This window comes from Leptopilina boulardi, unplaced genomic scaffold (assembly GCF_019393585.1).
Source record: "Leptopilina boulardi isolate dan_hultmark-lab unplaced genomic scaffold, ZJU_Lbou_2.1 LbouV2_373, whole genome shotgun sequence".
NCBI classification, from domain to species: Eukaryota; Metazoa; Arthropoda; class Insecta; order Hymenoptera; family Figitidae; genus Leptopilina; species Leptopilina boulardi.
The window spans coordinates 504670-576758 of NW_026137944.1; the positions used below are offsets into that span (position 1 = coordinate 504670).

General features: G+C 26.5%; 4 protein-coding genes and 1 long non-coding RNA gene across 5 annotated transcripts; 4 read left to right on the forward strand and 1 right to left on the reverse strand.

Moving 5' to 3' along the window:
• Positions 1–1463: 1463 nt before the first annotated feature.
• Positions 1464–16139, reverse strand: LOC127287838 (uncharacterized). The gene is made up of 4 exons (XM_051314960.1): positions 15937–16139; positions 6999–7326; positions 6448–6591; positions 1464–3486 (listed from the first exon to the last, which is right to left on the reverse strand). The coding sequence occupies exons 2-4, from the start codon at positions 7208–7210 to the stop codon at positions 1464–1466; spliced, it is 2379 nt and encodes a 792-aa protein (XP_051170917.1). The 5' UTR covers positions 7211–7326; positions 15937–16139.
• A 62-nt stretch (positions 16140–16201) lies between these two features.
• Positions 16202–26766, forward strand: LOC127287827 (uncharacterized). Its single transcript, XM_051314948.1, has 9 exons — positions 16202–16335; positions 22033–22270; positions 23333–23521; positions 23718–23801; positions 23913–24035; positions 25543–25745; positions 25910–26075; positions 26436–26535; positions 26635–26766. Exons 2-9 carry the CDS (start codon positions 22039–22041, stop codon positions 26699–26701), a joined length of 1164 nt encoding a protein of 387 aa, XP_051170905.1. The 5' UTR covers positions 16202–16335; positions 22033–22038; the 3' UTR covers positions 26702–26766.
• Positions 26767–33072: 6306 nt separating this feature from the next.
• On the forward strand, positions 33073–40088 carry LOC127287830 (uncharacterized). Its single transcript, XR_007843939.1, has 4 exons — positions 33073–33284; positions 36221–36321; positions 38912–39158; positions 39405–40088. It is a non-coding gene; the product is annotated as an uncharacterized LOC127287830 (long non-coding RNA).
• Positions 40089–52198: 12110 nt separating this feature from the next.
• LOC127287839 (uncharacterized) lies at positions 52199–52819 on the forward strand. The gene has a single exon (XM_051314961.1). The coding sequence runs from the start codon at positions 52199–52201 to the stop codon at positions 52817–52819; it is 621 nt and encodes a 206-aa protein (XP_051170918.1).
• A 5798-nt stretch (positions 52820–58617) lies between these two features.
• On the forward strand, positions 58618–59601 carry LOC127287840 (uncharacterized). Its single transcript, XM_051314962.1, has one exon. The coding sequence runs from the start codon at positions 58618–58620 to the stop codon at positions 59599–59601; it is 984 nt and encodes a 327-aa protein (XP_051170919.1).
• Positions 59602–72089: the final 12488 nt, after the last annotated feature.

Below are 72089 nucleotides of genomic sequence, written 5' to 3' on the forward strand. Positions count from 1 at the left end.
ATTATTCATAGAAAAGGGTCAATGCATGATATACCGGATGCGTTATCGCGCATGTTTGAAGATTCGGATGAAAATAAAATAGCTGCAATTGAACCCGTAATAGATCATTGGTATAATAGGCGTATCGAAGCCGTTAAAAATGAACCCCAAAAATATCAGGGTTGGAAAGTAGTAAATGACCGACTATACCGTTATCGTAGCAATCCGTTAATTGAGAACCTTATAGATGACCTAAATGCCTGGAAGTTGGTAGTCTCCAAAGAAAATCAACCACTTATAATCCAGGAGGCCCACGAAAGCACTCAGGCCGGTCATTTAGGCGGTCAAAAGACGTATGACCGACTTTCTATTCGGTATTTTTGGCCGGGTATGCTACGGTGGCTACGGACATTATGGGTCCGTTTCCCAAGAGTTCCCGAGGATTCGAATATTTAATTGTTTACCAGGACTTGTTCACAAAGTGGATAGAGGTGGCACCTCTTCGCGTAGCTAACGCCACCACTGTCATAAATTCATTTCGCAAGCTAGTGATCAATCGCTGGGGTACACCTCAAGTGCTGCATTCGGATAGCGGTACCGAATACCGGAATAAAGCAATTAAAAGCTTGACCACGGCATACTCGATCTATCATTCATTTACCCCATTCCCACATAGCACGACATTTTTCAGCAAGTTTGCAGCAAGTTTGCACGGCAAACTTACGAAGTTTGCATTGCAAGTTTTCTGCAAACTTGCAAAGTGTATAGAAATGTCCTCAGTGCTGCAAGTTTGTAATGAAAACTTGCCGAAAGTTTGCAATGAAAACTTGCCGAAAGTTTGAAATGAAAACTTGCCGAAAGTTTGCAATAAAATCTTGCTGAAAGTTTGCAATCGAAACTTGCCAAAAGTTTACAATGAAAACTTGCCTAAAATTTGTCATATAAATTTTCTAAAAACTTTCTTTGTAAATTAACCGAAAACTTACCTGATACAATTACTGGAAACTTTCATGTTAAATTTGTTAAAAAATGTTAGGTGTCCTTGCCGAAATTCCTCTGGAAAAATTGTATGTAATCTAAATTTCTATATACGAAAAATTTAAAAAAATTAATTTTCATTAATTTAAATTGGTTTTACTACTACAATTATTGTAATTATATAGTACATAATCATATAAAAATGAAACGGAGAAATAAAATAAAATTATTAATTTAGGATAATATTTATTTTTTATTTATAAACACATAGATGACGATGATAAATATGTCAATATCCGATAATAAAAATTTGTTGAAAAATATGTTTTAAATTCACTTTGATTATTAAGAAAAATAACTTATATTCATACAAATTCATCTATTATTAGATTTAAGTTTTAACGAAATATATACATAAAATATATGTTCAATTTTTAAAAAAGTGAATTTATTTTTTTTTAAATTATTAGGAAATTATCTTATACTTCTTCAATAGAGAAGGATCATCAAGAATGTTTTAAAGGAAGCATGATTATTCCTCTTTTGGAAGGTATTCTCCACATTTTGGATAATATATTCTTGAATGAAATTGTGCAGTAACCATCTCTTGAAAAATTTCCAATATGAATATTAATATATCGAGAATCTGGATTGTCGTATAATTTTTCAATAGAGACAATATTTTTAATAACTAATAGAATGTCATCGTCACATTCTACAATATTTAGTACTTGGCCAAATCTTCCGTCTTTTAAAATGACAAAACTGTTTTTAGATTCACGACAATTAATTTTAAATGATTTGCATTCCAATCTCTTAAACTGGTGTTTTATATTAGTGCAATCTTTTGTTACTGGTCCTGTACTATGAACATCCTTTATTTCAATTTTTTCAATTATTTCCGAGTTGTTTTGTGCAGCTTCACGTTCAGAATATCTTTTAGCAATTTGTTGAAGAGGTTTCTCCCCCTTTCTTATCATCCTCTTTATTGTGGACATATAGTTTTCAAATCTGAATGAACTGTATTTGTCAAGGCGTCCGTACTTTTTTACGTCAGGGCAGATATGCAATAAATTATGAACGTTATGAGAAACGTACTCTTTGCCGTATATTTTTTCAAATCCGTTCACAAATTCTATGAACATATCGTGACATGCATCAATATTTGTCGAATTTTGAAGAAGAAGCTCATCAACTAAAACTGAAATTGCAGTATGTAAAAGTATGAAATTATCAAATATTTCAGAAGAAACAATACCTTGTAGAGCAACAGGCCCCGCGTACAATAGAAATGTACGGAATTCTGTTGCCTTCCAAAAACGGTATAATAACATTGATCTAGGTTTTCTTGAAAATTCAGTTGGTATATTGTAACGAAGAGTACGCATTCTTTTATCTATTCTTCCAACATCTACTGCACTTAATCGAATTTTCAATGGACCAGTAATCCACAATTTAATAAGTTTTTTCATCACACCTAATAAAACTAAATGCATATAGTCTAACGGAACATTTGAAATACAACCAAAATTTGGAATGGATTGTAAAATTGTTTCCCTCCCGGTGTCAAACTCTTCATAATCACCTCTTGCAAAGCCTTCATCAGTTTTAACTGCAAAAGGTTTAGTTCCGGGAAAGCATACTGTGCCCTTGTTTTTCCGTTGGTTCTTATTTTTCTTTCCATTTTTGCGTTTTGTTGTTCGTTTAATGTATTCACCAGTTATAACACATTTTGAGCAACTATCATAGCCAGTGTGTCCCTTGAGATTGAAAGCGAAAGACTTGGCTGGAGCATCACAAATAATTGCTGCACATGAAATACGTACATTCGATTCTTCAAAGCCATTGTTGCATAAATAAGACAATTCGTCAACAAATTGTTTCAAAAACTCATTTGCATCATCCGGTTTCTTTTTTCCATAAAAGGCACCAACAGGATATACTACATCACCGTTAAGTTCGGAACAAAGAATCAACCAGAGGCTTTCAGTTCCAGACTTGGAGATTGGTAAACCATCAATATTAATCATTAATTCTACTTTTTTGATTGATTGACCTTGTTTATTAAACTCCCGAATAATTCCTTTTACTGCTCTGTCTAAACCAAAGTGGTGATACTCGCCATCATTCATTTTGGAAATTTTAACTTGTTTTACTGTTCTCAACAAAGTTCTTGCATCTACTGGCAACGGAAAGTTTATAAAAGGTTGCAAGAGTAATAATAAAGCAGAAAGTGCCATAAGACTAATGTGAAAAAACAAAGCCCAATCCCGTAATTTCCTTAGAAAAATGTTTCGTGGGTTAGAACTGTCTTGATTATCAATATCATCATCGTCAGTATCATTCAAATCATCATTTTCATCAAGTACATGAACAATTGTTTCTTCAACTCTAAATATTTCATCACTATCATTATTTTCCTCACCGAAAGAATCGTCTAATGAAGTGCTCTCAATACTGGCATCAGAATGTAAATATTCTTCTTCTTCAGTATCCCAATATTGCAAATCAGAGTCAGAACAATCCATCCTGTAAAGAAATTAATCAATAATAAGTATTAAGTAATAGTAATAAATTAATCAAAAATTTTTTATAGAGGAGAAGGCCCCAGGATGGACAAAGTTTTTATTTTGTGCTGTAGAATACAAATGTCTTAGGATATTTTAAAATGGTGCATACCGTATGAAAGTACAATAAATAAGGTATTCTCTGGCCACAAAGAAAAAATTTTTATTTGTAAACAAACATTTTTTAATGTAATGTAAAAAAATCACGTGGCGATATACACTTATACGAAAATTTTATATCAAATGTCCATCTTGGGGCCCTCTCCCCTACATAAAAAAACTTTTCAAAAAATTTAAAATTTGCCTCATTTTTAAAATAAAATTTTTTTTGACTTTTTCTAAGATTGGTTTTTTAAAGAAATATTAAGATGTCCTTTTTATTTACTTTCAATATTTTAATTAATTAATTAACTAATGAATGTTAATAAAAAATGAAATATTTTACAAATAAATAAAGTTATTGTAATTCTAAAGTTACTGATTGAAAACTGACGTAATGCGGAATTCAAAGAGCCTAATATGAACTACGTTGGATTAGAGGATATTTCATAAACAATTGCAATGTTAGCTAATTGTTTATTAACAATTCACGAATTAAAAATATTTCATATACGGCTCGTTGGATGCGGCATTATGTCAATTTTCAATTCTTAGCTTTAGAATGACGATAATTCTGCTTATAAAATACATAATTTTTTATTAAATAATTAATAAATATCTCGAAAACAAAGAAAATAGAAAATTCAATATATTTTGTGTTGAAAGTATACATTTAAAACTCTCTTAAAACAATTTGAAAAAGAAATAAAAGGCCGATTGAAAAAAAACAAACAGAATTTTTAATTTTAAAAACAGGATAAAATTTTGATATTTTTGACATTTTTTTGCCAATCAAAAGAGCTAAAAAAATCTTTGAAAGGGAGCGTTCACAAATGATGTCACGCACTTTTTCAAGATTTTTAACCCCTACCCCCCCTTCATGCCCTTTTACTATATTTTCTTATATAAAAAATACATTGTGTCACGTTTAGCAAAGATCTCCTTCTTCCTCCTCAGTGCGTGACATCATTTGTAAAAGCTCCCAAAACATATATGTCAAATATTTTTCAACTACTTATATAATAATTACAATTTTTAGTTAATACTTCAATTATCAAAAAATGATACATGTTATAAACAAATAAAGTTATTGTATTTCTGACATTACCAAATAAAAGTTAACAAGTTAACCGCATCCAACGAACCTTATAGGAAGTACTTTGAATTCGTAAAGTCTTAATTAACAATTGGCTAACATTGCAATTGTTTATCAAATATTCTCTAAAAAAATAGTTCATATTAGGCTCGTTGGATTCAGAATTAAGTCAGCTTTTAATTTATAGCTTCAGAATTACAATAATTTCGTTTGTTTATAAAAATATATCATTTTTTATTAACATTAATTAAATAATTAATAAATATGTCGAAAGTTAAGAAAAAAGAAATTTTAATATTTTTTGTGTTGAAACTATACATTTAAAACTCTCTTAACCCTTTAAGGTACGAATTAATAATCGTAAAACCATCCTTTAGTCATTTATAATTTTTACATTTTTAAGGTCTCTGATTACGAATCCGTTGCCGGTTTTTCAAAGTTTAATATGGGGGAATAATTTTAAAAAAATGGCTCGAAAATCGTTACTCGGGGTTTTTTGGATCGCTGATTACAAATCTGATGTTACTTTTTCAAAAATTAAACTAGCGGAACCAGTACGACAAATAAATTTTTTTAAATTTGACAGTTTTGCCTGAAACTTGTTATTCAGGGGTTTTCAATGTCGCTGATTAAGAATCTGATATTAGTAAATTGAATAGATTTTTAATTTTTCTGTCCGCCATATTGGATCTAACATTTTCAATTTTGAAAAACACCTAATTCGTAATTAGTGACAGAAAACCCCCGAGTTAGAAGTTTTAACCGAACTGCATTTGATTTTCAAAAAGTCGTCCGCCATATTGGTTCCGCCATTTTGAATTTTTAAAAACTGGCACCAAATTCGTTATGAGAGACCCGGAAAACCCGGAAATAACATGTTTTAAGTAAATTTTTTAAATTATTAAAAATTTGTCGATCAAATATTAATTTCTTATAATTTTTTTAACGCACACATTTTCAATAAAAGTTATTGTAATTTTTATGAAACTATAATTAAAACTTGTTTAGTTCGAAGTTAAAAAATTTCTATTTCAAAAGTGACATTTTTTCTTTACCGACATATAATAATATGTCATAATCAAAGTTTAATTCAGTTTTTGAAAATCTTTTCAATTCTTTTCAATTCTTTGTTTCTTTAACTTCAATAGTTTCTTTTTGTCAATTTACTTTTAAATTTTTGTGGCAGATTATTTACATTTGTAGATATGCAGTGAGAAAATCTCTGTTTGATTCTTATTTTTGTCACTTTTTAATTTTCATAAATGTAATTAAATGGAAAAGAAATTTTGAAAAAATGAAGGAAGCTCAAACTATTAACTTTAAATCTCCTGGAAAACTTATCTGTTTAATTGTTAATAAATAAATAAATAAGATTTTATCAAAACAAAAATTTATTCCATTAAGGATATCTTTTTATGTGTAAAAGAAGCATTCCAAATTTTATAGGCATCGAATAAGCGGTTTTTGTTATCGTGTTCACCTATCTTAAAAACAAAACTTTAAGAAAACAAGATTAAAGCATAAGCCCTTCATTTTGCTAACTGACTTACTAGACTCGATAATTTTTAAATTGATTTGAAAATTCCACAAAAAATTTACTAGATAATTTATTTGATGAAAATGTAAAAATGTATTTATTGAATATTATGACTGCGGGTTACCTTTTAGATTTAAATAAATAAAATATTTTACTTTGATTAAATAAAACAGTTTAATTATAAATAGTACCTGAAATCGTTTTGATCTTCCACAATTATTTCATTCCTTAATAAATCAAAAGATATTTCTGAATTACTTGTAGAAGTAACAAACGTCTGCGTTGTCTCCTCATCAAAATTATCATGGACGTTTTTTAATTGTCCGCTTTCAATTCTAAAAAAATATAATGTGTCAAATTTGGAACATTCTTCTTTTTAATTATTTAATATTGTGTACGATAATTGCTCATTTGTCTAGACATTGAAAATTGGTTTATCAAATCATCATAATATATTGCTCCAATATTAAGAAAATATCCTCTTTTTAAAAAATTATTAACTTCAAGCAGTTTTCTAAAACAAAATTTCTAAGAAACTTTTCAAAAACAATATTATTAATAATTCAAAATTTTTAATACAACTTAATTTACTGATAAACGCAACTTTATGTTATTTTTAGTTAAATTCATTAATATTAATTATAAATTATAAAATTGTTTATAGGACATTTAAAAAAAGTAATACTATAAATAAATGGCTCACATGATAGAAAAAAAAGTAGAAAATTTATAAAATACATACATTTCAAAATTCTTGTTGACACTTTTAATAGTGTCTGGTGTTGAAACACGGGCTGATGATTTTTCAATATCACTTTCAGAATCGGTACCACTAAACTGCGAACTTCCAGGTAACTGTTTATCATCTACTACTTCATTATTAATAATTCGTCTGAAATGACGTGTTGAGTAACCACATAATCGTGGTGTCCTCTTTCGTCTTGGATGAAACATGACTTTCGTTTCAGCTCGCGTTTTTCACGTTGCTGAATCTTATTTACCTTCCTCCTCTTAGCAGTAGGTTCTTGTTCGAATTTTCAGCAACTACAAAAATTATTAATGTAGAATATCTGTAATGAAAAGAGTTTAATTTATATGCTAATTAATAAGTACTTTAATAAAGAAAGGAGGGAACTGTAATGACGAGCGTCCTTTTCTAAAGGAATTTTTAGAGATAATGCAATCAAGATATTAAGATCAATCTTTTTAAATTTTTTATATTCTATCATAAATCAAGTTTTGTAACCATTTTTTAATTATTTCAATATAATTTTATCACATCAATAGAAAATATTATTTTACATAAATTAATATAATAAATTCTAATTGAAAATTAACATTTAATTTTTTATTTTTCTCCAAATTAAAGAAATTTTATAAAAATAATTTATTTAATAATTCAATTATAACCCTAGAATGAAAAACTTGAGTGGTTATGCACCCGACGCAAAATGCAAAAAATTTCTATTTTTTATAGATCGTTTTTACAAATTCTTTCACATTTCTTATCACTTTATTAAAAAATTTACAGTATACCATCGTCTTCCTTACTGAAAAACAAAAAAAATTAACTATACTAAACTCGTAAAAAGCGCAACAATTCGAAAAATGTTGTATACAAAAGTTGTAGGTCTCAAAAGAACACACATTTTATGTCCTATACATTTTCACCCAAACTGATTAGTTTTTGAGAAAAGTTCAAAAAACTTCGAATACCATTGACAAAAGAAGTTGTCCACGTTACGTTTTTACTCGCGTAGAGTTTTGCTCGCTTGTATTTTAAAAAAATCTTGGCGAGAGGGGTAGGTTATGGGGGAAATTGATCTGCGACAAAAAAAGTTATGCGGCATACGGCCGCGTTGCGTTTTTCCTCGCGTATAGCTTTGCTCGCTTGCATTTTAAAGAAACCTTGGCGAGAGGGGTCGGATACGGCCGAAAGTATTCTGCAGACAAAATCGGGTGGGATCCAAATTTCTCTCTAGTTATGATGTGCACTGCTTGTCCATCATTTTTGATTGGTTTTTTTCTTTTTTCTCGCAGAATAATCACTTTTGGTAAAAAAATTGTATATTCTTTTGAGACCTACAATTTTTGTCTAAAACATTTTTCGAAATTTTGCGTTTTTTACGATTAATCGCAAAAAACCATAATTTTATTGTTTTCACCATGATAATCAATTTTGCGCCAATTTTCACTATCATTTTCGTAATCTGCGCATCAAAATACGAGAGTATATCTACATGTACCAAATTTCTCTCTAGTTATGATGTGCACTGTTTCTCCATCATTTTTTATGTTTTTTTTATTTTTCTCGAAAAATAATCACTTCTGGTAAAGAATGTATACAAAATAAAATTTTTGCTTTTTTGAGACCTACAATTTTTGTTGAAAAATTTTTCTGGAATTTTAGTGTTTATTAAGAGTTAATCGCAAAAAATTATAGTTTTATGGTGTTTTTTATGGTTTTTACCATGATATTCAATTTTGCGCCAATTTTTATTATGATTTTCGCCATCAGCACACCAAAATACGTGGATATACACAGTTTCAAAAAGATTGGCGGTTTGGGCTAATCGGAACTACACCCATATGTTATAAAAAAATTACCAATAAAATAAAAAATGATATATTTTATAAGCAAATAAATTTATCGTAATTCTGACGTTATCAAATGAAAGGAAACAGTAACGCATCCAACGAGTCCTATATGAATTATTTTTAAAAAATTGGCTAACATTGCAATTGTTTACGAAAAATCCACTAATCCAAAATAGTTCATATTAGGCTCATTGGATGCGGAATTACGACAGCTTTTAATTGATAGCTTCAGAATTTCAATAACTTCATTTATTTGTAAAATATTACATTTTTTATTAATATTAATAAATAAATTAATTAATATCTCAAAAATAACAAAAAAGGATAGGTTTCTCAATATTTTTTGCAGTGAAAATACATATTTTTAACTTTAGAAAAACTCAAGAAAAAACCGATTTTAAAAAAAGGAAAAAAATGTTTGATTTCCAAAAAAAGGAGTCAAATTTAAATATTTTTGAAAAAGTTTGTGCACCATTCGAAAGAGCGGGAAAAGGCCTTTTGAAAACATACAGGTCAAAATATTTTTCACATATAACTACTTAAATGTTATAACTCTTTAAAAATACACTGTTTACATTTTTAAAAAAAATTGAATCTCCTTTTCCTTCTACATTTTCATATAAAACCTAACAATACTTAATGGTTAAAGTAATCACACATAGGGCTTAATTATGTGCAAGTTGCCGCCCGATCCGACCAACTGTTATTTCACTTAGTACGATACAGAAATTTTTATCTGAAATATAAAAAAAATCAGACAAGTGCGAGTTACACTCGCACTGAAACCAAGGGTTCCGTACTCGAAGCGAACTTACTTGGTAAAAAAACAAATGGTTAAAAAATATGTGTTGTATGACAAAAAATATAAGTGATACGAAGAGGAACAATTTTCTTGAATTTTACAAAATTGTTCCTTTTTGTATCACTTATATTATTTAACATACAACACATATTTTTGAAACATTTGATTTTATACCAAATAAGTTCGCTTCGAGTACGGAACCCTCGATTTCAGTGCGAGCGTAACTCGCACTTGTCTGATTTTTTTTATTTTAGAGTTGTAACGACTGAAGAAATAAACTTAAGGAAAAAGTCAAATTCTTATCATGTTTATTAAATTATTTCTATAATCTATACACAAAAATACGTAAAAATAATAAATTTGAAGCCCTTTAGATAAAATTTTTTTCGTTATTGGGAGAAAATTCATGATTTTTTCTAAAATTATCAGTTTCTTCTTGACAGCACCTGAAAATTCAATCTAATCATCCTCGCTATATTTTTTTGTAATCTACACGTCAAAGTACGTCAAAATGTATAAATTTAAATCACTTTGGATAACCTTTTTTCGTTTTTTGCTTATCGTGCTTATATTTTTTCCCTATAATTTTCAAGCAAAAATACATTTATACAGCAAACATGAACTGTCTGGGTTGAATATTGTGTGCGCTAGGTAGAATATACCATTTTTTTGAAATTTTTTATTTTTCCTTGACAACGCAATGTAAATTGATCCCATTTAAGTTCACTATATTTTTCCTGTAATTTACACGTTAAAATACGTAAGTGTGCCAAATTTGAGCTCTTTATGTCAAAATATGTGGCCGCTAGGGGGGGGACATAGTCATTTTTAGGCATTTTTCGTAAAAATTCATGGTTTTTCCTTAATAATCCTATGATAATCAATTCCAATCAGGTTCGCTATATTTTTCCTGGAATCTACACGCGAAAATACATATATGTACCAAATTTCAGTTCTCCAGATAAAGTCGTGTGGCCGATTAGGGGGGGGGGTACACGATTTCAAAAAACCGATATTAATAGGGTTCCGAACCGAGTACGGAACCCTAAAAAATAATTTAAAAAATATATATGTATTTAAATAATCAAACGATATTTAAAGGTTGGAATTATTTACAAAAAACAAGCAATAAGTGTTTGTTAAGCAAAAACCAAAAAAATGTTTTTATCTAAAAAGTTAAAATTTTCAAAAAAGAATTTTGAGTGTTTTAAAAAATTAATTTTTGTACGACTGGAACACAATGCAGGGCAATATTTGATTTTTGAAAATTTTAACTTTACTGTTCTAACTTCTTGGACATAAAAATATTCATATGCACTTTTTTAAAATATTCTAATCTGTTCCGAGTTTTTAAAAAATAAAAAGCACTTTTAACATTGTTAGAGGCAGTGGTGGGGAGACATTTTCGTGGTATTCAAGTTGCATATTTTCAAAAATTGCATAGGAACTTTATGCTTGATTTTGACAAAGATTTCAAATCTTAAATTTGTTCGTCTTGAACCAAGACACTCAGTATCAATTCATGAAAAAATAGTGCTTCTGTATAGAGCTGTAATTTATTATAACATTGTTGGGATCACTGAAGCATAAAAATATGAACAAAATAACAGATTTATAAACTATATGGGTCATTCAACGGGAGATTTTCATTGAAAATTTTTTTTTCCCCGAAACATTCTTTTTCGAAATCTATAAGAAAAATAAGGAAATACGTATATTTTTATTTTTTTATTTGATGAAAATGAAAGAAGTTATGATTTTTTGAAATTTAACGTCAACGAAGAAAGTGTGTTTTTGGAACATTTTTTAATCTATTGTACTAAGAAATTAAAAATTATGTTATATATGACATTTGTTCATTTTGTCTCAAATTTTTCAAATATGTGCTCAAAAATAACGTACTTATAACAGAAACAACAAAAAAGTTGAAATTAAACTTATAAAGTGAGTTTTCTCAAAAGAGACACTTTCGATTTTTAATTTTTTTTTTGCATTACAATCTCTGATGGCTGAAGAATTTTTTCCCCTATCTACGAAAGTGGTACTTTTAGTTTTTAAATTACTATTTACAATTTTTAAGCTTGACGCAACGATTTTTAATATGTTTTTATGAAAATTAAAAAAAAACAAATGAATGTTAATGGAAAAAGGTTATATTTGTAGAAAAAATGCTTAAATTCTGTGAGCTGTACTAAAAAAATTATAAATCGTAATTTAAAAACTAAAAATACCACTTTCGCAGATAGGGGAAAAAATTCTTCAATCATCAGAGATTGTAATGCAAAAAAAAATTAAAAGTCGAAAGTGTCTCTTTTGAGAAAACTCACTTTATAAGTTTAATTTCAACTTTTTTGTTGTTTCTGTTATAAGTACGTTATTTTTGAGCACATATTTGAAAAATTTGAGACAAAATGAACAAATGTCATATATAGCATAATTTTTAATTTCTTAGTACAATAGATTAAAAATGTTCTAAAAACACACTTTCTTCGTTGACGTTAAATTTCAAAAAATCATAACTTCCTTCATTTTCATCAAATAAAAAAATAAAAATATACGTATTTCCTTATTTTTCATATAGATTTCGAAAAAAAATGTTTCGGGGAAAAAAAATTGAATGAAAATCTCCCGTGGAATGCCCCATATCGATTCTTCTTTCACTACATTATAATTAATAATACTTTTAAATACAAATACTAATTTTAAAATAATATAATCTCAACAAAAACATCTTCGATGCAAAAAGTTACGCCAAGTAAAAATTATCTTAGTTCTGGAAACAATTTGTGAAATGAAAGTTAGCCAAGTAAAATTTATAATTATATTTTAGCTTTTCACAAGACGTATATTTAATTATATTTTTAAAATATGCGTGTAATAAAGAAATGTAATAGAAAAAAATGTAATAGAGTTTAACAATTCTTTAAATAATAAAAATTTAAATCGGATTTCTAATTAATAAAAATTTATTTCATAGGCAAAATTGAAAAACTTGGCTTGAATAATTTTTAAATAATTGAGATGCGAATATAGATGATTTTTTTACACTCCTAATCGATGTTTCTTTATTCATTTACAGCATAAGTAGATGTAAAAAAATTATTTACGCCAAGTTTTTCAATTTTGCCTATGAAATAAATTTTTATTAATTAGAAATCCGATTTAAATTTTTATTATTTGAAGAATTATTAAACTCTATTACATTTTTTTTATTACATTTCTTTATTACACGCATATTTTAAAAATATAATTAAATATACGTCTTGTGAAAAGCTAAAATATAATTATAAATTTTACTTGGCTAACTTTCATTTCACAAATTGTTTCCAGAACTAAGATAATTTTTACTTGGCGTAACTTTTTGCATCGAAGATGTTTTTGTTGAGATTTCAATACTTTTTGTTTGACTTAAATAATAGTAATAATAATAATAATAATAATAATAATAATAATAATAAATTAATACTTTTGTCTAACTTATTGTTCCCATTTTTATGTGATCAAATATTTTTTAATTTGTGTAAAACGCATTTTTGGCAAATACACGGATTATTAAAATTCTATTCACACCTATATGTACACTTTAAAACTTTTACATCTTGATTCTTTACTTTTTTGTCTTAATTTAAAGTACATAAATTTTTGGTAATGCATGCTTAAAATTTAATACTCACAACTCGAATCGATTAAGATCTATAGGCTCCACGTGTAAGCAAATATCAATAAAATCGATTTTTTACCTTAAAAATTAAAAATTTTTTAAATTTTTTGAGTGTATTTCAAAATCCTTAATTATATATCGAGATTTTTACCGAACTGATATTGTCGGGGAGTTTCAAGTGAATCGGTTAAGAATTATGGGTTCCAGGTGTGAGCAAATATCAAAAAAATTTATTTTTTAACCTAAAAATTCAAAATTTTTTAAATTTTTTGAGTGTATTAAAATATCCTGAAATATATATCGAGATTTTGACCCAATTGATATTATAGGTGAGTTTCAAGCGAATCGGTTAAGAACTACAGGCTCCAGGTGTGAGCAAATATTAAAAAATCATTAATTTTTGTGTTTTTTCAGCCTAATTTTCCTAATTTATTAAAAAAATTAAAATTTTTTTTACAGAAGTTCTTTTTTTGACATTTTTTACTCGGCAAAAAAAGTTTGAACGAAATCGATAAAGAACTTTTCGAGATATCCAATTTTGGTCGAAAAATGCCGATATTTTGAGAAAATAGATTCGCGGTTTGGAAAAATTACTTGGCGTCGATTCTCTACCGCGAATCTTGATTTAATATAATATAATATAATATAATATAATATAATATAATATAATATAATATAATATAATATAATATAATATAATATAATATAATATAATATAATATAATATAATATAATATAATATAATATAATATAATATAATATAATATAATATAATATAATATAATATAATATAATATAATATAATATAATATAATATAATATAATATAATATAATATAATATAATATAATATAATATAATATAATATAATATAATATAATATAATATAATATAATATAATATAATATAATATAATATAATATAATATAATATAATATAATATAATATAATATAATATAATATAATATATAAAATTCGATTTCTTTGAAATATCTTTTGAAGGAACATTTCTGGGACTGTATAGAGCAGTTATTCAAGATAGTATTGTTGGGATCAGCGAAGCATGAAAATGTAAACAAATAGAGACATACAGACTACCTACATTGACTTTTCTTTCACTGCATTAGGATTAATAATACATTTAAATACAAATATTAATTTTACAAAATTAAAATTTAAAGTCAAATAAAATATATTTTAATATTATAATATAATATGTATTTATGTTAACAAAAAAGATATCTATGGATAAATTGATTTTTAAAATAACAATTTCATAATATTAAAATTTTTACTGTATAATTTAAAATAATATAATACATAATATACTATATAGGCGAAAACATGTGAGATTTCCGTCGACCCTTTAAATTCGGCCGCATATATTATTTTCTTGCTCTGTAGCGAAAAAAAAGACATAGGTATTTTTTTACTTTTTTATTTTTTGAAAAATTTTCGAGTTATGAATTTTCAAAAATTCAATTTCTTCAATGTAGACCTATTTTCAATGGCTGATAACTTGAAAAAAATGGATTTTTTTAAAATTTTTGATAAATGAACAAAAGTTTCAGTTTTTCTGTTACTTCTCCATAATGTTAACAAAATTTTTTTTCATTTTTTATTAATAAATAACAATTCTTTATAAACAAATTGTTTTTTTAAATTTGAATATGATATTTATTTAATTTTTTTTAAACATATCTGGAAATACTAAAGAAATTTAGAAAAAAAATTTAGAGTGGGTCAATAAGTTAATAGGTTTAAATTAACATTTAAACACCGAGTGCAGCATTTTGCGCATTTTTGAAAATTAAAAAAAATTGTAAACTTGTTAAAAAATTTTTTTTTATTTTTCATAGTGAAATATAATTTCAGGTTCCAAAAAAATGAATAAAAATAGTATTTAACAATTTTACAATTTTTTGTAATTTTACAAATTTCTAAAAATTTCAAAAAATTGTTAAAAATTATTTTTTTAATTTTTTTGGAACCTGAAATCATATTTCACTATAAAAAAAGAAAAAAATTTTTTAAGAAAAGAAAGAAATTGAAAATTCATAACTTGAAAATTTTTCAAAAAAATAAAAAAATACGTATCTCTTTTTTTTCACTACAAAACAAGAAAAAAATATATTTGGCCAAATTTAAATGATCGACGGAAATCTCACGTGATTTCGCCCATATATTATAATTTGATATGTATATATGCAAGTTTAAAGAGGATAAGGAAGATACCTAAAAAAACATTTTATATTTTTGAATTTCATAAAAAAGGGGTTACATTTTGAATATCTAAAAAAATGTTTGCTCTGATGCATTCTAAATATTTTTAGTTTATATAATTAAATCAAAAAATTATAAGTATACCTAAATTCTATAATATATTTATTTTATAAATATAAAATTTGTAAATACATAAAACAATATGATAATGAATAAAATGCTTAATGCAACATTTATTTTTTCCAAATCAATATAAATTTTATTATATTTAAATGAATCAAATTTTTAAAATAAATGTAATTTTGAAAAATTGATTTTTCATTTTAATCTTGATAAAATAATTTTTTAAGTATGTGATGGTATATATATTTCTATAATTACATAAAATAATACTCACTTAAAGCTGAATAAGATCTGTCAATTTTTTTTAAAGTTGAAAAGTACACGAAATCAACTATACAATGTACTGACTTTTTTTCTTAAAAGAAAGTAAAGATTTACTAAACTTTTAAAAACACTAGTAATTGAAAATGAAGACACTCGCGTTAACGAAGAGTAAATGTAATCACTATATTTGAATCGAACCAGGTATCACGTCGCAATGACATGATGGAGCAGTCAACGTCTTAGTAATATGACAACGTCGCAAGCATGGTATAATGCTTTGAACTTTCCAAAATTTTTCCTTTAGTTGATATCAGTATCTTGCAAAGGAAGGGGAAGAAAAATAGAAGTGAAAATAATTTATGTGTATTTGTGTAGTTTCCAATAAGGGACATCTTCCATCAACTTCTTTGTAAGTAATAAAATGTAGTATAATATAAATTATAATATATTTAGTTTAAATGTTTTTCAAAATGTGTGTTATTAACTAAACTTTTTGGAAATTTCATGCAAAAAAATAAAAAATTAAAACTTTTCATATTTTTTAAATTTAAATGTTAAAATCTTGTTTTTAAAACTGCTTGTATCCTTCGATTTTTTCAAAAAATTTTCAAAAAAATTATTTTCTTTTACAAAAGTTTTAAGCCTAATCTGGACGTGGGAAAACGATATTTTTAATTTTTTCGAAATTTTTTAAAAATATCTCCAGATTTTTTACAATGTAGTTTTATGTATTTTTATGCACTGATTATTAAGATCATAGTGACAATACCAAACTTTTTTAATTTTTATGGTTAATACCATACATAATATCATAAAATTTTTGATTTGTTTTTGTTCATTGGATAAAATATGCAAAAGTAAGAAAAAATTTAAACGAAAATTGCAGATAATATTGAAATACATTTTTTATGCCTTATGCATTTTTTAAAAATTTTCCATATTTACTTTTTTTGAAAAATACATATTTTGTATATTTCTAAAAATTCATATATTCTAAACGGATTGAGGAAAAAATTTTAAAAAATTGTGAAGCTTTTTTTGGTGAGTTATAAAGGTAAAAATAAATAAGCCAAAATAAAAAGGTCAAACTTAACGATATGTTGGATTGGCATGGAATGCCCATATATTTAATTGATTAAAACTGCGAATATTTTTCCATGTAAATTGACTAAAGTATAGAAATCGATTTTCTTGGAAGATCCGTTTAGAAAAAATTCGTGGGTTAGTATAGAGAGGTAATTCATGATAGTATTGTTGGAATCAGTGAAGTATGAAAATGTAAACAACTAAAGACATACAAACTGTGTACACTTTTCTATCACTACATTTAGATTGCTGAATAAATATAATTTACAAAAATTAAGTTTTAAAACCTAAATATTAAATTAAATTATATAATATTAAAAAGTATTATATAATATAATATAATATAATATAATATAATATAATATAATATAATATAATATAATATAATATAATATAATATAATAAATCATAAATTATTAATCATATCAAAAATTTTAGACGAAAATTGTAGATAATATTGAAATACATCTTTTTCACTTCATGCATTTTTTGAAAATTTTGCATATTTGCATTTTTTAAAAAATTCATATTTTGTAAACGGTATGAAGAAAAAATTTGAAAAACCTTTTTTTGGAGATTCATAAAGGTACAAATAGTTAAGCCAAAACGAAAAGGTCAAAGTCAACGTCATGTTGGTTTGGGATGGAATGCCCCACATATTTAATATTATATAAACGGCGAATATTTATCTACCTAAATTAACTACAGTATAAAAATCGATTTCTTGGAAGATCCTTTAAGGAAAAATTTGTGGGTCAGTATAGAGAGGTAATCTATGATAGTATTGTTGAAATCAGTGAAGTATGAAATATAAACAACTAAAGACATTCAAACTGTGTACACTTTTCTATCACTACATTTAGATTGCTGAATAAATATAATTTACAAAAATTAAGTTTTAAAACCTAAATATTAAAGTGAATTATATAATATAGAATAATATTATATATGGGCGAAATCACATGAGATTTCCGTCGGCCCTTTAAATTCGGCCAAATATATTTTTTTCTTGTTTTGTAGTGAAAAAAAAGAGATACGTATTTTTTTATTTTTTTGAAAAATTTTCAAAATTTCATTTTCTTCAATGTAGACCTATTTTCAATGGCTGATAATTTGATAAAAATGGATTTTTTCAATTTTTTATAAGAAAAGAAAAGTTTCAGTTTGTCTGTTACTTTTTAATAATATAAAAAAAAAATTTTTTTTCATTTTTTATTAAAAAAATTACAATTTTTGATAAACAAATTAAGTTTTTTTTAAATTGGGATATGATTTTTTAAAAAAAAAATTTTTTAAACATACCTTAAAATACCAAGAAAATTTTGCAAAAAAAATTCAGAGTGGGCCGATAAGTTTTATAGGTTTAAATAAACATTTTAACACCGCGCGCAGCATTTTGCACTTTTTTTGAAAATTAAAAAAATTGTAAAATTGTTAAAAATTATTTTTTTTCATTCATAGTGAAATATGATTGCAGGTTCAAAAAAAAAGAAAAAAAATAATTTTTAACAATTTTACTGCGCGGTGTTTAAATGTTTATTTAAATCTATAAAAGTTATCGGCCCACTCTGAATTTTTTTTGCAAAATTTTCTTGGTACTTCCAAGTATGTTTTAAAAAAAATTTTAAAATAAATCATATCGAAAAAAAACTTAATTGGTTTATAAAAATTTTTATTTCTTTAATAAAAAATGAAAAAAAATTTTGTTAACATTATGGAGAAGTAACAGAAAAACTGAAACTTTTGTTCATTTATCAAAAATTTTAAAAAAATCCATTTTTTTCAAGTTATCAGCCATTGAAAATAGGTCTACATTGAAGAAATTGAATTTTTGAAAATTCATAACTCGAAAATTTTTCAAAAAATAAAAAAGTAAAAAAATACCTATGTCTTTTTTTTCGCTACAGAGCAAGAAAATAATATATGCGGCCGAATTTAAAGGGTCGACGGAAATCTCACATGTTTTCGCCTATATAGTATATTATGTATTATATTATTTTAAATTATACAGTAAAAATTTTAATATTATGAAATTGTTATTTTAAAAATCAATTTATCCATAGATATCTTTTTTGTTAACATAAATACATATTATATTATAATATTAAAATATATTTTATTTGACTTTAAATTTTAATTTTGTAAAATTAATATTTGTATTTAAATGTATTATTAATCCTAATGCAGTGAAAGAAAAGTCAATGTAGGTAGTCTGTATGTCTCTATTTGTTTACATTTTCATGCTTCGCTGATCCCAACAATACTATCTTGAATAACTGCTCTATACAGTCCCAGAAATGTTCCTTCAAAAGATATTTCAAAGAAATCGAATTTTATATATTATATTATATTATATTATATTATATTATATTATATTATATTATATTATATTATATTATATTATATTATATTATATTATATTATATTATATTATATTATATTATATTATATTATATTATATTATATTATATTATATTATATTATATTATATTATATTATATTATATTATATTATATTATATTATATTATATTATATTATATTATATTATATTATATTATATTATATTATATTATATTATATTATATTATATTATATTATATTATATTATATTATATTATATTATATTATATTATATTATATTATATTATATTATATTATATTATATTATATTATATTATATTATATTATATTATATTATATTATATTATATTATATTATATTATATTATATTATATTATATTATATTATATTATATTATATTATATTATATTATATTATATTATATTATATTATATTATATTATATTATATTATATTATATTATATTATATTATATTATATTATATTATATTATATTATATTATATTATATTATATTATATTATATTATATTATATTATATTATATTATATTATATTATATTATATTATATTATATTCTATTCTATTCTATTCTATTCTATTCTATTCTATTCTATTCTATTCTATTCTATTCTATTCTATTCTATTCTATTCTATTCTATTCTATTCTATTCTATTCTATTCTATTCTATTCTATTCTATTCTATTCTATTCTATTCTATTCTATTCTATTCTATTCTATTCTATTCTATTCTATTCTATTCTATTCTATTCTATTCTATTCTATTCTATTCTATTCTATTCTATTCTATTCTATTCTATTCTATTCTATTCTATTCTATTCTATTCTATTCTATTCTATTCTATTCTATTCTATAAACTATACTATACTATACTATTCTATAAACTATACTATACTATACTATTCTATAAACTATACTATACTATACTATTCTATAAACTATACTATACTATACTATACTATACACATACTATACATTATACATTATACATTATACATTATACATTATACATTATACATTATACATTATACATTATACATTATACATTATACATTATACATTATACATTATACATTATACATTATACATTATACATTATACATTATATATTATATATTATATATTATATATTATATATTATATATTATATATTATATATTATATATTATATTATGTTATATTATATTATTTTAAAATTAGTATTTGTATTTAAAAGTATAATTAAATTTAAATACTAAAACTAATAATTAATTGAAATTTAATGTAAAACATTATATTAAAATAATTATATAATATAATAAAATATAATAGAACATTTCTATACTACAAAAGATTTCGCCGCTTTCTTCAGTATGAGTCATTCCATATCTAGTGTACCTAACCAATGTTTTCGACAAGGTTACGTTAGGAATCGGTCATTCCATATCAATGTATATGGGGTAAAATTCCTAAGTGAGAAAAAAGTTGATCGAATCGAGCTATAATTTGCACATAGTTTATCCCAAGGGGTGAAAACTTTATCCACGAAGTATTATTAGGTTTCTTCAAAAACTATTTCGGATTAGAGAATGTTTTATAAATAATTGTAATGATTCTTAAAAAATGGAGTAAAATTTAAAAAAAAATTTCACTAATCGAAAGGACACAAAAAAACCTTTGGAAATCATATATATATATATATTATATATATATATATATATATATATATATATATATGTACGTTACTAAATGAAAGTTGACACCATTCCGCATCCATGAGCCCTATTATAAGTACTTTCGATAAGTGGATTGTTACGTGGAAAGAAGAGTTTCAGTCAATTTGACTGTTCCTTGTAAGGAACAATATTCATTAATGTCAAATTCACTATTCGTTTAATACATCTGACAAAATTTTAGTTATCCTTAAAATTTGTTTTGTCAGTCAAAAACAAACGAAATTGTTTAGTGACTGTTACTCAGCGCGTAGTTACATTCAATACACTCTTCTCTCCGTCTAATAATCAATTGGATAACATTGCAATTGTTTATAAAAAATCCTCTAATCCAAAATAGATCATATAGGGCTCGTTGGATGCTGTTATATCTCGAAAATAATAAAAATGGACATCTCAATATTTTTTGTTGTGAAAATACACATTTTTAACTTTCAAAAAAAAAATAAAAAAAAGACCAAACTTAAAAAAGAAGTCAAAAAAATTTTAATTTTTTAAAAAGGGTCTAATTTTGAATTTTTTGAAAAAATTTTGCACCTTTCGAAAGAGCAGAAAAAAACCTTTTGAAAACATATAGGTCAAATTTTTTATTCATCTTTCTATTAAAAAGTAACAATTCTTCAAAAATTCACTGTTTAAATTTTTCACAAAAATTCAACCCCCTGCCCTGCCTCTCCGACTATTTATGAAAAAACCTAACTACACTTTGTAGTTGAAGTACTCACCCCTATGGCTAAACTACGTGCAAGCTACTGCACGATCAGATGAAAGTTTTTTTTACTTAGTACGCTACAGGAATTTTACCCCATATACGTATGATCTACTCTACGCCAAAGTGAAAGTCCATCTGCAAATTTTTGAATTTTTTAAAAATATTTTTTTTTATACTACGTACTTTTATATATTTTGATTACGAAAAATTTTAGTAAATCATGGGTGACAATAAATTTGCGATTGTTGAATTCGATGATGGTTCTCTGGAAATTATAAGAGACGAATGGGCAATTTATGACGATTCAAAAATAATAGCGTCATATTTTCCATCAAATATTTCAAAAAAGGAGTTATACAGCTTATTACAAAAAGAAGGAGATATTGATTTAAGAAAATTTTCGGACCAGGATGGAAACCCATTTCCCGTGGTTAAACTTTTTAGTTATTCAAGTAAGTTTTATTTTTTCAGTTAAACATTAAATTAAAACAAAATTTCAATAAAGCGTATGAGACATATATCTTCTATCTACATAAATATCACTAACATCAACGAATATTAATTTTTTAACAAAACTTAAGTTTTTTAGTCAAGTTTAGTATTTTAATCATCCGATGAATCAAAAAATTGTAATTAAAACGATTTTCTTATAACTTGATACTTTGCTGCTTTTGGGATCATTAATTCCAAATTTAATATTAGACTTGTAATCAATGACAGTGAAAAATCTAAGTTACTAGTTGCAAGCTAATCAAAAAAACTTCTAAAAATTCTCCTTGTTGGATCTTCATTTTGTATATTTTGTCAATCTAGCGTCGATCGATTTATTTTGTTGTGATCCTCAATTCAAAAGAATCGATTCCTCTATACTAATTTGTTTTTTTACTAATAATTAGTCACAACGGTTACTAATTCATATAGTAAACGAATTGGCGAATTAACTGCTGTTAAGGGTTTTCGGGGTCGCTGATTACGAATCCAGTATCAGTATTTTATAATTCAGTGTGGCGGATACAATATGGCGGACAATTTTGTTTAATTATCAGATTTGCATGAAAGTCTTTATTCAGGGTTTCTGAGACTAATTCCATTTATCATCTTTTGTTTTTATTTTTTTAATAATAATAAAAAAATACCCTAAAAACCCCCGAATAACAAGTTTCATGCAAATGTAATTATTTTAAAAAAATCCGTTATTTCGCACCCACCATTTTGAATTTAGAAAATCTTTAAAACCTGACAATGGATTCGTAATCAGCTACCGAAAAATCCCCCACGCAGTCATTTTAAAGAGCTTAGCTCAACTATTAAAATTTCGTCCACCATATTTGATCCGCCATTTTGAATTTTAAATAAATTTTAAAAAACTGACATCAGATTAGTAATCAGTGACCTCAAAAGCCCACAGGATATCCTAGGATATTCAGAGGTTGTCCACAGGATATCCAAATTTTTTAATTCAAACTGGTGGCGTTCAAGGGTTCAATGTATTAAATTGTACTAATGTTTTTCAGATTCTTATGAAGCAGCAATGAAGAAATGCGAATTATATTTACAGTTGACTGACATTGAAAGTGATGAACATAAAAATTTTGAAAAATTAAAAAAATCTAGACATGTTAGATGTATTAAAAAGAAATACGAGGAGTTTGACGATTCCATAGAACCTGAATGCAGTGTACCAAAGAAACGCAAACAGATTGGTAATTTTTTTTAAGAATAATTAAAGCGCTCTTTAAACTGTGTCGATATATTCATAATGTTATAGTAAATCTAGTTAATTCCAGTTAAATGAATTTAATTATATTTTGTATCTAGTGTATTTTGTTTTATAATACATAAAAATGTATAACTAGATACCTTTCAAATAAATTAAAATTAATATATTGTCTTATACAGCCATCATAAGTAACACTTTGTGGAAACCAGCACCAAGTGCTACTTTACAATTAAACAATAACGACAGTCCAATTGTACCTGAAGGTAATTAATTTTGCACTGATTTTACTTTAAGATTATTCTATAGACTTTCGACTGAAAAGAATTAGTGACTTAAATTTATTAATACCATAACATTTATTGCAATTTTTTTAGAAAATGAAACATGTAACGTCGCTGTGACATTAAATAAAACATCTTCGTCAACGAACTCTAATAGTAGCCCTGTAAGTCATAATACTTCTCGCACAGATTCATCTGAGTCTTTTCACATGGAAGGTAATAGCTATTTCCTAAGTAGTAATAGTAACTAAATTAAAAATTATAGTAACATTAAAATGTCCGCTTTAAAGAGAGGGACCGGTGTAATTTCAACTCATCGAAAATAATGTTGTCAAGGGGTGTCAATTTTTTCATATTTTTATTTGGGATATAAAATTATTGTAAATTTCCAAAATAAAAAAATATTTTTGTCTATTTTAGAAGACAAATCATGAAAGAAGTTTACAAAAAAATTACCGATGATAAATAATTAAAATTGCAGAAGTTGAATTTAAAAGAATAATTGATAAAATTGGTTTGATAATTGGTTTTGATTGGTTTGATAATAATTGGTTTGATTTAGGGGTAACAATTTTTTTAAAATTATTTTAAAACCTGAAATCATACTTGACTACGAAAAATTAAAAGCAGCATTTTTTAAAAATGTTACAATGTTTTTTATTTATCAGAAATTTTATTTTTTGAAAAAATTGAATTTTTTAAAATTCAAATAATGAAATTAAAAAAAATTAAAATAATAAAAATTGAGATATTAGTTTAAAATTTCCGATTTTTAAAAATTTTAAGTTCTATTTAATAAATTATTAATGAATTAATTATTTTTCGATTTCACATAGTATATTACAGTTTTAAATATTCAATATTAACAAAAAATAGACAACCTTAAACAGCCTTAATTTCAAAAGGTTGAAATTTCAGCTTTTCCTCCCCTTAAGGTAAAATTACTTATAATATTGAGATAATACGGAGTTAAAACTTGAAACCACTAATCGAAAGAGTTAACCAACGAACCAATCTGACATTGACATTTTAGGTTATTCACAAGTTATAAAAATATACAGATTTTTAAAGATTTTATATTTCTGAAAAATTTTAAACTACCAATATTTAAGTTGGTTTATTGGATAGAACGTTAAATTTGTGTAAGTTAGTTTCAGAGTACGATTCCATCTAACTTGCGGTTTCTTTTTAAAGAAAAACAAAAACTAATGCGGTTCGATTTTATGTATAAATGAATTATTTTTGTATCAGAAAATTTAAAATGGGGACTTTTTTTTACAAGTTGATTAATTGATCCAATATGGCAGATGATTATTTGAAAAATCATTGCATTTTTTTAAAAAATGGGTTTCTAAGGAATTTTGAAGTCGATGATTACAAATCTAAAGTCAGATTCTTAAAATTTTGAAAAATTATAAATGGTTGAAATACATTATTTTAAGAATAAAAAACCCCTTTTTCACCACGATTTCCCCAACTACGGGGCTATTATGGTACAAATTTTCAGTTAATATAACTGAGATAATTATTTTTTCTAAAGATAAACAATTTTTTCTGATAAAATTTTGTGAAAATATTTAAAAGGGTGTCAACAGTATACCTTAAAACATTTTTTTATAAAAATTGGAATTTTGTTTAATCATAGAACCCAGAATTCCGATTTTTTAACATATTAGCCCCGGATGACAGTATTTATTAATAAAACATATTTTACATCCTTCAGGTCCTAAAATTGATCAACAAACAATAAAAAAAATAAATGCTATGTATGTAATGATGAAATCGATTGCTGAAAAATCAGAAAGCAGTCCTGTAATTCAAAATTTTTTTGACGATGAAGAGCTAAGAATATTTCCAGTTAAAAATAAAGAGCAACTTACGGATGCTGAAGAAAAAATGAAATCAAGACGTTTTCGTGATAAAGTTGTAAGTTATTAATAGTTATTAATATAAAAAGTATATTTAATTGTACCAAAATCAATAAAAATGTGATAATCGATTTTTTTATCTAAAGGTCTAATTAATCCATTTAGCCCTTAATGTCTACTCTATAAAATAATTATACTTTATTAATTAAAGTTCTTTTTTAGATTAATGCTCTTTGTTCAATTGGAAGAAGCCATTCCCTTAAAATCACAATAAAAAACATGCTAGATGAACTTCTTACGTATGAGTTAGGGAAAAATTATACATTTTTGGGTAGACTAAGAAAGAAGCCAGCTTTCAAGCCTCTGAAAATAAACCTCGTTGTATTCAGTAAGTGTAAAAGTAACTATTATTATAATACTAATAATTTACTAATAAAAGTAATAATTTAGTAATAATTTACTATAGATTACCAGTAATACTAATAATAATAATTCTATAATGAATTTTATAATTATTATTACACAATTTGTATATCCAAAAAATTAGTGAAATATTGTTGCAACGTTGATTATATTTTCTGTGAATTAATATTGAAAAAAATGTTTATTATTAAAATTTCATATAAGTATATTTAATTAAAAATTACAATTAAGTAAAGATAAATTAAAATGTAATATTCATCTGTTTAAAAACCATTGTTTAAAATATTAATCTATAAATTTTTATCCTTATTTATTGTTATTTTAGAGGCAGTCAGGAAAATAATACCTAATGTAGGTAGAGAGGAGGTGTATGTTGGAATTAAAAGCTGGTTACACCAATGTTGCAACAGACATAATCGTTTACTGTGAGTTATATATACTTCATTTTAGATAGAAAAAATAATTATTAATTTCTAAATGTATTAACTTCCCTGAATAAGTGTTAAATTGTTTTTCTTTTCTAGGAAAAAAAAAGAAACCGAAGTGACATTAGAAGAGGAAATTGAAAGTATCCATTCGGAAGAAGAATAATTTATTTACTTCAAGAAGAAGAAAGAAATAAAAATAGTTTTCTTTTTTTCAAAAATCAAAAATTTATTTTATTGTTATATCGTCATCTCTTTTTGTTAATTATTAAAAAAAATATTATTTTAAATTAATAATTTTATTTTATCCCTTTGCTCCATTATTCATTATTATATAATTGTAAGAATTGTAGTACTATAACTAATTTAAATTAATGTTAATTATCTCTAACCTTTTAACATTACATCAGTTTAAAATATTAATTTCCTTAAGTAGAATAACCTAATATTTATTAAATTTTTTATGTAGTTTCAGTCAAATTAAAAACAAATTATTAGTAAGTTTACAATGCAAAATTTTTTAAAAATAACAATAATATATTTCGGGATAAATTTGGGTAGGTCACTATAACATTTTTTGACAAATTTAACATAAAGATTTTCAGTAATTTTATAAGGGTAGTTTTCGGTTAATTTACAATGAAAGTTTTTAGCCAATTTACATGAAAAATTTTCGGCAAGTTTTCATTGCAAATTTTCGGCAAGTTTTCATTTTAAACTTTTGGCAAGTTTTCATTGCAAACTTTCGGCAAGTTTTCATTATAAACTTGCAGCACTGAGGACATTTCTATACACTTCGCAAGTTTGCAGAAAACTTGCAATGCAAACTTCGTAAGTTTGCCGTGCAAACTTGCTGCAAACTTGCTGAAAAATGTCGTGCTATGTGGGTTATATCACCCGCAAGCTAACCCTGTGGAGAGAACCATCATTTCTAAAAAAAAACAAATAAAAATCAGTATGTTGTCAAAAGTAATAAAATAACAAGAGAATTGTAAAAATTATAAATATTAAATTAAGCAATAGTTGAATAAAATTAAATATACCTGCTGACTCACCAGATCGATTTAACGGAAACAGTAAATTGTTGTCCACATTATCATTTTATTATTTTTCTATTTCATGAAAAATGGACATTAATCGGAGTAATTCTCCGATTCAACAAAATGAGTCAGTTTTTCCATATCATTAATAATGTTTGACGTACCACAAGGGAAGTGCTTCCTGGTGTATATATTTGGAAGAGATTCCCGAATATTCAAGAGCACCAGGAAGACGAATATTCATTTGTATACTCAGCTGTCACAACATTGGGAGCGGCCATTTTGGATAGAGAGCGCTACGATGCGCTGTGGCACGGTAGCGTTCTACTTTACCCTCCGGATTCATGAAAAAATAAATAATTATTAATCATGTCAGGACGAGGTTCTTTGAGGGGTCGACGTCGTATAGACGGTGAGTCCCGAGTATAATAATTTTGTCAGCCAGATCGGCACATTATAAAATCAATAAATAAAATTAAAATCATAATACAACCTTCAGTTATATACAAAAGTTTTCGCGTACTAACGTTATAAATGCGAATATTATTCGGCCTTCTGCCGAATACTTGATTTACTTAAATTATGAATTAAAAAATATATTATGAAACAAATTAAGTGAAGTGTTTACTTGTGTCTTTATCCTTTCCCCCCCCACTCTCCGCGGGTCATTGGTATAACACAATGACGTGCTGAGCCAGCAGGCGGATATTATATTATATTCAAATAAATATAGAATGGTTTAGTTATTTTCCATAAAAATAACTTGGCGTCTTTTTTTAAAAAAAATAATAAATTAAAAATAAAGTAACGTGAGAAAATAAAATTTAAAATTAATAGTTTTAGTGAATTTAGAGTAAAAATAACATAAAAATAATCAATCAAGCAAAAATCACGTTATAATATATATTTCTCATAGCGCAGCCGTTACTACTCAGCGCAGCCAGTTTACAGTTTTTGTTATTACTTGATTATATTTTATATATTTTTGTTAATGAGGGAGCATATTTTATATATTTTTTTCTTTTAAGTGGTTTTTTAATCCTTTCTATGCGATATGATCAGTATAATATTAATTATAATCATAATATTTTTTTATGGCGCTGCCGTTACTGTTCAGCGCAGCCATTTCCAATTCAATGAATTAATTTATTTATAAAGTAGAGTTAGTAGATTTTTTCGTAGTAGAATTTTTTTAAAACATGATTTAAATATTATTGTAATACTTCTTGGTAAACAATGTTTCTTACATAAATTTCTTTTTCATTGCCTACCTTTTTTTTATTCCTTTTTCGCTATATGTAATAGTTGAATTTTTATTTAATAATACTTTAAGATTATATTTTGAAGTTACTCTTGATAAAGCAACATATAATTGTCCGTTACTAAAAACATGTGATGGAAGGTATAATAAATAATTTAAAAAGACCATACAAAATTGAAAAAAATTGTTTATATGTAACTTTTTAAAAATAGAGTAATTTTAAAGGTATATATCCAAAAATTCGTAAAAAATTGCATAAAATTGCATAAAATTGCAAAATAACCCTTTTTCGGGTTTAAATTAAAAAAACATGTTACAAAAAAAAGTATGTAAGATTTTCTAAAAGCATATAGCAAAGTGTTTTAATTTATTTGAAAATAAGTGAATATAGATTTTCCAAGGATGGTGTCGTTTTTGGAAATTTGTTAACTTAATATAATAGAAGATTGTTGTCATCATTATAATAAAAATAACATCTAATATTTAACAATTTTCATTTCTTTCTTCAATGATACTGATCAAAATTAAGATAAATTTTATACAATATTAATAAGATATTAATTTAAAACATAAATTATATATATAATATTCATAAACTATATTAAGTAAACAAAAATAAGTACAACTATAACCGAGCAAGCGTTAGCGAGCGAGGAGTACATCGCTAGTTTATGTTAAAATGAAAAAATTCCCCATGCCATACTAGGTTATAAAACATAAATATAATATTAAGAGTATTTTTGATTTAAAAAATTAAATTGAATTGAAATAGAACTGTGATTCTATCGCAAACGATAGGACATCTTAACTAACAGAACAACTTGTCTTGTAATAGTAAATTGTATATACAGTTTCATAATTTATGAGTACTCTCAATTTTTCACAAGTTAGGTTGGTGTTGGTTACCAATTTGAATTTAAATTTTCAAAATAATTATTATTATTGAAAATAATATATTTAATATGTATTAAATGATTTATAGAATGTTTACAATTATGTATATTATTAAGTATTGATAAATACACCTACATTATCTAAAAAAGCAGTGTAACTGCTGGCATCAGCTATTTGCAATTCTTTTTGATGAATAACTTTTTGTAGATCCTGCAAAATAAATTATAATTAAAACTGGCTCAAGAATATGATTAGCATTATTGACGGCTTCCATACTTGTTAAAATTTTAAACTGTATAATAAATATTTTAAATTATTTAGCCATGTAATGGATATATTGTTAATTTTTAGATTACCTATTATTCTTTGTAAAATTATAATTTATCTATTTAACAAGATATTAAATAAATATTAATTAATGGTTAACTTCGCTTCTATTTGTTAAATATTGATTACATTTTTTTATATAAATTTTTTAACAAAATACATTTATCTACTAAAAAATTGTCGTTTTTTAAATGTACACATTATTTTTCTATTTTTAGTAAATACTATAAATAAAATTTCCATTAGGGAACAGCTATTTCTGTTATCGGAAAAACGTCATGTAAATTCAATTTGAAGATTTCAGCAAAAAATTAGTTTTCCTTAAAAATCTCATTACTTTTACAATATTTCAAAATATGATTAGTTATAGGATTATTAATTTCGATAATTAATAATAAATAAATATTAAGTAAAATTTCAAATTAATTAATAAATAATAATTGAAAATTTAGAAAAACAGGTGATATTTTTTATAAATTTATTTTTTGTTTTTCAAAAACCTTTTATGGTTTTCACAATATTTTCAAATCATATAATAAAAACTGAAACATTACTCCAAAAAGCAATTAAATAACTTAAAAATAGTTCAAGTTATGAGATTTTTAACAGAAAAATTGGAAGAAACAATTTTTTGCTAAAATCTTGAAATTTACATAAAATTACACAAAAATGAGTGAAAGTTTTTTTAAATTATGAACTTTTTAATTGCAAGTAGAAAAACTTATTTTATTGTTAATAATTTTTCAAAAAGGTTACTAATTCCTTTAAAGGAGCATTCACACATATCACGCTCTAAAGAGTAAAGGAATCTTTATTTAACGTGACACAATGTGTTACTCTCATATAAAAATTGCATGATAAGATAGGGTAAAGGTACAAACTCTTGAAAAATTAAGTGACGTCATATGTGAACAAATAAATTCAGATTTAGAGAGCAACAAAAATGTTGACATTTTATTCTTTGAAATATCATAATACCAGTGTAAAAGTTGCCCCACTATGCACTATTTAAAATAAAGCTTTAGTCATGGCCTCGTCAGTTTTCTCTATTCGAAGAAAATCTTGAGAAACTAAGTTTTTAAGATAACTATTAAAAAAATTGTATGAAGTAAGTTCTTAAGATTACAGTTCGTAAAAAAGTTATTAATAATTAAAAAATTCACATTGAGTATTTTAATAATTTTTTTATTATAGAAGTTTGACGAGAACTCACGTCTGAAGCCCCTAATAAAGTGTTTACTAGAGTTAGTTATAAATAATACGTATATGTAGTTTTATTCTCCAAAAATTATTGATCATTTCTTTTATTAGAAAATGTTGCCCTGTTAAATCATCTGATTTTCTAACTCATAACGTTTTAAAATTTTATCAAAAATTAAAAATAAATAAAAGAAAAAAAAACTTAGGAGAAATTAAATTAAAAAGTTAGGAATAAATAAAGAGTATTTTTAATGAAATAACGTATTTCAATACGTTAATATATGTAAACTTTGATCCGTAAACATTTAAAATTTTTAATAGTTGAATTGGCATTTTTTAAAAATAAAAATTATATTACAAAATAGGACACTTTCTAAAAAAACTGTCCTAATCAGTTTTCCTTAAGTAACACGTTAATAGAGAACAGCGTCACAGCCATGTCAAGCTATGGTAAATATATCTAAAACGGACCACACTAGAGGCAGGGAAAACTGCTGTGAACTAAATGAAGATACCATTTTAATTTATGTATGGCAATTTTATAAATAAGTGAACAGAACTGTGACATAATATGTTATCTAAAGATATTTTCTTAATCAAGAGGTTAGACTACTCCTACTGTAAAGACCAAAAATCATATACCCATTTTTAAGATTTTTTTCAACAAGAAAATAAAATAAATTGAAAAATCAATTATATTATTGTTTTAAAAGATTCTATTGACTATATAAAAATAGTTAAACCAATTAAGAATGTAATTGGTAGAATTACATTTTGTGATTGTATTAATTAATTTAAAAATGCTAAAACAACTCAAGATGTAAGTAGTAGATTTTACTACTTAAAGTAGTTGAATAGGCTTTAAGAACATTTTTCTGGTACAATTAATAAATATTTTGCAATTGAAACTACTACTTTAAGTAGTAAACTTTACTACTGAAAGTGGTTCAATAGGCTTTAAGAACATTTTTTCGTAGAATTAATAAATCTTTTGCAATTAAAACTATTACTTTAAGTAGTTGATTTTACTACTTAAAAAAGAAAAGTAAAATTATTTATAATTATTTATTATCAGTAGAATTGGCTTTTCCATCCTCTATCCTGTACTGACGCTTATTTTATGCCCTAACGCTTATGTACAGTTGAGTGCAACGATGCCTTCCCTGAGGAAAAGGCACTATTTTCAAGTGGTTTGCTTACCCTCTATGTTGTTTTCGTGGTAGAGCGATTAATTTTTGCGGAATGTGGAACAGGAACTGTCAAATCGGAAAATATGAGAAAAGAAATTTTGTTATTAATTTTCTTTTGATTATATTTTACGAAAAATGTGTAAATAATAATGTTATGTTTCGAAAAAAATAGTGAATAATAATAATTTTATTTAGAGTGAAGGAAGAGAACAGAATTTATGGAATAGTTGCTTGAAAAAATGGTAAGTTGATTTCTTAGACGTGTAGAAAGAACCCATTGTTTATTTTTGTGTGTGTCTTATATCAATTTTATATCTTTAAAAAGTTTACTAGCAGTAATAGACAAGTAATTTATTAATTACATAATATTAAATTATTGTTAAGAAAAAGTAGCGAAAAAACATTTAATTGCAATTATGTGAATATAAGTTTATGTGAGGTTATGTGTATATGGACTTTTGAGTAGAAAATATGCTTTTAATTTTCACATTATTTATTTCTAAAAAATAATGAATAACAATAAAAAGTAATAAATAATTATACTTTGGTTTTTAATTCAAGCCTGAATTATTAAAATTTGTAGATTTATTTGTAATCAGTAATTGTTTTTTTACAGTGCCAATTGTTCAGATGCTGTTTGCCGGAATTTTAATTTAGCAGGATTGGCATTTAATAAAATTATGTTCTGAATGAGCTTTAATTTGGCTGAATTTTAATTTTTGTCAATTTTTAAATGGCTGGAGTTTCAACAAGATGAAGAAAACTATTTTCATTTTATACAAGCCGACTTTTTATTAACACCGCTGAAGATCCTTCGATCCTCAACTATCGTTACAGGTAATGTGATTCATTAATGCTTAATAAAAAATTTCCATAATATAATTTCATATTGTTCAACATATGTGACCTGGACATTTAAAAGGGACCTTTTGTCCGAAAAAATCGATTTTTTATTGATTGGTGTTTCTGATAGAGAAAACTTTTTTCTATCAGAATCACCAATCAATAAAAAATTAATTTTTCGAACAACAGGTCCCTTTTAACTGTCCAGGTCACATATTAATAAAATGAAAAGAAATTTTGCTAAAATTTTATTCAATTTGATTTACCTTTTTAAATATTAGTATTATATTGCAGACATAATCATGAAATTGTTATTGAAATAAATAAATTGATTTTCAAAAGAAACTTTTATTTGCACGAATTTTAATTTATGTTAAAGTTATAATAACATTTTTTGTTGCTTGTAATAATTGATAGGTTAAAACTTTTTTTTTTCTTTGATAGAGTAAATATTGTATTTTTGGATTTTTCCATGGTTATAATTTTTTAATTGACTGTAATTAATAAGAAAAAAAATTAAAAAGGTTTTACCCTTTTTAATTTTTTTTTCTTTAAATCTGATAAAATCTAGAGTGTTTTTGGTTTTCTCAAAGTTTAATAAATAGACTCTGATTTTGTATTTAATCTGTTAAATAATTTAATTTTATATTTTCAAAATCTACTGGAAAAAATTTTGTTAAAAAGAAATAAAAAAGTTTCATAACTGGATATTGAAATAATTGTTAATTAAAATGTTCTTAAACATGTTTTAACAATATTGAGCCTCAATTTGTAAACATTGATAAATATGATTTTAATTATAAAAGATAAATAATTTAGTACAAATTAAAAATTTAATAAATTGGATTCTCATCACAATATCCATTTGATGTAAATGCTTGAGATTGAATTTTTATTTAATTAAATTTCAATTTCACAAAATTGTCATTTAGTTTTTTTCATGTTTTGTTATATTTTTTTATAAAAAAACTTTCACTTCACCAAATTTAAATCTTACAGGTTGCCTATTAATCCTGGAAGTCCTGAAAATGTCCTGAAATCCTAAAATACTTATGTCCTGGAAAGTCGTGGAAAAAGAAGAAAAATAATTAACAAAAAAAGTTTTTTAAAATAATTTTTCGATTAATTTTGTTATTTGAACAAATTGAAATTTAATTAAAGACATTAATTTTTCTTGCGTTCATATACGTTTTTTATTTTTCAAATATCTTTACAATTAAAAAGAATTAAAAATTCAAAAGGTTTAAGAAATCAAAAACTGTTCAGAGTTAAATTTAATAAATCTAACTATTTAGACAACAGTGTTATTAACAGAATTTGTACTAGAGGTAACGAGTACTGTCACGCGTTAGACTTTTTTGGTATATCTTTAGGAAAATTCACAAACGACTTACGAAAATTAATTTTGTATTAGTCGATAAGTCACCTACATGATTTCGTCATTCTGTGATTATATTCATTATATATTTTTATAATATTAAGTGCTTTTGCACTAAAGGGCATTTTTAACTTTTTACTTGTAAGCCCGTACATTGTAATTAAATAAATAAATAAATAAATAAAAATTTGTATAGCTTGATGTTAAATGTTGTAATAATGTTCAATTTTTATCCTGCTTTTGAAAAAGAATTATTTGAACAATTGAGCTTAAATTAGACATATATAAATAATTATTTTTATATAGATTCTAGAAAATGCAAAAAAACATTATTAGAATTAATTATAATATATTATTTCTGATAAAACAACAGCGATTCTGATTGAAAGTGATTAAATTTTTTTTTCGAAGTATCAAAAATTCTGAAAAAAAGATTCAATTTTTTTAACTATTAAAGTTTTGAACAAAGTAGTTATAATTTAGTATTCTCATGTATTTTTAAAAAAGTATTTCTGATAAAATTATAGATTCTTGATTAAAAATAATTACCTAAAATAATTTTTTTCAGAAAATTTATATGTTTAATTTATTTATATTAAAAACAATTATTGAAAAATAATTAACTTTTGCTCCTAATTAAATATTATTTGTAGTTATAAACATTATAATTTTTTAAATTGATATTTTTATTGTTTCTAATCATTATGATAATCTAAAGAAATTAATAAAAGTATTTGTAAAAGAATTAGAAATGTATTACAATACACACAATAAACTATTTATTAAGAACAACATTTTTTGAATAATACAAAGTAATAAATATCAAATATTTCTTGAAATACAAACAATAAACTTAGACGGCGAATCAAAAGCATGTAAACTTGCAGAAAAATTGCTGTGAAATTGTTTCGATAAAAAAGTAACAAAAGAAAGTGATTGTGATTTGCTCTGAAACACTTTTCATTGATTTTATCAAGAGATTTTTCAGATGGATAAAATTTTGCTTAAGGTGAAAAACCCAGTTGTTGATCAACATTTTGCGAAAATTTATAAAAATGCCTGTTTTTGTATGCGCTCTCAACTTGAAACACGTAACCCCGAAATAATTTAATTTAACCAATTTACCCAACTACACCGAAATGATATAAAACTGATCTATTTCTTATTCTTTTACTTTCAATAATAATATTTCGAATATTAGAATTTATTAAAACAAATTTATTATAAAAATTTGGTTCTTAAGCTGAAAATGCTTTTAAATAATAATGTAGATGCATTTAATTTCGGGTAAATAATAATTCAATTAACTGATAATTATAATTAATTAATATTTATGTTAATGTCAATTTGAAAATTTTTTCCTTAAATATATAATAATAAATAATAATAATAAATAATATAAACAAAAAAATTTTTCATCCGTTTTGCAAAAAATTAAATTTTTTTTTTATATTACAAATATTTCAATTTTGTTTTCTGCAAGTTTACATGCTTGGTCTTCAGTATGGAGATTCTAGAATTCTAAACTATTAAATAATTGTTTTTTGAGCAGGAAATAAACGACTAAAGTGAATACTGAACGAAATGGAAGTGTATCATTCTGCTAAAAAAAGGAAGTGCTTACCATATGGAAGTTGTAAAAAAGGTGGCGCGGTAAGAGAAGTTTGAGAAGACATAATTCAATTTGATAGCGGTTTTTGCTATTAAATTTTCAATGAATATAAAAAACATTAACTCTCTGCCAGTCGCTTTAAATTTTCTAACTTAATTAGTCGAAAATGCGGAAAGTCCTTATCATTAGAAGTTGTAAAAAAATATTAATGAGAACGGTATTCTAATTAAAATTGTGTTTGACTGACAGAGAATTAATTTTCAATTTAATAATCGGTCCAAAAACCGTTTTTCTCAATAACGCTATTTAATCGTCGAGGCAGTGAATAAATGCAATTCGCAACGTGGATGATTTCTGGGTGACTTTCATACTATCGCTGGGTTAATAGCGCGCGATGAACCATATTACTGTCTTTAATTACTTTCCATTTCTCAAATTCGTGGACAGGAAGAAGTCTACAATCATTTAGTATAAAATGGTGTTCTAAAATTAGGTCATCATGAACAATATACTTTTTCGAACGCCTCTATTGAATTTTCTTTAGTCCCTGAAGGATTCGTCTTCACCAGCGTCATGAGCTCAAACCCACAATCGAACCGTTTTTATTAAACAATGAACTATGTCTGCAATCTCGTGAAAATCATGTCCAGTTTCGTGTGGAGTCACTATTCTTCTCCGGTCCACTACTGAAAGAAGAGTAAGAGTATTTTATTTTTAGTTTAATAAGGAGAATTTAAAAAAGAATAATTTTTTCAATTTTGGCAAAAAATTCAATTTTTTTTTCTTTTTGAAGAAAACTAAATTTTCTACATATTGTATCTGTCAATGAACCCAAAGAGTCAAACAATATGTTTTATCATTGTTTTTCAAAAATTAGGCTTTTTTCAAAAAAAATTCTAAACTTTATTCAAACGTAAATATTTTTATTCTTTGAATAAGGCTCGATATTTTCTCATGCCAGAGCTGAATTGAAATAAAAAATATTAAATTTACGTTTTTATAAACAAATGAATATTTTTAATTTTTGATGAAAACTTTATTTATTCACATACTGCCCCTAAAAATGAACAAAAAGCATCAAATTTGACATTTTTTACTTCTTTGCAAAATTTCAAACTTGATTTCTTGAGCTAAGCACGATTTTTCCATGTATTAAAACAATAAGTAAGGAACAAATATAAATATTTAACGTTATATACTTCTTTTTACTAAAAATTTAAATTCTCTTATTTTTTTAGTGAAACTTAACTTTTTACACACCGTATCTGAAAATAAACGAAAAATTAGATTTGATATTTAAAAAAATATTTTTAATAAACATTTTACATTTTTGAAAATAATTAAAAATTTTCATTTCAGATAAAATTAAAAATATTTCACAAACTGCAGCTAGAAATAAACAAGAAATTTCAAATTGTACATTTTATCACTTTTTTATAAAAATTATAATTTTTTCAAATAAATATCAAAATTTAATTAAAATTTTTAATTTATTAACTTTTTAGTGCGACTCGATATTTCCCCATACCACAGTTAAATGTAATAAAAAAATGACAATTTTGATACGTTTTTTAAAACCAATTCAAACTGTTTGTTTCGGATTAAGACTTCATTTGTTCACAAACTGATCCTACAAATGGACTGTCAAATTTAAGTTTAAAAAAAATTTTTTTTTAAACAATACAAACTTGATCTCTTTAGCATAACAATTTTTTGCGTGTAGTGCAGCAAAATATAAGCGAAAAATATCAAATTTGTTCTATTTAACTAAAAGAATCAAATTTTTTGAAAGGCAAAATTTTTTATTTTTACGTAAAATTGAAATTGAAAAATTCAAATACTGCATCTGACAATAACCCAAAAATGTTCAATTGGACATTTTGTCACTTGTCTGAAAAAATTAGAGTTTTTAAAAAAAATAGTATAATTTTTATTCAAATATTAAATAGTTTTATTTTTTGACACTCAATATTTTTCCATGACAAAGCTTAAATGAAATAAAAAATGCCCAATTTGCCTTTTTTCAAACCAAATACAATTTTTCATTTTGCAAATTTATTTGTTCAAAAACTGCACCTAAAAATTAACGTAAAATATAAAATTCAACTTTTTACTTTTTTTTAAAAGGAATTTCAATGATTTTTGATTTCTCGAGCAAATCTTAATTTTTACTTGAAGTTCAGCTGAAAATAATTCAAAAATATTAAATTTTTTATTAAACCAAAAAATCAAAGTTTTTCAAAAAAAGTCCAATTTTTTAAATTCAGTGAAAGACTATTTTTCCACAAAGTGTTGTTAAAAACAAGTAAAAACGTTAAATCTGATTGTTTTTTTTAGTTTTTTAAAATAAAAATAGAAATTTTTGTTTCTTCTAGCAAAAGAGAATTTTTATCATAGTATACATCTGAAAATAAATTTTTTATGCAAAACTTGAATTTTCCACATGATAAAGATAAAAATGTGCAAAAATTGTTGGATTTGACGTTTTTTTATTTGAATTTTTAAAAAAATAAGAAATCTTTGATTTTGTTTATACATAAATTGAACAAAAAGTTATAATTTAAGTTTAGCGTCGTTTTTTACAATTTAATAATTTACCTTTTAAAATAGTGCTCTGTTAAAATTTTCCAGATCTTTCTCTGACAAGTATTCAACTACTAAAACAGCACAATCAAAGTTCATGGAAGTACGCATCAGCAGATTTGAAATAGCGCTCCGGATTTTATTTGCTAATCTGCTGGCTTCCTCGAAGTGGCTGTTCAGAAAACATCCAAACATTTGAAGATTTGAAAGTTTCAAGCGAAGAGAATGTTGAAAACCTTCATTTTGCAAAATTTGTGCAACCTTTCGAAAGTTCAATTGTAACAGTGAATATATGGTATGTTTACTTCCTTCATAAATATTTTGGTTTCCATACATTGTTAATCTCAATGTCATTTCTCTAAACATATTAGACGTTTCGACCAAATCTTCCAATCTTCTTTGTACTTCGTGCTCAGATATAAATTCATTATATTTGAAAGAAGTAAATGCTAAATATAACATATCTTTCACGCTGGGTTCTACCTCCAAACGTAAAAGGTATTCAATAATATCCAGGCAATTTACTCTCATTTTATTACAGGTTTTCTTCATCTTCATCATTTGTTCACATAAAATCGCAAGGTCCCCATTGTGCGTTAATTCAGAAAATCCACGGGTAAAAATGCCGGATTCTACAGCAGTTTTTATGTAATCGCTCGTTTTGTTGCATCTCACCATTGTTTGCAAGAGCGTAAATCAATTCACGCAAATGCCAAGATCTCGGGAAATCGTTTGAAGCAATGTTTGAACGTACGAAATTGGATAGTTGAATTTTATGACATAATAAATAGCTGAAGTTATTATGTTATAATCATCTTCGATGTTGTGAATGTTTTCCATTATATAACCATTTATTAATTCAGGATCATTGGATTTTGCTAATTTTAACACCTCTTGAACATGGTTATCCTCAAGGTCATCGGGGCAATTTATGCTCATCTTTAAAATTCTACAAAGTACAAAGAGAAGAGCAAATATTTTCAGCATCTCAACATAAAACTGGATTTCGAAATTTAAAAAAATGAAAAAATAGTTTTTACTAGATAATGTTTTTTTCTTTCTGATTTTTGGAAAATGGTCAAAATTTTTTTTAACTGATTCTTTTTATGACCATTAAATTTCTCAAAAAAATAGTATAAAAATGATTTTATCCACATTTGAAATTAATTCCTTAATATAACGGAAAATGTTCTCAGACTCTCCTTAATTTCTATTTCTTGAAAATAATGAAAAGAATTAGTAAAATATTATTGAAATTAATTAATTTATCAAAAAATTTTTTTTTTAAATTAAATATGGAAAAGTGACTTTTTATATTTTTAAAAGTTATTAAGTTTCTGGAGATTTTAAGATTTTAATTGTCATTTTTGTCAATTTATTTTCTTCAAAATTATTTACAAATTTCAAAAAGTGCATAAGTGAATTATTGAGAATTTTTAATTAAAAAGTGTTTTAAACAATCTATTTTATGAAAATCTTGATTAAACGGATTAAAAATAGATTATTTTATAATTATATATTATATAATTAAAATTAACTTTTAAATAAAATAAAAATAAAAATTTTCATAATTTAATAAAATATTAAGAAAACGAACAGTTACTATTTTTATTTGATAAACAATATTGTAATAAACGATGTCATAATTCACAAATTAATTAAATTTTAAAAAATCTCAAAGAAACTCCTTACATATTAACAATTTTTATAAACTCAACGAATAATAATACTACATTTCTGAATTGCCGAATAAAATTCAATTTCCACTAAATTCAGAAAAAAAAATATGTTGGGTGTTGAGATTAGATATTCAGTAATCAAATGACACAAAAATTTTGACGTCACTTCAAAAATCAACTTTTAAAAAAAAATTAATAAAAAATGTTAAAATTTTGCAAAATAATTAAAATGATGAAGTCGTTTTTGTTAAAAGAAAATCTGAAAATTTTGTATAAATAATCCGAGGCTTTTAAACTTTTTTTAACTTTTTAAACAATTAAATTTTTAGGTTTCATAGGCGCTTTTAGGTTTGATAGGCTAGAAAAAGGCTTTCAAAAGTCGCTAGAATTTTTTTATCTGAAAATAACAAAACTCATTATTTTGGGGAATATGTACCGCTACAAAGTATTCACATATACATTCTATTTTTGGATTTTATTAGTGTTTTTTGATACCCTTTTTTTGCAATTTTGTCAATTTAAAAAATTTTTGAAAATTAAAAGAATGCTGGACACTTTTTGAAAATTAAAAAAATTGTTTTTTAAGAAACAAATTAAATTTTCTTGATATTTTTTTGCGCTTACTAGACAAATAAAATATATATTTATCCGTAATGTCAATAATGAAATCATATATTTCACTAAATTAAAATGATAATTAAGAAAACCGAAAAAATATTTCCTGGTTTATTTTTTCAGCTGAAATATGATGTTATTGAATAAAACGAGTTTTTTGATTTTTCAAAAAATGTTCGCCATTTTGTTAATTCCCAAAATATTCTTTTATTTTCACATTTTCTAAAAAAGAGTATGAAATATAATACAAAAGTCTAAAATCAGAAAATACCCAAAATAATTAGTTTTATTTAAAAAAAATGTAGCGACCTTCGAGGCATTTTCCGGCTTATCAAACCTACTTTGAAAAAGTTCGTTTTGTTATATAGTAATCAAAAGCAAATTTTCAGAATTTTAAATAATAATAATGATTTTGAGATAATTTATTTTTCAAAAAATGCTAATTTTCAAAATTTTTACATTTTCAAAATTTCAAAGAAAGAGATACAAAAACACTACTATGGAAACAAGAAACTAAATTGAAAAATATTGACTTTTGAAAAAACTGTAATGAGTGGAAAAAATTTGTCAGCCGTTTTGCAAAAAATCACTTTTTGCCCAATAATTTTCAAATGCCCGTAACTAAAAAAAATGTTTTCTTCTCAAAACATAAAAAACATGTCTCTCTATTTGTTTTAAAGAACTAGAAAAAAATTTTAACAAGATTTGAAACTTTCAACTTATTTAGTAAAAGTATCTAAACATATAAATTTCGAAAAAAATCAACTTTATAAAAAACTGACATTAATTTGTTGTATTTAGCTAAACATTGACTTTTAACCTAACAAAAAAATATAAAAATTTTAAATTGTAAAATAATTTTATACAATTAATTTAAACATCATGGAAAATGTAAAAAATGTATTTTTCTTTAGTAAAATACATATTATGCCATTTTATTGTGAAAACGATTACATTTTTTATATAATTTTCGAGTAGGGCTCAAATTCTAATAATGACAACTATTTTTATGAATTACTTACAGATATTTTAAACGCTTCTATTCCTTAAAAAAATAAATTTCTTGCCTGTCAATCTGTCAAATGAGCGAACTGCCAATTATCAATATCTGTGTGTGTTCAACACTTTTCATTTGTTTTTTAAACAACAAATGAAGGGTAGAATGACAAAAGGGGTCAAGCGCCAATTCACTGTTTTTACAGGAAGTAAAAAAAACATTTTTAAAAATTTTGCAGGTCATTTAAAAAAAAACTGAGAAAACCGTTTCGATATATTAGTATGTTTTAATAAATAAACAACAATTTGTTGAAATAAACCTACATATTAACGATAAAATTAAAAAAAACGATGGTTCCTTGAGGTTATATCAACTGCGCACATTTTCTTTAAGCATTAATTATAAAAAAAATATACAGTTTAAAGAAAAACTGGAAAATTAGTTTCTTTCTATGGAATCGACGAAATGAATAGAATAAAAAATTCCTTTAAAAAATTGTTTGTTTTCAAGAAAATTACGAATTAATTGCTTGCTTTGGAATTGAGCAATACTTTCATCTTTAAATTCAATTTTTCACTTAGTATCACCATAAAAATATTTAAAAGTTAATAACAAAATGATTTTAAAATTGTTTAAAATTGAAAATACATTATTATTATTATTAATTTTATTAATTAAAATATTATTAAAATAAAATTAAAATAAAATATTAAAATAAAACCTAAAAAAATAATATTTTTGATCAAAATTGAACACCACTTTCTTTTGTTTTTCAATCAGGTTGCAATAAAGTAAATTTGAAACTATTTTATTAATTTAATTTTTATTAAAAACTGATTTAAATACGCAATAAAAAAGGAAATCCTTCTACAGAAATGTGTAAATGAATTTTCTTGATTTTTTTATGCAAAAACCTCATTTTCGATAAATTGGCGCTTGACCCCTTTTGTCATTCTACCCTTCAAATACAGTCGACTCATTTAAATGGATATATGTTTATATTATATGTCGTTTTTCAATTAATTTAATTCATATTAATTATGTTTAAAATCAGATACAGTAATAATAATTTACTTTAATTTATTTCATTTTAAATAAATAAAATGATTTTATCACTCGGTCGATATTAAATAAAAAACATGAAGATAACGATCACTCCGAGTCAAGGCGAACAAAAGAAAACAAAACTATTTCTTTTTACGTTTCAGCAGCACCGCTGCCCTCTTCAGAAACTACAAGATTTTTATTAATAAATAATAAATTAATAAATAAACCTTTTTACTGTACTTTTTAAATTATATATGTAAAATTTTAATTATTTATTAATAAAAATCTTGTAGTTTCTGAAGAGGGCAGCGGTGCTGCTGAAACGTAAAAAGAAATAGTTTTGTTTTCTTTTGTTCGCCTTGACTCGGAGTGATCGTTATCTTCATGTTTTTTATTTATTTCATTTTAATTTGTTTATAATTTTAAAGAAATTTGAAAATATCAAGATTCCCGGAAGAAAATCGAAATATTTTATAATAATTTAATTTTCATTTAGTTTTGTTGGAAATATAGCGAATAATATGAGCCCAAATATTTCTCCCTGAATGAATCATCATCAATGTCATATTTCCCTAAACACATTAATATAGTCACTCGTCTCTTGACCACACAAGAGGTCTGTCGCGTGAATTGTATCTACCACTTATAGTAATAGAATTAAAGTTACTTTTGTTAATAGGAATAAACTCCTTTTTATTTCACCAAATCCCAACAAGTTTAAATATTTCTAAGTTCATTTTTTCACCTGAAATATGGCGTTCTATCAATAAAAAAACGACTTTTAATGTTTTCGGAATAAGAAATAATTTTCCCGACTTTAGCTACATTTTAGTAGACACCAAACCCGTTTTAAAATGTTCTTTTATTTATCTAGTAACAGCAAAAAATTTTTCAAGAAAATAAAATATGATGTTATTGAATAAAACGAGTTTTTGATTTTTCAAAAAATGTTCGCCATTTTGTTAATTCCCAAAATATTCTTTTATTTTCACATTTTCTAAAAAAGAGTATGAAATATAATACAAAAGTCTAAAATCAGAAAATACCCAAAATAATTAGTTTTATTTTAAAAAAATGTAGCGACCTTCGAGGCATTTTCGGGCTTATCAAACCTATTTTGAAAAAGTTCGTTTTGTTATATAGTAATCAAAAGCAAATTTTCAGAATTTTAAATAATAATAATGATTTTGAGATAATTTATTTTTCAAAAAATGCTAATTTTCAAAATTTTTACATTTTCAAAATTTCAAAGAAAGAGATACAAAAACACTACTATGGAAACAAGAAACAAAATTAAAAATATTGATTTTTGAAAAAAATTGAATAATTGGAAAAAAATTTTTCAACCGTTTTGCAAAAAATCACTTTTTGCCCAAAATTTTCAAATGCTATCAATCAAAAAACAACTTTTATTAGTTTCAAAATTCGAAATAATTTTTCCAAAATTAGCGATATATTAGTGGAAACCAAACATATTTAAACGTTCTCTTTCATCAACAGTAACCACAAAAAAATTTTTAAAAAAATAAAAATTATGTTTTTGAAAAAAACGAGTGGTTTGATTTTTCAAAAAAAATCCGTCATTTCATTAATTCTTAAAAATCTTTTAACTTTCATATTTGCAAGAAACGAGTTATTAAAAACACTACAAAAATCAAAAAGCTGAAAATACCCAAAAGTATGAGTTTTGTTATTTGAAAATAAAATAGAGCGACTTTTGAGTCATTTTAGCGCTTATCAAACCTATGGAAAATAATTCGTTACGTTATCTAGTAATCAAAAAAAAATTTTCAGAATTTTTAAAATTTTTGTTTCTGAAAAATATGATTTTTTTCATTTTTCAAAAATGGTCGCCATTTTGCTATTTTTAAAAATTTTTTTAAAAAGAGAGCTACAAAAACGCTATTATAGAAACAAGAAACGGAATTGAAAAATATTTATTTTAAAAAAAAAAAAGTTTGGTAAATAATAATTTGTCAGCCGTTTTCCTAAATAATCGCTTTTTGCCTAAAATTTTCAAATGCTCGTAACTAAAAAAAAATTTTTTCTTCTCAAAATAGAAAATACGTGTCTCTTTATTTGTCCTAAAGAACTGGAAAAAATTTTAAACATGATTTAAAACTTTCAACTTATTCAGTCTGCATGAATTGAAATAGAATCAGCCTTGTATTTTTCAAATTATTATATACAGCGCTATTTTCAGAAATAAATCTTCAATCGACATATATTTATCGGAAAAAAAATATCTAAACATGAATTTAGAAAAAAAATAAACTTTATAAAAAACTGACATGAATTTTTTTTTTTTGCTTAACATTGACTTTTAACCTAACAAATTATTAAATTTTAAAATTTTTCAATAATTTTATACAGTTATTTTAAACATCATGGAAAGTGTAAAAAATGTATTTTTCTTTAGTAAAATACATTTTATGCCATTTTATTGTGAAAACGATTAAATTTTTTATATAATTTTCGAGTAGGGCTCAAATTCTAATAGTCATTTTTTTATCCCAAGTCTCATTCATGACAACTAATTTTATATTTTTTCACATAACATAATATTTGTAGTTATTATGAGAAAAAAGCTTTTGTAATTTATGAATTACTTACAGATATTTTAAACGCTTCTATTTCTTAAAAAAGAAATTTCTTGACTGTCAATTTGTCAAATAAGCGAACTGCCAATTATCAATATCTGTGTGTGTTCAACACATTTCATTTGTTTTTTAAACAACAAATACAGTCGACTCATTTAAATGGATATATGTATATATTATATGTCGTTTTCCAATTAATTTAATTCATATTAATTATGTTCAAAATCAGATACAGTAATAATAATTTATTTTAATTTCTTTTATTTTTATTTATTAATAATTTTAAAGAAATTTGAAAATATCAAGATTCCCGGAAGAAAATCGAAGAAATGTTTTTTTGCTAAGTGAAAACTTAGCAAGAAGCAAAGAATTAAAAAGAATTTAAAATTTATGACTTTCCACAAAAAAACGCTAAATTATTTATTCTTTTTTAATATGTTTGTGTCCTATTCCTATGTATTTTTTGTTGAGGATAAGATTTCATGAAATATGAATTCCAATCAATTCGGTTTTAGTATTTCTCTAATTTTTTAATTGTTATGAATTCCAAAATTTCTCCAAGTTCAGTCCAATGCTCCGACGCTGAGAATCAAGGGTTCAAATCTTCGGATTGACAAATTCTTTTTCTTATGTTATTTTCATTCGCGAATTTTTTATACGCTTTTTATGATTTTAAACAATCTATCATATACACGGAGAGAAAAATCTGCCTTTTATAGTATAGAAAGGTTTACATTTAATGCACAGAAATTTTCTATGCTATATAGACATGAAATTTGAGTAATTATAGTACAATCGTATGTCTTTTTAGCATGAAACTTGTCTATGCTAATAAAGTTTGTCATATAGCCTCTTATTACATACTTATTATACTTTTAATCCAACGGCGCCATGCGAAGATCGCACATAACATCATTCTACTATGTTTGCATAAGTTCTATGCTTTTTCGGGGATAGATTCTTGCAACTGGCGATTAGGGCAGTTCCAATTCAGTAAAGGTGGGCGTGGCCTAATCGCCAGTTGCAAGAGTCTATCCCCGAAAAAGCATAGAACTTATGCAAACATAGTAGGATGATGTTATGTGCGATCTTCGCATGGCGTTGTTGCTATTAAACTACATGTTTTGTACTATAGAAGCATATATACTATGCTTTTTTAGTACGGACAAATACTATCCTAAAAATTCTCAAATCTTTGCTCTATTAGTATGAAAAGTTTAAAGAAAAATAGCAGCAATCTATTTCATACTATAAAAGGCAGATTTTTCTCTCCGTGTAGATTTTAAAATTTTTTTATTTTTGTTGAAAATAAATTTTCTAAAATGACCAAATTTTTTTTTAAATTCTAATAATATACAATAATTTTGGATCCTAAATTAAACCAGAAAAAATTAAAAACTCTTAGCAACAATAATTTTAATAGACTTAAATTTTACCGGGCCCCCTTAAATTAAATTAAATTAAATTAAAAAATGTTTTTAATTTAATTTTTTAAAAATTGAATTATATTCCAGGGTCGTGTTGTGATTTCATCTGATTGCGATTTTGATTGTGATTTATGGGACTCTTGGTTCGAAAAAAGAGAATATACATTTTTTAAAGTGTGAATCATATTTGGAAATTGTGTTTAAATTCCATCTGACACGAAAAAAATTTTTTTTTGTAAGACTTTTGGCTCTATAAATTTGAAAATTGAAACGAATTCGTGTTTGGTTTTTGATGAATGTAATTTATTGCCGATGATGGAGGTTAAATTGACGAAGTTTTAGTTCACTGAAAATATTTTACAAACTTATAGTAAATACACGAGAAACTAACTATGGCAATGAAGAAATTTTTATTTTTATTATTTTATAAGGATTTGAATTGAATAATTTTTATTTAAATAAATAATTTAAATTAAATTATTTCTTGAAAAATTGACAATATAATTGTAAGAAAAATGTGTTGCATTATATTTTTATTTAATTTATTTATTTTGAATTGTCTTGAGTAAAATGACAAATTTTCATCTAAAATATTTATAGAAATATTGCTTTAATAATTATTATTTTATGACAGTGTTAATATTATGACGAATACAATTGGCGAAGCAATATAGCAACAAACATTTTTTATTAAACGAGTCATAAATTTTTGATAGAATATATTAATATGAGTCGTATATTTAATTTATAACTCTTTGATTTATGTTCAAATTAAATTTAATGAAATTAACATTATACATTATATGTATTAAATATAAATACAGTTTTTAAAAAATCATTTTTATTTTTTATTATTCAAATAGATAATTTCTTAATAAATGATTCTAGAAAATTTGCAATATTTTTTAATTAAAGATTATTTATATGGTAACTATTCTTTTCTCAGAAATTTTTTTTTACCGAAAACAAAATCGAATCGAGTTTTGATGCTAGGAACAGTGTGACCAGGCCGCAGATAGACTTGACCCCCACCATGTTTCCATCCGCACACTAACACATGCATATACATTCCCTGTATATGAGCCTCTTTTTCGTTTTCCTCTATTCGCTAGATACTATGCATGCATTTACCGGCGGTCGATTGCTTTTTGGCGCGGGAAATTTAAAATGTAGAATTATAAAAGAAATATTCTTTAGTAATTCACAATAAATATATTAAGTAAAAAATTAATTATTTATTGAAAAATGTTTTTATTATTAATTTTCAAATGTAATAAACAATAATTCCTGTATGATTATTTTTATTTATTGAAATTAATTTTCAGGTTAAATAATAAATTAGATTTTAATAAAACTTTTAAATAAATTTCAAATTATTCTTTACTTTATTTTGTAAAATATACTTAAAGGGATAAAATAAAATTTAATATTAATGCTTTCAATTAAAGGGATATATGTATAATAACTATTCAATTTTATTTTATCTCTTTAATTATAATAAAAAAAAATTTAATTTTGATATTTAATGATGTTTTTTTTTTTATTAAATTCTAATTTATTATTTGACTTGAAAATTATTTTCTACAAATTATTATAATCATACATTGAATTATTGTTTATCATTATTTATTTTTAAAACAGGGATGAAATAATTTGTATAATAATTAATAATAAATAATTAATTAATCAATTATTAAATTAATAATAATTAATTAATAAATAATTATTTTTTCTATGGTAATTTTTAATTAACCTAATTATTAAATTAATAATAAATAATTAATTAATAAATAATTATTTTTTCTATGGTAATTTTTAATTAACCCAATTATTAATTAACTTACTTCTTTCATAATTTAATCTACACAAATTTAAAAAAATTACCTTTTACACCTTATTCATACATTTATGAAATTATCTATATTTCTATATTTTAAAACCCGTTTCCTCACCACCCAGGAGGTAGAGTTTATGGCGCGTTTTTAACCCTTTGAGGTGTGAGGTGTGAGACGTTCTTACTGTCAGAAAATGATTTAAGCAATTATTTTCAAACATTGACTTAAAATGGTTTCTCATTTTGTTATTATCAGTTTCATAATTTACATGGTTTGGCATTACGTTAAATAATATAGATGTTGCAAATGCTATTGCATGTACTCCACACTCAACACTACCAAAAGGTTGTTGATCAACAGCTTCAAAAACTACTGTTAATTTAAAAGGGAACAATCTAATTAAATATTTTATTTGCTGCACATTTAAACACCCCTTATTAAGGCTATCAAAAATATAAAGCCTTACTCTATAGTAATAGACATAAATTCAGTGACCATAATTGTTATTACCGCTAAAAAGTATTTAAATATGTTTATCACCGTCTCTAATTGGGACAATAAAATCAAGCATTTGTACATACAAAGCACTTTGCATATTAAAAAAAGAATTGGAATCTTTTCTTAATAAATCTTCAAATTTGTACATATGCATGTAATTTAACAATTTATTTCTATTTTCAATAATTTTTAAATCTTTATCACTTAAAATAACATACTCTTTTATGTTGGCCATATTATACTTTGTTTAATTTTATTTTTGATGCATGAAAATCTAAATATCTTTAACCGTTTTGCTCACTTTCTCTAATATAATTAATTTTGCCTTTTATTAAATATAACCAATTTTTTCTTTAATTCAATACAACTAAGTAGTATAGCTAGGAGAGTTCCACCCCAGGTTCTGATCTCGGCTAAGTTACCTACAGTCGGTAACTGCTCAGTCGGTAAGGTAGATTTCTACATTATCAGCAGCTGGTCGAATTCAAACTCAGTTGGTAAAGTAGGAATCTGTTTTACCGACCGAATTAGTTAACTAGCCACCCAATAGATGGCGCCACTAGCGAATTCAAACCTGCTTGGCGGGAAATTTGAAAATTTAATTCACAATTTAAATTGGCTTGGCCGCCATTTTGTTTTACCGACGGAATTAGTTGCGGTTGACACCAAGAGATGGCGCCACTAGCGAATTCAAACCTGCTTGGCGGGAAATTTGAAAATTTAATTCACAATTTAAATTGGCTTGGTCAGAGAGCTACCCATCCCTGTTTTAGCGATAGAGTATTGGTTATATATTTCATAGAGATAATATAAATAGAGTGGAGATGGTCTGTATAGAGGCGTCCGTTTGATAGAAAGAGAACGCGATTTTAGCACCAGTAGGTGTCTCTCTTGCGCTGGTGCTTATTGAAGGACAGATACTGGTGTTAAATCTTTCTTCTCTTTCCAACCCATTCTGTTTATGTCAGGACACTTCCCTCTTACGCAGCCGCCTATACCTTGTCTACTCTATTTATATTATCTCTATGATATATTTACATTAGATGACGTCACTAATTTTTTAAACTTATAGAATTTTAACAAATAAGATTACTTTGTTACTCAATGTATTTTACCGGCCTAGTGTCAAAACTAGGTGGTCCTACTTCATATGTATTGTTTAAGGTAAGTTTTTGTCTAGCTGTTTTACCTCCGAATTTAAGAATTGCTTGAAATTTTATTAAGTTTCAATAGATTTAATTATATATTACGTTTTTTTTAAAATTTTCATAATATAGGTAAGTAATATTTACAACTAATTTATTAAAACATTAATTGATTTTATTATTATTACAAAACGTTTTTAAGTTGCAATCAAATTTCATACTGATTTCGATATTCTCATATCGAATTTACCGGCCTTTAAGAATGAATCGTTCTCATTGGTCAATTCCATTAGGAAAAATTTATTGATGGTTTATTGTAGAAATTTAATAAAATGCAATGTATATTATATACTTTTAGAATAAATTCATAATAATTAATAAATAATCTATAATATATATGCTCATTATATATATATTTGATTTTATTTCAGAATTTTATTTTTGTAATTTCCTGATCTTTATACTACTTTAGTGTATGGCGCGAATTTTTAACTTTTATTATGCTCAATATTCTAGACCTCCTATTTTTATAAATTTAGAAAGTTATTATGAACAATATAGCGTATTATACAAATCTTGAAAATTTTATCACTGATAAAAAAAATCACTGATCGAATAATAAAAAACTGTGAAAATTATTTAAATGTGTCTGATTGTGTTGCTCGTGAAGTGTGCAGCCGCCATGTTTATAACTAACCTGACCTCTGAAATAAACGGACTGGAGTTTAAAGTTACAAGTCTGCTTATAAGTTTTTTCGTTATAATAATGGTAAGTAAAAGTAATAAATATTTTCAGTACTAATTGTACAATTCAACATTAATTTTTTATACTCCTTTCTAAATAGGACCCTAACCAAATTCAAGTGCGATGCAATTGTAATGTACAAAATTGCAGATTTCAGCGCATGCTGCCAAGAGTTGTAAGTGTTAAATAAATTTTAATCTTTATCAATTTAATCATTTAGTATTCACTATTTTTCTAAAATATTTATATCCTAACGTGTCAAAGAGATTTTCTTACTGAGATCAATTTTATCTATTAGTTTTCTTTTTATAACCTGTCAAAAAAATATGTTTAGTATTGACTATTTTTCTACAATATTAAAACCTAACCCGTCAAAAATATGTTTAGTCTAATCAATTTTCTCAATCAATAATTTAACTTTCTATCACAGTTCTTTTAGTCTAATCAATTTTATCTATTATTTTTCTTTTTATACTTTATAACTTTTCAAAAAATATGAATAGTCTTAATCAATTTGCACGTTTAGTATTCACTATTTTTCTATAATATTTATAACCTAACCTGTCAAAGAAAAATTTTTACAACAATCAATTTAGTCTTTCAATACTCTCTTTTAAATTACTTTTTACATTATTATCATGATATAACCTTAGCAAATAAATGATTTAGTTTTATAAATTTTCTAACTAGTGTTTCATTATTTTAAATACTTGTTTTTAGAACAATTTGAACGCACAACTTGATGCCATGGAAAATATTCCGTATAATCCAGAAGAACCGGAATTGTTTGGTCCGAGAAGAAATCGGTGGGATGAGCGACCAAACAATTTACTAGATCTACAATCTGATGAAAATGAAAATCCACAACCATGGATCCGAATTATGACTCGCCCTCGATTGGCAATTCCACCAACACCGACTCAGATACCTCTTGATCAAGGTCAAGAAGTGCTTAGGCAACGCGCTGTGGAACATATGCCGGCACCAAGAGCACCAGCTCCGATTCCAGCACCACGAGCAATTCAGCGAATTGCTCATGTACCAAGAGCACCAGCTCCGATTCCAGCACCACGAGCAATTCAGCGAATTGCTCATGTACCAAGAGCACCAGCTCCGATTCCAGCACCACGAGCAATTCAGCGAATTGCTCATGTACCAAGAGCACCAGCGCCAATTCCAGCACCACGAGCATCAGCTCAGCTACCTGTGCTGGTACAAAGAGAAGCTGTACAGCAAGCATCAGCACCGATTCCAGCGCCAAGACGTGCTATTGTGATTCCTCCACGCAATCTTCGTGGAACATCTCGACAAAGGCTTTCAAAAGCAATGAAAAAGATGGCAACAGCATCCTCAAGGAAGAAACACTAGTTTTTTAATTTATATCGCATGACATTTTTTTCCTTCCATTTTTTATTACATTCTGATTCTTTATTTTTTTTAATAATTTTTTCAGTTTACTTTTAATAGTTTTTAGTTTTGTTTCTTCTAAAATATTGAATATTTATACTAATTCTAATTCAAATTTAAAGAGCAATTTAATCGGTTTTTTCAATTATGTTTTTTTTTCTATAAAAAAATGTTTATTTTTTAGTTTTCCATTTTTTTAAAATTATTTATGATTTGAATAGGTTTTTCAATTGTTTTTTTCCTTGATAAAAAAAAGTTTTTTGTTTTTATTTCTTTTAAAGTGTTATTTTTTCTATATTTTTTTAATTTTTATGTTTTTCTTCTATATTAGCTTTTCATTTTCTTTTTAAGAATTAAATTATTTATTATTTTAATAGGTTTTTCAATGGTTTTTTTCCCAAATAAAAAAAAGTATTTTTTTTGTTTTTATTTCTTTTAAAGTGTTTTTCTATACAAAATCTCTTTAGCTTTTAATTCTTTAAAAAATTAAATTATTTATAATTTCAATAGGTTTTTCAAATGTTTTTTCCTAAATAAAAAAAATTGTTTTTGTTTTTATTAGTTTTAAAGTATTTATAAATTGCTCTCAGAACATAATAGGTTTTTCAATTGTTTTTTTCCTTGATAAAAAAAAGTTTTTTGTTTTTATTTCTTTTAAAGTGTTATTTTTTCTATATTTTTTTAATTTTTATGTTTTTCTTCTATATTAGCTTTTCATTTTCTTTTTAAGAATTAAATTATTTATTATTTTAATAGGTTTTTCAATGGTTTTTTTCCCAAATAAAAAAAAAGTATTTTTTTTGTTTTTATTTCTTTTAAAGTGTTTTTCTATACAAAATCTCTTTAGCTTTTAATTCTTTAAAAAATTAAATTATTTATAATTTCAATAGGTTTTTCAAATGTTTTTTCCTAAATAAAAAAAATTGTTTTTGTTTTTATTAGTTTTAAAGTATTTATAAATTGCTCTCAGAACATAATAGGTTTTCCAATTGTTTTTTTCCTTGATAAAAAAAAGTTTTTTGTTTTTATTTCTTTTAAAGTGTTATTTTTTCTATATTTTTTTAATTTTTATGTTTTTCTTCTATATTAGCTTTTCATTTTCTTTTTAAGAATTAAATTATTTATTATTTTAATAGGTTTTTCAATGGTTTTTTTCCCAAATAAAAAAAAGTATTTTTTTTGTTTTTATTTCTTTTAAAGTGTTTTTCTATACAAAATCTCTTTAGCTTTTAATTCTTTAAAAAATTAAATTATTTATAATTTCAATAGGTTTTTCAAATGTTTTTTCCTAAATAAAAAAAATTGTTTTTGTTTTTATTAGTTTTAAAGTATTTATAAATTGCTCTCAGAACATAATAGGTTTTTTAAATGTTTTTTTCCTATAAAAAAAATTTTTTGTTATGTTTTTATAAACGTTTTATATTATTTTTTACTTTTATATGTTACATGAAAAAAGTATTACATAATTTTATAATCATTCACATATGTAAATAAAAAAAAATGAAGAAATAAAATAAGCATTATTATAAATTAATGATATCTTTATAGTGTTTATTGAATTAATTAAGAGAATGGAAATGTAGTATTTCAATATAACATAAACATTTAAATTAATTTTTAAGTTATTTATAATGTTTGATTTATTCTTAAATTTATTTTTGCATAATAAGATTAGTATTTGATTATTGATTTATTGAGGTAAGTGGAATTAATCTTCTTTTTTTACTTTTTCCATTTATTTATTCCATTGTTATCTTTAATTATGATAGTAAAACAATAAGAAATTCTTCTTTCAAATTAAATTTCGCGCGTTACCGACTGCACATTTGAACCGTAGGAGCTTCACTCAGCTGCCGCTCACACAAGGTGATGAGAGCGCGTGGTGGGGCGAGCGCGTGGTGGGAGTATGACACTTTATGTCTATGAGCTCAGCGGCAGTAGCTCATTCGCAGTGACGGAGCGACTCAGAGTGGTCGACATGGAGAATTTCTGCAACTGCTACAACTGCTTCGTTAAGAAGGTGTCAATACACAATGTAAGTATCAATGATATATATATATAATATAGTAAAATGTAATATAATGTTTAATATTTTTTTCAGTTGCAGAATGAAGGGAACGAGGTGCCATTCCCGACAACACCCCCGGGATCTCCACCCAGGGAGCAGTATCCGTGTCAGTTTCCGGATACATCACCACCCTGGGTGGAGCTGGAGTCACCATCATCTCCAGAGTCTCCAAGAAGAATGGAGGCCAGGGTGCTGACACCTCCAGCGGTAGAGGTCAAGGTGCTGACACCTCCAGGGGTAGAGGTCAGGGCGCCGACACCCCCACCACCGAGGCCACCGACACCACCTCCCGGCCCAGAGAGGAGGCGGCGACAAAGGCGTCGTCACCGTCAAGCCGCCATTAATATTAATGTCTTTATTAATTTTTAATTTTTTAATAAACGTTTGTATTTTGTATATCGGTATATATTTATTTTACGCATGCGAAATGGGTGGGTGTAAATGTAAGAGTGGGGATGTGTAAAAAGTAGGAGTGGGGGTAAAAGTTCTAGTGCGCATGCGCGAAAGGTAAGAGTGGGGATTCTGGGGTATATATTGAGAATCTCTTATCAGTTTCAGTCAGTGGCTGTTCTGTTCACAGGTTCAGCAGTAGCAGCAGCAGTCTCCTTGGCTATTACTAACTGTCTTTTCACATTTTGAATATATTTACTGTCTTTTTTTGTTATATTTACCGTATTTATTACATTTACATTGTTTTGATCTTTAGGTTAAATACTTTAGTTTGTAAGTGTGTTCTTTCGTTTTGTTAGTTTGTAAGTGTGTTCTTTTGGGTTTTTTTAGCTTGTAAGTGTATTCTTTTGGATTTTTTAGCTTGTAAGTGTATTCTTTTGTTTTCTTAGCTTGTAAGTGTGATTTCAGGTTCAGACATGAAGCGGAAGGCCACAACCACCGATGGACCACGTAAGTTCCCAAACTACACGACCATCCTTGATGAGAGTGACTTAACTGTTACTCTCATCAAGGAAGCACTAGAACTGATTCCACTGATCGATAACGTAAACGTAAGACGTTCTTTTGTAGATCGATGGATTGTAGAATGCTCACAACATGAAAACTTGTTGTCTAGCATCCTAAAATCGATGTATTTTACACATCAAAAGCAGAGATGTGTGAGCATTCTGCAATCCATCATTAGATTTCGCGCGTTGTTCGAATCTCACATTGTAGATGGCGCTGGAATCGGTGATACAGACATTAATAAACGCGTTCGCTGGGAAGAGTGTGAGAGTGCATTTGCGTGTAGACTGTACACTAATGCAGTCCTAAACCTAGTCCACATTGATGTTAGCGCGTTTTTGGACGATGCGTCCACGCTTTTTCAAGATCACATAAAAGGTGCCTTAAATAAGAATGGACCCATTTTAGTGTATGGTGTTCTCATCGCCAACTTTAAGAGGGTTGAGAATGGTGAGGAGGTTGTTAAGCCTATCCCTTTCGGATGCAAGGCTAACAGCATCTTCCCCACCTCGGTTTTAGATGATTGGTTCGATGAGAACATAAAGCAACCAATACTGCGCAGTGTCGAAGAGTTTTATGAAAAGGGTTCAAATTGGAGCCTGCAGTCGATTATAAGGCTCGAAATCAATGTTAATAAGTATAATCCGATGCGTGCAAGCTCTTATATTCGTTTACCTGCGCAAATTAAAAACAAGAATGCATGCATTAATGTTGAAAACAAAGACAAACAATGTTTTAAATGGGTAGTATTGTCAGCTTTGCATCCAAATGTATCACATCCTGAACGAGTTTCCAGTTTGAAAAGTTTTGAAGATGAGTTAAATTTTGAGGGAATGGAATTCCCAGTAACGTTAAAAAATGTCCCAAAATTTGAAAAGCAGAATAATATTTCGATTAATGTTTACGGTTTATTAAAAAGTTATGGTAACTTTTCAGTGCATCCTCTTCACCTCACTGCGGAAAAAAGGGATAAACATGTAAATCTCTTGTACGTTGCGGATACGTATGCGGATGAGAGTGTTGAAGAGAATGTAATATGTGATGGCGGTGATTTTTTGAATTTCCATTATGTATGGATAAAAGACTTATCACGCCTTGTATCGAAACAATTGTCTGCTAAAAATGGTAAAAAACATATATGTGACAGATGCTTACATTATTTTTCTTCCGTAGATAGACTGAATGAACATCTCGAAAATTGTAAAAAAATGAATGAGTGTAAAATTAAATTACCAAAGCCTGATAAGAGTTTAATCACATTTAAAAATTATAAAAATAAAGAAAAGGTACCATATGTAATTTACGCCGACTGTGAAAGTCTACTTCTTCCCGCCGATGAAGATGTAGATAATTTAAGTAAGACTGAAGTGTTCCAGCGACATAAATTGTTAAGCATAGGCTATTTTATAAAATGTAGTTACGACGAATCATTATGTAAATATGTACCTTGTCCGAAGCATGAATCCGACCCTGCCAAATGGTTTTCTGAGGAATTAAGGCAATTATCTGAAAAAATTGATAATGTCTTTAAAAATCCATTACCAATGACTGCATTAACTCCTCAAGAAATCAGCGATTTTAAGCGAGCGACAATATGCCATATTTGTCATCAGAAAATAGCGGCAAGCGATAAAAAAGTCCGAGATCATTGTCATCTTACTGGCAAGTATAGGGGTGCTGCCCATGAATCATGCAATCTGAATTATCAAGATTGTCAAACGATCCCTGTAGTTTTCCATAACCTAAGTGGCTATGACGCCCATTTTATAATTCACGCAATTTCTACGAGCTTTGATGGGAAAATTGACCTCCTACCCATTAACAAGGAGAAGTATATCGCCTTCACAAAACATGTTAAGGGGAGTGAGGTCAAGTTTCGATTCATTGACTCTTTCAGATTCATGGCATCATCCCTAGAAAAACTCGCATCCTACTTGGATGAGTATAAAATTGTAAACGCCGTTTTTGCCAGTACGGTGACTGATCCGGATAAAATTAAGTTATTAACGCGAAAGGGTGTTTTCCCCTATGAGTACTTTGACTCAAAAAGTAAGCTTGATGAGACAGAATTGCCCCCGAAAGAGAAATTTTACAGTACTCTTTATGATGCCGGTATTTCTGATGAAGATTATGAGCATGCGCAGAAAGTTTGGTCCGATTTCGATTGTCAAAATCTCTACGACTATGTCCACTTGTACATGAAAACAGATGTATTATTACTTGCTGATGTCTTTGAAAACTTCCGCGAACAATGTGTAATTGCGTACAAGTTAGATCCTGCACACTATTATACGACCCCCGGTTTAACTTGGGATGCTATGCTCAAGTACACGAGTATAGGATTACAACTTATAACCGATATTGATATGATGATGTTTGTTGAGTCGGGTATTCGAGGCGGCATTAGTCAATGTTGCAACCGCTATGCAAAAGCGAATAATCCATATATGGAGAATTTCAACAAAAACGAAGATACAAGCTATCTCATGTACTTCGATGCCAACAATTTGTATGGCTGGGCAATGGCTCAATCGCTCCCTTATGGCGGTTTCAAATGGGTTGAAAATGTTGACGACTCTTTTAATTTTCATGTACCTGACGATTCCCCTGTTGGGTACATCCTAGAAGTTGATTTGGAGTATCCGAAATTCATGATACTCATAAAGACATGCCATTCTGCGCTGAAAATAAGAAACCTCCATTGTCAAAACAGGAGAAATTGTTAACCACTCTCATGCCTAAAGAAAAATATGTTATTCATTATCGTACGCTCAAACAAGTTGTGGCAAACGATATTAAAATTGTGAAAATCCACCGTGTCTTGCAGTTTAAGCAATCAACCTGGCTTAAACCGTACATCGACTATAACACAATGATGCGAACCAATGCTAAAAATGAGTTCGAAAAGAATTTGTTTAAGCTTATGAACAATGCGGTGTACGGCAAGACGATGGAAAATGTCCGCAAACATGTTGACATTAAACTCGTCACAAAATGGTTTGGCCGCTATGGAGCTGAAGCTCTAATCTCCCGCCCAAATTTCAAAAGTCGAGCAATTTTCGACGAAGATCTGGTTGCTATTGAATTGCGCAAAGTCGAGGTACTACTCAACAAACCAATCTATGTAGGGTTAAGTGTGCTTGATATATCTAAGACGCTAATTTACGATTTCCATTATGGTCACATGTTGAAAAAATACGGCGATGCTTGTAAACTGCTGTATACCGATACAGACAGTCTTATCTATGAAATCAAGTGTGAAGATATTTACAAAGACATGAAAAAAGATATTGACAAGTTTGATACATCTGATTATCCCGCGAATAACGTCTATGATATTCCGCAAGTCAACAAAAAAGTCCTCGGCCTCATGAAAGATGAGTGCAACGGCAGAATTGTAACTGAATTTGTTGGCTTGCGGAGTAAGATGTACAGTGTACGCGTTGAAGATAAAGATTTTATTAAAAAAGCTAAAGGTGTTAAAGCCGGCGTTGTTAAAAAGACAATTCAATTTGATGATTATGTAAAATGTCTAAGAGATTTTGATATTCAAACTCGCACACAGTATAATATAAGATCGCGGCTACATAATGTTGAAACTGTTAAACAGTTGAAAGTAGCCTTATCTCCACAAGATGACAAGCGGTATTTGTTACCGGGGAGTACCGATACTCTACCGTGGGGTCACTATGCGATCCCAAATCTCGACGATTTGTAAATAGTTGATAAGTTCGAGAAAAAAATGTCTGGAAATGTAAAGGCTGTGATAAAAGAAATAAATAGAACAATTGTATTTTATTTTCATGTGTTTTTTATTTAAAAATTCCTTACATATATACATTATAACATTGATTTAACATTGATTTAACATTGATTTAACATTGATTCAACATTGATTTAACATTGATTTAACATTGATTTAACATTGATTTAACATTGATTCAACATTGATTTAACATTGATTCAACATTGATTTAACATTGATTCAACATTGATTCAACATTGATTCAACATTGATTCAACATTGATTTAACATTGATTTAACATTGATTCAACATTGATTTAACATTGATTTAACATTGATTTAACATTGATTCAACATTGATTCAACATTGATTCAACATTGATTCAACATTGATTCAACATTGATTTAACATTGATTCAACATTGATTCAACATTGATTCAACATTGATTTAACATTGATTTAACATTGATTTAACATTAACTATAAATTATACATTTGCTTTGTCTTCCCAAGTGTTGTGAGAGTTATCGAAACCAAGCCACTTGACAAGAACTTTGTTTCCACGTGTCCTGAGAATTTTCTCAACAAGATAAATGTCTGAATATTTCACTTTTAGAAGCTCCTCTTCATAGAATCCTCCACTGATGGGTTGATCTTGGTAATCCTTGAGTTTGTAAGTCACAGGTTGAGTTGATTCCACTTTATCAATTGTAAATATTTCAGTAGTCCAATTAGGAGTATAACCTTTTTCGAAAATATTTTTATATTTGCTAACTCGCACTTTGTCACCAATTTTAAATTTAGATCGTCTTAACGGAATTTTTCTGAGCTTCGAGATTCGATCTTTTAAAATATCAACATGTTGTGCAGTAACATCTTTAGGCTTCATTCCAATTGTTCTATGTTTTGTGTCATTATAAGTAGAAATGAGGTTAGGTAATATATCATACCACTTGTAATTTCCTCGTAAACTGAATTGCATCCACATTTTCCTTTTAAGTGTTCTATTAAATCTTTCAACAATAGATGCTTTCAAGTTACTGTATGTTGAATAAAAATTAATTTTGTACTTTTTCATTAAAGCTTCAAATTGAGAATTGTAGAATTCTTTACCTTTATCGGAATGAAGGTTCTTTGGAATACGTCCTTTTTCAAATATGAATTTCATTGCGTTAGTCACATCTTTTCCATTTTTACTTTTTACTGGAACAGCCCAAGCATACTTGGATAAAATATCTATGACTGTAAGTAAATAATTGTAACCTTTATTTATTTTTGAATAAGGTAGCATTTCAACTAAATCTGCTTGCCAGGTGTCATCAATATCACGCATTTCTACGCGACGGCGATGGAAATTTTTTCTAGCCTGTGTATGAAGTTCAGTAACTACTGTTAACTTTTTATCAGCCATCATTCTTTAATAAATTTAGCTGCATTAAATATAAATTTTGCTGTGATTCAATTTGTTTTAGTTTTTCGTTAACTCTGTCTTCAATAATTTGCATAAAAAGATTCAAGTCATCAATAGATGATCTTAATGATGACGTAACTTGGAAAATAGTTTTTATTTCGTTTTTTACAATGTTTTGTGCAAGTCTTAAATTTACTGCATCATGCAGTTCTTCAGCGTCTTTAACGTTACAAAGTCTTTTATTATCTATATCAAAGTGTCCACTTGAATTAACTTTAAATCCAACTCCAGTAGGTCCACGTCTTGCTATTACTGTTCCTCCTTGACTGAGAGGATGTCCGAACAGATCAATGCTCATTATTGAAATGAATGACATTTACTAAAGCACACCTTAATATATGATTTTAGCCTCACGTAATTCCTCAATAATTGACATAATTTCATTATTATGACTAGTATTACCAGCTCCTTGAGATGCCATAAGTAATCGAAGACGATCAACCAGTTCATTTGGATCATCCCAATAAATATAATCTGGTTTAAAACTTTTATTCGCAATCATAAATTTAGGTAGTGAACTACCACTTATAGATGACTCTTTTGTAGGAGGAAATAATTTTGATATAATATTCATGTATTTAAAACTTTTATCTCTATGAATAGAGTTAGAGGAACTATAGTTTTTTCTATGTGCATTGGAGGTGGTAAGAATTTGTTTATAACTATTCATATCATGTTCACTAATGTATGATTTTTCAGGTTTGTTTTTAAATAAAAGTTCTAATAACCCAGAGGTAATTTTAAAACGTTTATCTTCAATATCTACAATGTGATTTTTAAAGATTATGGTTTTATTACCAATCATAAGGGAACCATCATTAGCTTTGCGTACTCCATATATCATATCCAAACATTGTTTTCTATTATGTTTTATCAAAAATATATATTTACTAACTAATTTATCAATGTCAGATCCGGGTTTTAGTGTTTCACCATCATCAGTACTCATATAATTTATATCATCATCACTATCATTTTTATCAGATGCAGCTTTATTTTCAATCTCTTCTTTCTTTTCAATATTAACATTTTCATGTTTATAATCTGTCAAGTTAATAATTTTTTGTAAAGGTTGAACTACTGGTTTAAAGGTTTCATTCAAAACATTTTCGACAGCTTCCTTCCCTAATTTCAACATACGATGCTTCCGTCTAATTGCCTCACTAGCTTTAGCAATTTGACGTAGATACTCTTTCTCTTTATGAAACATGTTGATATTTCAAGTTTTAAAACAACACTAATACTATTTTAAAAATTATAGTGTATTTATAGTGCTAGAAAACTGTCGAATCCTTTTCTATATCTTCCATCATTTAAATTAGAATCTTTATCAATTACTACAAAGCCATATTTGTCTGAATTCCAACATGTTGAACATAACTCTCGAAATTGATTAAATGTCATGTCAGTATTAACATGATCATCATACACATGTCTTAAATTTTTCTCATCTTGACGAAAAAGGACTAATAAATTAACATTATCACGTACTAAATGTTTAGGAATTCTAGCATATATTTGACAGAGGTAAAAACAATCAACGTCAACATGTCTACCCATACAAAAGAATGCCCTTACGTTGTCTTGCTTTTCACAAGCAATATCGTCAAATATAAATATTGAATTTTGTTTTGCTTCTTTAGGAGCAATTACTTCTTCATGATCACTAAATGGTAAATATTCAACTCCATCAACGTTACTCACAACTTGTTCTAAGAATTTATATTTTGGTTGTTGTAATGATTTTGAGTATAAGTAAATGTTGTCAAATCTGAGACCATTAGGATCTAGAATTAGAGATAGTAATACATTTGTTTTTCCACAATTTGATGGGCCACAGAAAATTGCACGAATACTACCTGATAATAAACTACCATGACGCTTAACTTTCTTCTCTTGTTGTTCAACAATTGAGTCCAGATTTACGACTGGCAGCTTATTAGGTTGTTCCTTGAATCGCATCCTGATGTAGACTGTTGTAAAAGGTATAAATGCAGCGCTTATATAACCTTTCAGTCATTCTATTTTAAACTTTCATAGAGTAAGGTATGATTATTCATCATCGCTCTCGAGGGAAAGGTTTAGTCAATAGTCTTATAAATAAGTTACCATTTGAATTACATCTGCCTGGTTATCAATATTGTGGACCAGGCACAAAGTTAGTAAAACGTCTACACAAAGGTGATCCGGGTATTAATCTTCTGGACGCCGCTTGTAAGGAGCACGATATCTCATATTCGAAAAATCGAGAAAACGTAGAAGCAAGAAACGTTGCTGATAGAGTTTTAGCTGAGAAGGCTTGGGAACGTGTTACAGCAAACGATTCCAGTTTAGGTGAAAAAGCTGCTGCTTTAGCTATATCTGGAACTATGAAAGTTAAATCAAAATTGGGTATGGGAGTTAGGAGAAAGAGAAAGTCAAAATTAGGCTTGGGTGGAAGGAAGAAAAAAAAGATATCTTCTAAAAAACTAACTGCCCTCAGAAAAATTGTAGATGCAGCTAGAAAATCCATAATTCCTGGTAATGATGCTCAATCAACAATTAAAAGTGCCATTGAAACTGCTCGGAAAGCTGTTAGAAATGCAGGAGGAAGAAAGAAAATTTTAGCACCGCGCATCTTGCCTGTACCTTCAAAAATTGGTGGTTTACTACCATTAATTCCAATTTTTGCTGGATTAAGCGCCCTTGGAGCACTTACTGGAGGTGTAGCAGGTGTATCAAAAGCTGTAAATAGTGCAAGTGCAGCAAAAGATAAATTAAAAGAAGCTCATCGCCATAATAAAGCAATGGAAGATATTGCACTTGGTAAAGGTCTACATTTGAAACCCTATCGACAAGGATTAGGTCTTCATTTAAAACCGTTTTCAAAAGGATCAGGTCTTCATTTAAAACCTTATCAAAGAGGACAAGGAATAAAAAAGTGTTCAAAAAAAAAAAGTTTTTGATACTTCCTAAACGAGCACTAACTGACTTTGAGTTGCTCAAGTATGTTAAAGACTTGAAAATTTCTAACTTTAGAGGGGTTTTTATGCGAAATGAATTGCCGACAACAGGGCCGCGAAAAAATGAATCAGCTATTATTAATTTAGATGATAAAGATGGTTCTGGAACCCATTGGGTTGCATATAAAAAAGTTAATAATAAAGCTGAATACTTTGACAGTTTTGGTAATCTTCAACCACCATTTGAACTTGTTAGTTATTTAGGTTATAATACTCTAATACAATACAATCATAAAAATTATCAAGATTATGATACTTTTCATTGTGGTCATTTATGTCTTAAGTTTTTATGTGGACAACTTGAAATCACACAAAAATATATTTTATATAAATGATGGTATTTATATAACCTAATCAGTTTATAAAAAGTCATCATCATGGATGAATCGTTTACTTTAACTATCTCTGGCAATTCATCTATTCTGGAGGCTGAATATTTTCCACCAATAGAACTATTACCTAATAGAAATTATGTACTTGGCTTAGTTGAATTGTTAACTTTCAATTCAATTCCTAATATTGATGAGGGTAAAAATAAATTTTATATTGATAATCAAGTAATTACTATACCCCCTGGTAGTTATGAAATTGAAGATATTGAAAAATATATTCAAAATTCTATTACAGATGGAGTTAAAAGTATAACTATAAAACCAAACAATAATACCTTACGTAGTGAAATAAAAAGTACTCACAAAGTAAGTTTTAAACCTAAAGATTCTATTGGTGAATTGTTGGGATTTACACCACGAGCGCTAATAGCTAATAAAACTCATACGTCTGACTTACCAGTAGCCATTCTCAAAATAAATGCTATTAGAATTGAATGTAATATTACTACTGGTGCATACATTAACAATAAAAAGGTACACACAATTCATGAATTTTTTCCAGTTGTTCCTGCAGGATATAAGATAGTGGAAGTACCATCACACGTCATTTACCTTCCAGTTGCCGTGAAGACTATACATAATATTCAACTACGAATCATCGATCAAGACGGAGATTTAATAAATTTTCGAGGTGAAACTATAACAATTCGATTACACGTTAAATCAGTGTAATGGGTATTATATTTCATAGAAAAACTGGTGGAAACTATATAAACGAGTCACAATGTCAGAAATCATCCAGTCTTCATTCAGTTCGCAAGAGGCTAACACCTCAGAATTTACGTTTCCTGAAGCAGCTCGGTCTACGGGTTTATCAACAAAATCAAAGAAAGGAAAACTAATAATTCACATATTTTTCTTTTTCTGTTGTTGTAATAAAAATGGAAGAGACTTTAAATATTCTAAGTCTAGTAAAATATGATAATTCTCTAGCACACTATGAAATTCATGCTCATCAACCGTATGTTTTATCAGCATTTAATAATAGTGATGAGATTCGAATTGCAGTTCAACATCAAGATTTATACATTCTTCCCTCTAAAAGTACATTACATGTACATGGAAGATTAGTTAAAGCTAATAATAATGCTGTAACAAATACAAAACTAATTAGCAATAGTATTTGTTACATGTTTAATGAGATTCGTTATGAATTAAATGGCGTTGAGATTGATCATTGTAAAAATGTTGGTCTAACGACAACTATGAAATCATACATTTCTCAAACACCTAATCAGATGATTTATGCTGAGAATGCAGGTTATCTTGACTTTGATGATGCTAGTAGAGTAACTAATACTGATGGATATTTTGATGTAAATATACCACTAAATATGATTCTTGGATTTGCTGAAGACTATCGAAAGATTGTTGTAAATGCAAAACATGAACTTATTTTAACAAGATCTCGTACAGACCTTAATGCTATAGTTAACATTGACGGATTAGAGCGTGAAGAATTCAAAATTGTAATTAATAAAATTGAATGGATGATTCCATATTTATTTGTTAGTGATCGACAAAAAATTGAATTACTAAAATACACTGAAAAAGATTCACCTATAACGATGAGTTTCAGAGCATGGGACTTGTATGAATATCCTATGATTCCTGCTACACGAAAACATATATGGACTGTAAAAACTTCAACTCAAGTTGAAAAACCTCGATATGTTATTCTTGGTTTTCAAACAAACCGAAAAGAAAATCATACAAGGTATGCCAACATTTTTGATAATTGTAATTTAACCAATGTAAAACTTTACTTAAATTCACAATACTATCCATATGGTAGTTTAAATTTAAATTTTAATCAAGGTCAATTTTCTATTCTTTATGATATGTATTGTAATTTTCAATCATCATACTATGGAAAAGAACCTGAGCCTTTGCTAAACAGAAATAACTTTAAAGATTATGCACCACTAGCTGTCATAGATTGTTCAAAACAAAATGAATTTTTAAAACAGTCATCTGTAGATGTACGCCTGGAATTTGAAGCTAGTGATAATTTTCCCAATAATACAGCTGCATACTGTTTAATAATTCATGATCGTATTATCCAATATACACCAATCAGCGGTGTTGTTAAAAAAGTATCATGATTGGTTGTTGTAGTAGCCAATCAGAAGAGAGGAAAGGGTGTTAGTGGTGGGGAGGAGTGACTATAAAAGGAGCAGTTCTATGCAGCTTGGGTCATTCCTCTGTTACAGATATCATGTCGTACGTTGTAGATATCCAATGTTTCAAAAGACCCTACAACGAGTTTGTCATCAAGGAGCTGGCTATTCTACCTCTTCAAGAAGATGCTCATCCATTGGTCTACCTCTTCGAGCCGCCATACGCCTGGAGTCGGTTACCAGCAAGATACAAATGTGAGAATCGATGGCTGACAAATAATTATCATGGTATCGATTGGGCTGCCGGCGACATACCTTATGAAGAATTACAACCTATAGTAAAAGAAGTATTAATTGGTACACCTACTGTTTACGTAAAAGGTTTGGAAAAACAAAGATGGCTGGAAAAATATACTTTAAACGTATTTAATTTAGATGATTTCAAATGTCCATCATTAAAAAGTTTAGATGTAGATAATTCATCTACATGTACAAACCACACACGTGGTTTTAGCAATTGCGCTGTTAAAAATGTATGTAACCTACGAAATTGGTTGATACAACCATCAAATGTACTACGAAATAATATAGAAAATAATTATGAAGTTGACAATGATTGTACACTAAAAGACTTTTATAATGATTGTGAAAATTTTATATGCAATGAATAAATGTATAAAAATGTATTTAAAATGTTTTATATTAATTTACCCTACCTTCCTATTATCTTTATTATATGTTTAAGCTATTTTTAACGAGTTTAAACATGTATAAACTTGTCTTATGACGTCACAAAGTGGGTGTGGCTAACTTCGGAGTGGTGGGGGTATCACGCATGCGTAGAAAAAGCAAAAAAGAACTGCGCATGTGTACAAGAAGGAGTGGGGGTAAATAGCAAGAGTAGGGGTAAAAGTCTATTGCTCATGCGCGAGCAAAATTTTAGAGTATAAATATAGGGTCCATAAGCATTTTTGCTCATTCTTCATTTGTTCACAGTAGCAATGGATCTCACTAAAATTAATGCCATTGGTCGCATGGACGCTTTTCTACCTACGAAGCCGCTTTCCGAGCTGACTCCTGGACATAAGTATCCTATAACGAAGATCCAGGTTGTCAACACCAAGTATGGAGTCAAGGTCGTCGTTGAGGTAGATAAAAAGTTCAATACATTCCTACCTTCAAGATTTGTACCAATGTTCACTGATGACTCGATATGCTTGGACCAAATGCAAGAAGCTATTAATTCTGGACAATTGCGGCTTAAGTACATTGGTGGTCCATACAACCATATTGAATTTAAAATAAAACAAGTGTAAATATTGTATATTGAATATAATAAATGTATAATATGTTATTTACGTTGTATTTAATTCAATACCTCATTAGTATTAAGTTAGAATTAAGATTATATTTAGGTTAAGTTTAACTTTCATAATTAATAAGATAATTAATAAAAGATTGCATTAAGCTTACTTCATATATAATTTTTTTATTAACTTGATGGTAAATAATCAATAAAGTAAAGTGGTGCCATCTATTAAGTGTTTCACCATCTAATTTGTTCGGTAAAGCAGAGCATCTATTACCAATAAACATTTTACCGCCAAAATTTAAAAATTCTTATAGCACAATTGACCTAATCGACAGTGGCGCCATCTGTTGGGATTTCTACCAATTAACTTGGTCAGTAAAACAAAATGGCGGACAAGCAAAAAATTATCTAATAAATTTTAAATTTCCCGCCAAGCAGATTTGAATTCGCTAGTGGCGCCATCTGTTGGATGTCCACTCAACTAATTCCGTCGGTAAAACAAGGATGGGTAGCTCTCTGACCAAGCCAATATAAATTGTGAATTAAATTTTCAAATTTCCCGCCAAGCAGGTTTGAATTCGCTAGTGGCGCCATCTCTTGGTGTCAACCGCAACTAATTCCGTCGGTAAAACAAAATGGCGGCCAAGCCAATTTAAATTGTGAATTAAATTTTCAAATTTCCCGCCAAGCAGGTTTGAATTCGCTAGTGGCGCCATCTATTGGGTGGCTAGTTAACTAATTCGGTCGGTAAAACAGATTCCTACTTTACCAACTGAGTTTGAATTCGACCAGCTGCTGATAATGTAGAAATCTACCTTACCGACTGAGCAGTTACCGACTGTAGGTAACTTAGCCGAGATCAGAACCTGGGGTGGAACTCTCCTAGCTATACTACTCAACTAATTTTACCTTTTACTAAATATAACTAATTTTTCCTTTAATTCAATATAACCAATTTTTACTTTAATCCAATATAATTAATTTTGCCTTTTATCCAATAAAACTACCAAATATCCAAAAGAATGAGAGAACTATGAGTAACTATGAATCAGTAACTACTGATCAGCCAATAAGTGCAAAAAGGACACTCTTATATGAGTAATCAGTAGTTTATTATAAATAACATATATACGTATTTATACCTGTATTAAAACCCCGGAACAAATACCACAAAAGAACCAACCATTGGACAATAGAACCTTTGTTAATGAGGATTAACTCTGAGGACCCAGGTAATAATTTCTTTTTTCACATTTACACGGAGAGAAAAACCATGCGTTTTTAGTATGAAGAGGCATACGCTTAATGTATGAAACTTTCTCATGCGAATACTGTATGACATTCATAGTTTCGCAGTAAGAAGTCCATACGCCAAACGTATGTAATACAAACATACTACGATTGTATGAGCTTCATACTCTCTCGGTATGATACTCATAGAACAGACTATTAAGCCACGCCCACTTTCAGTTTGCATATTTCTGAATCACCTGCCCGCTTTCAATTCTTTGCTCAGTTTTGATTTATTTAAATAATTTTTTATTATATTTCAAAGATGAAGTTAAGATGAATATGTTATGTATTGTTATTAATATTTATGAAATTATAAAAAATTATTAATAAATGTAAAAGAATTATTTGATAAATAGATTCTTAAATTTATATTTGATATAATTTGTTTAATGTCAAAGAACAAAATAAATATTGAAGAAAGTTATTTAATTAAACAAAATTTTTTTTAAATAAATAAACTTTTTTTAATTTTTTAACCCGGCAAGCGTCAGATTAGTTGTAATCCACCCAGTCAAAGTTTAGTTTTTCCGTAATTTTATATTTTTATTTTTTTTAATTTTTAATTTAAAAAATAATTTATAATTTTTTAATAATTTTTAATTTTTAAAAATTTTTTTTATTATTTCTGTATACTTACATTAAAAAAAAATGTAGCATGAAACACTTCTTTATTTTTTTAATTTGTCACTTCAGCAAATAATATATTTTCACAAATTTATAATAATAATAATTATTATTATAACAATAATTTATAATAATAATTATTATTATTATAACAATAATTTATAATAATAATAATTATTATTATAACAATAATTTATAATAATAATTATTATTATTATAACAATAATTTATAATAATAACCGAGAGAGTATGAAGCTCATACAACTGGACTATGTACGGCATACAGTTAAACTATGCAATACTCTCATACTAGAAACGCATGAATTCTTACATTAAGCGTAGGAACGGTTTATACTATCCTAGTATGAATCACTTTCATACTAAAGACGCATGCTTTTTCTCTCTGTGTATCATATACAAAAATAAAGATGTACCAACCCTTGGCCAATAGAACCTTTGTTAATGAAGATTAACTCGGAGTACATAATGAAATGTAATAAAAAATTATAAAAATTTAAAATATTATTAAATTACGAGTGTTTTGAAACATTTGTTAACGTTATTTAATGCAAAACATATATATTTACAAAGTATAAAGCAGAATATTATTATTGAAACAATTATTCATTATTTAATAATTAATAATAGGTGTCCCACTGTTTAACACAAACCTTAAAAACAAGAAAAATGTATCAAGTTCCAAAAACTTGAAATTTTATGGTAGTACCAAAAAGTGTCCAAAAATATATAAAATTGACATATTAATATCTCTTTGAAAAAAAGTGTCCCACTGTTTGTCACTCTCTTCTACATACATATATAAATATAAATGAATATTTTTTTAGGGTTCCGTACCCGAAGGGGGAACCCTATTAATGAGACTAGTGAAGCAAGGCATGTACCCCCCCCCTAGCGGCCACACAAATTTATCTAGAGGGCTGAAATTTGGTATACATATGTATTTTGGCGTGTAGATTACAAGAAAAATATAGCGAATCTCATAGGAATTAATTATCATAGCGTTGTCAAGGAAAAACCATGATTTTTTACGAAAAATCCCTAAAAATGACTATGTACCCCCCCCCTGGTTGCCACATCATTTTACATAGAGAGCTCAAATTTGGTACACTTATGTATTTTTACGTGAAAATTACAGGAAAAATATAGCGAACATGATTCGGATTAATTTACATAGCGTTGTCAAGGAAAAATCAAAAATTTTGAAAAAAAGCGATTAATCCTCCTAGCGCACACAATATTTGACAAAGGCAGTTCATATTTGGTATATTTACGTATTTTTGCGTGTAGATTACATGAAAAATATAGCGAGCACAATTGGAGTTGATGTTCATATTGTTTTTAAGGAAAACTCATTTTTTTAGAAAAAATCATGGATTTTTCGAATAAAAAAAGAAGAAAATTTTATCCTAAGGGATCCAAATTTATACTTTTTTACGTATTTTTACGTGTAGATTACAAAAAAATATAGCGAGAACGATTGGAGTTAATTATCATAGTGTTTTCAAGGAAAAACTGATAATTTTCGATAAAAATCATGATTTTTCCCCAAAAAACAAAGAATATTTTATCTAAAGAGTTTCAAATTTATACAGTTTTACGTATTTTTGCGTGTAGATTACAAAAAAATATAGCGAGAACTCCAATTGTGCTTGCTATATTTTTTTGTAGTGTTTTGCCATTCTTTATAATTTGCCATTTTTGCCATTTTCTTTTTTTTATCATTTGGTATTTTTTTTATATTTTGACATTTTTTATTTGTTGGTATTTTTATTACTTGGTGAAATCTAAAAAAATCATAAAATTAAAAATATTAAATGATAAAAAAAATTAAAAAATTTTTAAAAACTTATGAAATGTATTTCCATGCTCAAAATTAAACAAAATTTGAATTTTTCCATCGGCCTTCACACTTTAAACCCCTCAAATTTAAGGATTAGGGGTACGGAACCCTCGGTTTTAATGCGAGTGTAACTCGCACTTGTCCGATTTTTTTTTATTTTTAAAACAAAAATGGAAGAAGATTAAGATTTTAGACGATGATGTTCTTATGCCATTTTCAATCGTCTAGATAGAGAAACGCAATGTTAAACAAAGAAGTACTTATGTTATATTTCTTGGTGTAAGAAAGAAAGGTATGCGTTACCTATTCAGTTTTACACTTTCTTTATAGCTTTTTCACGTGATAAAGGGAGAAAGAAATAATTACCTGGGTCCTCAGAGTTATT

Excerpts from the sequence above, each read along its gene's own strand:
- LOC127287838 (XM_051314960.1), bottom strand. The coding sequence starts at position 7,210 with ATGTTTCATCCAAGACGAAAGAGGACACCACGATTATGTGGTTACTCA. Across the intron at positions 6,592-6,998 it reads GTCAACAAGAATTTTGAAAT|AATTGAAAGCGGACAATTAA; the intron begins GTATGTATTTTA and ends ATATTTTTTTAG. Across the intron at positions 3,487-6,447 it reads GAAGATCAAAACGATTTCAG|GATGGATTGTTCTGACTCTG; the intron begins GTACTATTTATA and ends ATTTCTTTACAG.
- LOC127287827 (XM_051314948.1), top strand. The coding sequence starts at position 22,039 with ATGGGTGACAATAAATTTGCGATTGTTGAATTCGATGATGGTTCTCTG. Across the intron at positions 23,802-23,912 it reads CAGTCCAATTGTACCTGAAG|AAAATGAAACATGTAACGTC; the intron begins GTAATTAATTTT and ends CAATTTTTTTAG. Across the intron at positions 25,746-25,909 it reads GACGTTTTCGTGATAAAGTT|ATTAATGCTCTTTGTTCAAT; the intron begins GTAAGTTATTAA and ends GTTCTTTTTTAG.
- LOC127287839 (XM_051314961.1), top strand. The coding sequence starts at position 52,199 with ATGGAAAATATTCCGTATAATCCAGAAGAACCGGAATTGTTTGGTCCG.
- LOC127287840 (XM_051314962.1), top strand. The coding sequence starts at position 58,618 with ATGCCTAAAGAAAAATATGTTATTCATTATCGTACGCTCAAACAAGTT.